This window comes from Bufo gargarizans, chromosome 4, assembly GCF_014858855.1.
Source record: "Bufo gargarizans isolate SCDJY-AF-19 chromosome 4, ASM1485885v1, whole genome shotgun sequence".
NCBI lineage: Eukaryota > Metazoa > Chordata > Amphibia > Anura > Bufonidae > Bufo > Bufo gargarizans.
Genome location: NC_058083.1, coordinates 68,070,819 through 68,142,907, shown reverse-complemented (window position 1 = coordinate 68,142,907; position 72,089 = coordinate 68,070,819). Strand labels below are relative to the sequence as shown.

Below are 72,089 nucleotides of genomic sequence, written 5' to 3'. Positions count from 1 at the left end.
TTTGTTTTTTGAGAGTTTCTTGTTATAACACACTGTATGGGGGGTTTGGCCTCTTATAGTAAGGTAATGGGGGCATTAATTTACTTGATTACTTGACTTCATTAAATATTCCGTCTGTCCTACCAGTTTCACTGGGGCGGATGAACCCCCACATATGCTGCTGTTAGGACTAAGGGAAAACAAATTATCGTTAAGAAATTAACGCTTATGTGGCTTCTCACAGTAGTTATGCTAGATTATGTGCCTCCTCACAGTAGTTATACCAGATTATGTGTCTCCTCACAGTAGTTATGCCAGATTATGTTCCCACTTACAGTAGTTCTGACAAATGATGTGCCTCTTCACAGTAGTTATGATAGATTATGTGCCCCCTCACAGTGGTTACACCAGATTATGTGCCCCCTCACAGTGGTTATGTCCAGATATGTGCCCGCTCACAGTGGTTATGCCAGATATGTGCCCCCTCATAGTAGTTATGCCAGATATGCAGATATGTGCCCTCTTAAATTAGTTATTCCCACAGCCCCCTCTCAGTAGTTGTTGCCCCCAGTCTGCAGCTTTATAAAAAAAAAAAAAAACATGCTTACCTTTTTGCCTGATGACGCGCTCCCACACTTACATCGCACTGCTGGCTGAGCTGGAGCCGGGAGGCCGATTCCCGGGCCTTCAGCGCTCCTCCCACAGCCAGCAGTGCGATGTGTGGCCAGCAGGGGTAGTGCTCAGAAGAACAGTGAAGCGGGGAACGGAGAGCACTCCCTGCTTCGCTATGGAAACAACAGCCCGGCAGTGACAAGAACTGCCTGGTGTGTGAGTGCACACCGCACGCCCTCCCCTTGCCTCTGCGCCAACCCCTCCCCCCCCCATTCCTTGCTTCATATTATACATGTTTGAGGAGCGCTCTGACGGGGCCCGGCATGTTCACTGTACTTCATGCCGGGTCCCGTCAGAGCGCTCCATTACATGTGAGTGCAGAAGACGGCCCTGACAGGGCCCCCTAGTCCGCCCCTGCTGCTTACTAGCAACTAATCCAGCTATTTTACCAGAGAAGTGGGCTTAATTGGTGGGATCTGAGTCTGAGGCATTGTATGTTGAGTCTGGTTTCAACTTACGATGAGTCAGAAAAGACCATTGTATGTCAAATACTGTATCCTGAGGCCATTGTATTTTGAGGGATTACTGTACTGTGTACATATATCTATATCTATATAGGAAAAAGAAACCACTGGCGGCACTACCCTTAAATAATATAAGGAAAAGACGGGTGCAAAATCCAAGTATGGTAACAGGTGCTTACCCACTTATAAAAATGAAAAAATTGGACTGCACTCCAAGCGTATCTTCAGGAAAGATGTGTTTAATCACCCATAAGATGGCAAAAGCGATGTTTCGGCTCCAACATGAGCCTTTATATATATACACACATACATACATACACACACACACACACACACACACATCAGTGCTTCTCAAACTGTCATTGCCTGTTCAGTCGGCACATGTAAATGCGCCTTTAGTAAGATACTTGTCAAATTTTTTGCTTATTACCATATAATACTGGGAGACAAAATATAAACTGAGATACATTTTTTCTCGGACTTTGGCCATGTTCTGGCTGGTGATGCTCCAGATGTAAAAACTTAGAGTAACCCTGCTGTATTTATGGAAATTTTGTTTTAGATAAAAACTCATTATAAGGCCTCTTTCACACGGGCGTCATTTTTTTTGCCCGGATAAGAGCCGGGTGCGTTGCGGGAAAATGCGCGATTTTCCTGTGCGAGTGCAAAAACATTGTCGCGTGAGAAAAATCGCGCATGTTTGGTACCCAAACTCGAACTTCTTCATAGAAGTTCGGGCTTGGGATTGATGTTCTGAAGATTGTATTATTTTCCCTTATAACATGGTTATTAGAGAAAATAATAGCATTCTGAATACAGAATGCATAGTAAACCAGCGCTAGAGGGGTTAAAAAAAAAAAAAAAACAATATTTAACTCACCTTAGTCCACTTGATCACGAAGCCCGGCATCTCCTTGTGTCTCCTCTGCGCTGAGCGGCTGAACAGGACCTGGGGTGAGCTGCTCCATTAAATACAGGTTAAGGACCTTCGATGACGTCACTCCGGTCATCACATGGTACGTCACATGATCTTTTACCATGGTGATTCACCATGGTAAAAGACCATGTGATGACCGGAGTGACGTCATCGAAGGTCCTTAACCGATATTTAATGGAGCAGCTCACCCCAGGTCCTGTTCAGCGCAGAGGAGACACAAGGAGATGCCGGGCTTCGTGATCAAGTGGACTAAGGTGAGTTAAATTATTATTTATTTATTTTTAACCCCTCTAGCGCTGGTTTACTATGCATTCTGTATTCAGAATGCTATTATTTTCCATTATAACCATGTTATAAGGGAAAATAATAATGATCGGGTCTCCATCCCGATCGTCTCCTAGCAACCGTGCGTGCAAATCGCACGGCATCCGTACTTGTTTGCGGATGCCATCCGATTTTCACACACCCCATTCATTTCTATGGGGCCTGCGTCACGTCGAAATCGGACAATATAGAGCATGCTGCGATTTCAACTGAACGCACAAGTGATGCGTTAAAAACAACGCTCATGTGCACAGCCCCATAGAAATGAATGGGTCAGGATTTAGTGCGGGTGCCATACGTTCGCCGCACGGATCGCACCCGCACGGAAAACTCGCCCGTGTGAAAGGGGCCTAAGAGTTAAACTGCACACAATGCACTTTTTGTGTACTGCAAGCTTCCTAGTCAGTCTTCAACTCTGCACTTTGGAATGGCTTCTGCATGAGATGTATAAAATATGCAGAGACCCCAGAGAAGGAGAGAAGCAAGGAGAGGAGTGATAGTAGCAAGAATGGTGGTTGTAGTCAACACTCATGAGTCAGAGTTCTTAGCATGCCTGGGCTGACAGCTGATATACAAGTGCACTTTCGACTGATCTTACTGGTTACACAGTTGCAAATGTAGTTAACCCTTAGGATATTGGATTTTTTTTTTTTTTTGTGTTTTCATTTTTCTTCCCTATCTTTCTAGAGCCATAACTTTTTTATTTTTCCATTCACATAGCTGTATGAGGGCTTAAAGTTTTACTTTCTAATTCCACCATTTAATATGGCAAACAATGTAGTGGTAAGTGGGAAAAAAATCCAAATGGGGTAGAATTGAAAAAAAATAAAAAATTCTCCACCCTTTTAAGAGTTTTGTTCCCACGGCGTTCCCTTTGCGGCAAAACTGCCCGTCATTCTCTGGGTCAGTATGATTACAATTATACCACGTTTATGTAGGGTTTTTATGTCTAAATAATGTCAAAATAAATCTAAACTTAAAAAAAGAAAAGATTTTTTTACATAACCATATTCTGACCTCCATAACTTTTTTATAGTTATGTCTACTGAGCTGTTTGGGGGCTGACTTTTTGCTGGAGAAACTGTAGTTTTTAGTTATACCATTTTGGAGTGTGTGTGACTTTTTGATAACATTTTATTACATTATTGGGGTAAGAGAGGCGATGAAAAAATGGCAAATTGGCCATTTTGACCCTTTTTTCCGTTACGCCATTCGCCGTATTGGAAAACTATTTTTATATTTTAATAGTACAGGCGTTTTTGGACGTGGTGATGCCCATCATGTTTATATTTTTTGTTATTTATGTATTTATTTTTTTATTCCACCGAAAGGGGGGTGATTTAAACTTTTTTTACTTTTTTTATGGTTTTGAAGCTCATATTTGAGCATGAAAAAAAAAACTATTTTATTTTTCAAATTCTGAACCCTCATGGGTCTTTTAGACACATGATTTCAGGAGAATTGCTAATTTCTTATGTTGGCCTGCCACCTGCTAGCCAAAATAAGAATTGCAGCTTCGATACCCTAAGACCCAGTGTATTGAAACCAATTAATGACATCCTCATTGGCCGCAGAGGATGCTGGTAAGAAGTCCGGAAGCGCAAGCATTTCAATCACACTTGATCACGGCATCAAAAGGCTTTAATGACCATGATCGGCATGATTGCTGGTCGCGGTCATTAGACGCGGGTCTCTGCTGTTTGAAACTCTTCGCTTCAGCACTGTACATGTGCGGACTATGCTCTGCACCTTTTGTACAGGTTGCTGTACACTACAATGTATTCTAGAATGTCCTCTTTGGTGTAACGGTCACGTACACACACACACACACAGGGGGGAGGATACTGACCACTGTGCTCCACCCTCACCCCTGGCCTGCCTACTTGCAAGTCCTGATGACAGGGGACAACTGGATGGCAGTCCCTAGCTTAGAATACAAGCTGGGAGGACAGACAAGACAAATAACAGATAGTGAACGGACTGGGTCAATACCAAGAGAGCAACGAAGTACAAAAGGAGTAAGCAGAGAATAGTCAGGAGAAGCCGGGGTCAAATACCAGGAGGAGTCAGCAGAGAATTGTCAGGTGGAAGCCGGGGTCAGAAAACCAGGAGAGCAGCGCAGTACAGGAGGAGCAGGCAGAGGATCGTCAGGGAACACAGGAACAGGTAAGTATGCCAGGTAACAAAATCGCTGCCTGTTAAATACCGACTAGCTGGGGTCATGTGATGAGCTGGGGTCATGTGACGTGGTCAACGCCACATGACCCACGCTAGTGAATACAGCTGAGCACTGAGTGCCCAGCTCGGTGCTCAGACCTCCCCTGGTTGCCGGGAGAAATGAGGACGCCGGCCTGGGGGACAAGAACGCTGTGCGCGTCCTCGCTCCTGCACAGAGGCAGGATGCCGACGGCGCTGAGGAGAGAAAGCGCCTCGTCGCCGTCCTGTGACATTTAGGATGTGCATATTTTCTTATGCAGATGGCCAATCTGCTACAAGGGTGTTTCCAGGCACTGTACGGCTTTATCCTCCTTGACAATTTGGTGACTCAGTGTTCTTTTTCAGACAGCAATACTCCACAGAACTTCTTTCTACACCTCCTCTCTTACATCAGGCATACTTTCTGAGTTTTTTCTGGTCATTCACTTGCCTTGCTCTGGCAGGTACCTAATACAGGGCTGGCTTTTCTCTTGGTTTGGATTATTAACATGTTCTCACTCCTCTTTACTCTTAGAGTCATACTTTGACACTGGTCAAATGACTGAGGTGGACTGGTGTAACCCCTTGTCTCAATATAGACAGGGTAACACTAGCCCCACCTAGTGGTAGAGGTAAATATGGCCTATTAACACCTTAGTCACCACAAATTCACAAATACATGAAATATATAAGTTGCATAAAAGCAAAGCTTTACACGCCATTTTTTTGCAGTGTACCACCGCTCTGCAGCACCAAATACCATAGTGCAGCACAATGTATATCCCCAGAAGTACCAAACAGATACCACAGTGTAGCACAAAATACCTCATCAGCACTGCCAAACAAATCCCAGTCCCCAGCAGCACGGACAGGCCTGGCTTCCAGGGTAGCTCTGTCCCTCCATGCAGGATACAGCTTGCTTGCTGGCTTGGCCCTCTCACTCTACCCCTAGGGCGCATGCTCATGCTCCATCCGGCTCTTAAGGAGCCCGCGTGCAGCCTAATATTCAGCATCCAATGGCTGGCCACCTTGGGGTACTTAAGACACCTTTCCCTGTGAGAGGGTGCAAGTGATAGATTTTAGTCCACAAGTGTCCTGCAAATGTGTACTGTTATACATTTGTCTTCACCGACTTCTGCTTGTTTCCCGGATTTGACCTATGTTGCCTGTCCTGACGTCTTCTTTGTACTGACCTCGGACGATTTAGCAGATTGTATTTACTCTGCCTGTCCTGATCTCGGCGTGTCACTGACTACAATTTTTATTTATTTTTTTCAATTCTTTATTTTACAAATATTTTAAATCATACAGTCTCCATGACAAGCCAATATTCCAAATGTAAGGTAAATTACAACATTCCAAAAACAAGTGTCTGCCAGAGTAGTATTCTTATGTACGCTTGAACGCCATACTCAGTACTGTGTAATACTATACCCCCTATCCCAACCTCCCAAAAAAAAAAACTCCCTAGTCTGACTCCCTCTGACTTTTGGCGATTAATCTTAAAATTAGACAGGCGTGCGAAGAATTCCAATTCCTTCACTAAGGCTGGAAGCAATATCTGTGGCTCTGTAATGTAGAATACCAAGTCATCCGCATAGCTTGCGAGTTTGTGTTCCCACTCTGCAGTTTTAACTCCTCTCAAATCCATATTTGTTCTAATTTTACATATATTTTTTTTAAACTGGCTTTGGGGGAAGATGGTACTCAGGAGGCACTATGGGTGGGGACACATTGTGACTACTGGTGGCACTACAGGGGGCATTATACTTACTGAAGACGCTACAGGTGGTTCTAGAAGGTGGCATTATAACTACAGGTGGTACTAGAAGGTGGCATTATAACTACTAAGGGCATTACAGTGGGCATTATAACTACTGGGGGCACTACAGGGGTCCATTATAACTACTGGGACACTACAGAGGGCTATTATAATTATTGGGGGCACTATAGGGAGTTACTAGAAGTCATTATATCTACTGGGAGCATTATAACTACTGTGGCATTATTTCATTTATTGTGGCTCTACGTATAAGGAGCATAATATTTACAGGTTTATCTACCCTTCCCTAGCAACACATCTGATTTCCACTATAATAGTACCTCAGAGGCTCTGAAAAAGCAACAAAAATCAAGCGTTTGAAAACCTATTCAGAAAAATTTAGGCTCCAAAAGCCAAATGGTATTCCTCCACTTTTAAGCCTGTAGTGTGCAAGCTGTTTACATCCACATTTATGGTATTTCCATACTGAGAAGAACCTGCTTAAGAATTTATGGGCTGTGTGTTCCTGGGGGCACAAGCTGGACACGACATATTGGGCACTGAAATCACATATCTGTGAAAAAATAGCTGTTTTTATTTTCCCCATCTTGTCTGCATTCATTTCTGCAAAACAACTGTAGGTTCAAAATTTTCAGTACGACCCTTGATAAATGTATAGAGTAGGGATGAGCGCATTTCATATTTTGAAGTTCGTGTGCAGGTTCGTGTTTTGGTATTTACTGAATTGCGTTATGGATTCCAATACCACGGACCATAACGCAATTCCATGACAGAATGCATAATGGAATGCCTTTAGAGGCATTCCGTCATAATAGAAGTCTATGGCCTGCATATTGAATTAGTCCGGTTTACGTTATGCAGGAGAAGACTCCAGCATAACGTAAACCGAACGGATCCGTTATGCAGGCCATAGACTTCCATTATGACGAAATGAATAATGGAATGCCTCCAAAGGCATTCCGTCATGGAATTGCATTATGGTCTGTTGTAACGAAATCCATAATGCAATTCAGTAAATACCACAACACGAACCTGCACACGAACTTCAAAATATGAAATGCGCTCATCCCTAGTATAGAGTGTAGTTTCCAGCTAAGTACCCACACAACTACCACTTTACTAAAGGGAGTCTGTCACCACAAGTTGCCCTTATAGACCACTTACATAGCGCTGTAGCATAACTATAGATCAGTCAAATAGTACCTTTGTCTTTTTGTTTGGCTGTTCACCAGGGGCAAAAACAGAGTTTTATTCATATGTAAATGAGTGCTCGCAAGTGCCCCGGGGCGGCGTTCGGGCTGTAAGTGCCCAGGCCGCTCTTCCTTCTTCTCACATAACCCCCTCCCCAGCCTGTTGCTTGGCCCACCCTGTAAGCCTCTTACGTCATCCAGTGTACTGGCCGATGTCCCGCCCGAACATGCGCACTGCATGGATTGATGCTGCTGCCTACAATGGTCATCACAGTGAGCATGCGCCGGCGGGATATCGGCCAGTACACTGGATGACGTAAGAGGCTTACAGGGTGGGCCAAGCAACAGGCTGGGGAGGGGTTATGTGAGAAGGAAGAGCGGTCTGAGCACTTACAGCCCGAACGCCGCCCCTGGGCACTTGCGAGCCCTCATTTGGTGAACATCCAAACAAAAAGACAAAGGTACCATTTGACGGATCTATAGTTATGCTACAGCGCTATGTAAGTGGTCGATAAGGGCAAATTGTGGTGACAGACTCCATTTAATATACAGCCGGCTAACACCTCCAATAGATATGTTCAGGGGAACAAAGTAAGGCAGCCTCCTTTCCCCTCTTTTTTGTTTTTAACCTATCTATAGATCCTCTTCTTTATCACATATCAACCACATCCATGGGGCCGTATTTTGTGCTGCACTGTGGTATTTGGTTCAGCTGGGGCCATATTTTGTGCTGCGCATCAGGTACTTATGCACTTGGCCAGCAGCTGCAGGTGCACTCAAGAATTCAACTGTATTTCCGTTCTCAGGACGATAATGTGCTGCACTGTGATTTTTGGTTCTACTGAGGCAGTATTTTGTGCTGCACTGTGGACTTTGGTTCAGCTGGGGCCGTATTTTGTGCTGCGCTGTGGTATTTGGTTCAGCTGGGGCCGTATTTTGTGCTGCGCTGTGGTATTTGGTTCAGCTGGGGCCGTATTTTGTGCTGCGCTGTGGTATTTGGTTCAGCTGGGGCCGTATTTTGTGCTGCGCTGTGGTATTTGGTTCCGTTGGGGCCGTATTTTGTGCTGCACTGTGGTATTTGGTTCCGCTAGGGCAGTATTATGTCCTACACTACAGTATTGTTGGCTCTGCCTACTTCTATTGTCCCTGCCAATATGTGTTGGACCTTCCTACTTGTGTTGCCCCACCTTCTGTCAATTTGGACCCACCCACAACACAGGGCCACTTTAAAGTTCCCAGTCCTTCCCTGGCTGCAACAGAATGGATAGCCAAAAGACACTCCCCTTGAGCTGTCAACTTGATATAAATCTAGAAGAGCAATGAATGGGGAGATCCCTGGATCTATGTGAGGTACGGGGCTGGTTCTAGCTTTGTTAGAAAAAGATTGTCGTGTACTATATGATGGCCGATTTTCATTTTCTACACGAGATAGCCGCGGAGGCATAGCTAGAAGTGACTGGGCCCCACAGCAAATTTTTGTATGCCCCCCTCTCGCGCTTCGCAACCAGGCCAGGGCCAGATAAGGGCCAGGGACGGGGCTCAGATAAGGGCCAGGGAGGCGCAGACAGGGGCCTGGGGGGCACAGGCAAGGCCCAGAGGGACGTAGATAAGGGTCAGGGGCTGTGCTGAAAGAGCCAGGGAGGCACAGATAGGGGCCAGGGGCTGCGCTGACAAGGGCAATGGGGGCACACAGGCAGCGGGCACAGACATATCTGAAAAGCCCAGTGACTGACGTGCACATCTTGTTTTTGTAGTTGACAACCTTAAGTGACCTCTTAGTGCATGGTGATGCTGAAGCACCAACTGCAGGATATTAGCTGACACTGAGAAATCCAGGGGCCAGAGGGGGGAGGAGGAGGAGTGTGGTGGGGGTCATATATCATTGCCAAAGAGCCCATCGGAAGAAACTGGAGAGAAGTGGGGGAGGGTTAAGGCTGTGGCGGGCACTGAAAAAAAAAGGCCAGGCACATGCAGCTTGTGGCTGGAGTCCAGGGTCTGCATGACGGGCAGCAAGTGCAATGCAAGCAGACATGTGAGTTCCCATCTCCTGTAAAGTGCCCAAAAATGCATCCCACTCAGTGTTAAAGAGAAAAAACCTCCCTGGCTCTTAGCTCTGCGCTGCGATTGGACAGGGTGCTGTCAGGGAGAAGGAGAGGCACTGGCGTCTCCCCTCCCTGCTCTGAATGTTGGGAAATTACCAGGGGACACAGCGGGTGAACGGATCGGCGCCCCGGAATAAAAGTAATTGTACTTAGATCCCTGGGCACCGCTATACGTAGCCTGCTACTAAGGTTATATTCTTTGGACACATGAAAGTTTCTCTTTAAATCGTCTGCTCTGGGCGAAGACTGTACTTTCTGCACAACAGCTAGTAAAATGTCCTCCCCTCTACCCTCTCCTCCCCTACTGCTCCCTGTCCGGCCACCCAAGGAAGTGACCTCTGGTGCTTCAACAGCTCTCTAATACCTAGCAGAACCACCCTTCCATGACACGCCCCCTCGACAACCATTGGCTGCGACGCCGGTAGGGCCTGCGCTGATTGGCTCCGTCTCTTTGCCCCCTCCCTTATCGAACGTTTAGAACTCCGAAACAGACAATATTCTGTAGCGCCGCTGCCTGCCGTGCTGCTCCTCTGGCCTGCCGCGCTATTTCTCCCGCCTGCTGGGGGCGGGTGCTGCACTGTATGTGAAGGGGCCTGCGCCTGGCCTGAAAACTGTAACTTGTCTTGACTGACACGCTGCCGGGCCCCTTGTCAGCCCGGGCCCCGAAGCAGCTGCTTTCCCTGCTTCCCCGGTAGTTACACCAGTGGATAGCTGCTTTAATTTCAGGGGCAAGCTGGGAAGCAGTTCTACTACGGAAACGTCTAATGTCCTACGACTCTTCCTAGACAAATGTGCACATTTGATAAAAATGGTTCTGGATAGAGGTGACCCCACATAAGGTTGTATGTAGATTTTTTTTAACAAAGATTTTTAACAATCCCACTAACATAACCCCCCCCCCCCCCTTTCCCTCCCTCCCATATCCCTGAGTCACAGGCTTGCGGTCACAAGAAAGTCCATAGAATAGGTACCAACAGAGTTCTCATATATCTCTCCATTGTCCACATCTCATCATGGGTTCCATTATATATCCTTTGCTTAAATCCTCAACGGTTCTTCACAGCCATACCGTACAGTCACACCAGTGATCAAGCCGTCCTAAGCACAAACACTATTTCCGTATACAGCACTAAACACATGGAACTAAACCATAATATTATAATGATCTACCCACAAGGACCATATTTTCTCAAATTTCTTATTATTCCCTCGTTTTAGATACACATAACTCTCTAGCTTTACTAGAATATGTATCTTATCTACTAATTCTTGAATGAATGGAGGATTACAGGCTATCCAATGAAATGCTATTAATTTCCTTGCCTGATAAAGGATACACATAATAGCTATTCTGATCTCAAGAGTGACAGACAATGTTCTAGCATATCCTAGCTCACATATTACAGGTGACATTTCAATAGGTATAGAAAACATAGTATTTATTAAGTCAATGACATCAGTCCAATATCGCCGCAACCTCGGGCAGTTCCAGATTAGATCGCCATTATGTGCTCCACATCTCGGACAATTATCATCTGTCCGGAGTTCTATATACTCTATGCAGTAAGAGCATTCGGGAGACTCTATGAGCTTCACTCATTGCTAGCACCAGGAAATCTTCCAAAAATTCTTCCCATCGTTCCACCGTTAAGTCAGCAATATCTTGCTGCCATTTTGCATTTAGGGGCAGTGGGCGGTTTTTATGTAGTGCTTCCATAAAACTCAAATAATGCGATCAAATCACACCTTTTGTATCCCGGGAGAGGCCATAAGGTCTTTAATCAAATATTTGTCAGCAGGTACTATTTTCCCCTTATGGTCCTGCGTCTGTATGGTGTGTCGTTCTTGAAGGTACACATAAAATAAGGACTTAGGCAGTCCAAACTCTTGCTGTAGCTTATTAAATTCCTTAAGGGAATTATTTTCAAACAGCTGACATAACCGGTTAAGACCGTAGGTGCCCCAATTTGTTACACTGGTTACTGTGTTCAATTCTTTATACAGATAATTAGGCCAGATTGGGGTGAATTGTGTATATCCTTGAATCCCCACGATCTCCTTAGCTTTCCACCATACTGCAAGTATAGTACGCAATATCCCATATTGCCCTCCCCTGTCATAGAAAGTTCCATCCTCTAATGCTCCCATTATACACTTATTATTAACAAGATGTTGCACAATCCGCCCAGCTGTGTTCCTCTTATCCTCCTCTCCCCAACCTCTAAGGTGTTGCATTTGGGCTGCCAAATAATACATCCACAGGTCTGGAACGCTCAGCCCCCCTTGAGTTTTAGATCTGCACAGAGTGGTAAGCTTTATGCGAGGTGTTCCCTTTTTCCAGACGAGGTCCTTATATATTGCATTGATAGTATAAAATATTCTCAGAGGGCTCCAGGATGGGGCATTAGGCAACATGTACAGGAGTTATGGCATCAGAATATTTTTTAACAAGTTAGTGCGACCAATAAGTGATAAAAGGAGTTTGATCCACACCTGAACCTTCTGCCTAAACTGGTCCAGGAGCGGTAATAAATTGAGGCGGACAAAGTCCTGAGAGTTCGTTGATACTTGAATACCCAGGTATTTGAAGGAGGAACGACCTGCAGATCCGCCATATAACGTAGGTCCACCTGTGTATCCTCCCCCAGAGGCATTAATACTGATTTTGTCCAGTTAATGGTCAGGCCAGACAGTTTTTCAAAGTCACTAATAATTGTCATAGCTGCCGGTAAAGAGGAGTATCAATCATCTAGAAACAGCAAAAGATCATCCGCATAGAGAGCGACCTTTTCCGTTACCGATCCATAAGTAATACCTTTCAATACCACTGCTTTCCTAAGGGCTTCTGCTAAAGGTTCCACCGCAATCGCAAACAATAGTGGCGATAGGGAGCACCCCTGTATGGTTGCTCTATGTAACTCAAAGGCCTCTTTCACACGGGCGTCATGTTTTTTGCCCGGATAAGATGCGGGTGCGTTGCGGGAAAATGCGTGATTTTTCCGCGCGAGTGCAAAACATTGTAATGCGTTTTGCATGCGCTTGAGAAAAATCGGCATGTTTGGGTTAGGTGTTCTGTAGATTGTATTATTTTCCCTTATAACATGGTTATAGGGGAAAATAATAGCATTCTTAATACAGAATGCATAGTACAATAGGGCTGGAGAGGTTAAAAACCATAATTATAATAATAATTTAACTCACCTTAATCCACTTGATCTTCTGTCTTCTTTCTTCAGGACCTGGGTAAAGGACCTGTAGTGACGTCACTGCGCTCATCACATGGTCCATTACATGATCTTTTACCATGTGATGAGCGCAGTGATGTCATCACAGGTCCTTTACCCAGGTCCTGAAATAAGAAGACAGAAGAGAAGCCGGGCTGCACGATCAAGTTGATTAAGGTGAGTAAAAAAAAATAATTTTTAACCCCTCCAGCCCTATTGTACTATGCATTCTGTATTAAGAATGCTATTATTTTCCCTTATAACCATGTTATAAGGGAAAATAATAATGATCGGGTCTCCATCCCGATCGTCTCCTAGCAACCGTGCGTGAAAATCGCACCGCATCCGCACTTGCTTGCGGTTGCTTGCGATTTTCACGCAACCCCATTCACTTCTATGGGGCAAAATAGAGCTTGCTGCGATTTTCACGCAACGCACAAGTGATGCGTGAAAATCACCGCTCATGTGAACAGCCCCATAGAAATGAATGGGTCTGGATTCAGTGCGGGTGCAATGCGTTCACCTCAGGATCCTGCTCCCAGAGCATCTTTTCCCGGTTTCGGAATAACCACTATGATAGCTTCGTTCATAGTAGTCAGGAGTTTGCCACTCGCCTGAGCTTCCTTATACACCTCCAATAGCTGGGGTAATAGCCCCCCCAGGTGCTTTATTATTGGACATGTCTCCCAATGCTATTTCTAATTCCTTGAGGGAGATGGGAGCTTCCAACAGGGATTTTTGATCCTGAGTAAGGACAGGAAGGTTAAGTGGTGTAAGAAAGTCCTTGATCTGAGTCTCAGAGGCAGTCATTTTTGAAGTATATAGGTTGGAATAGAAAGAGTGCATAATCCCAATTACCTGCTCTGATGAGGTACATACTTCCCCATCAGCAAAGCCGCTATGAAGTTGGATTGATGTTGGGCCTTGGTTTTTGGAGCCAGTAGCCTCCCTGCCTTTTCCCCTTCCTCATAATATCGTTGTTTTTGAAAGAATCTCTTGTTTTGTGCATTTAACAGTAATCTATCATTCAGCTTTTGTTGGGCTTCTTTCCACTTAGTCTCAGTCTACAGACGGATTCAGTACTTACCCAGCTTCCGTCTCTGCTACTTCTTGTATCATTTTTCTCACTGTTTCTCTAGTTTCTTTTTTCTTCCCATTAACCTTTGCTATTAAGATGCCCCGTAAAAAGGCTTTCATCGCGTCCCAAACTAGTAACCGTGAGGCAGTGGATAGATTATAAGTAAAAAATTCTATTAATTGCTCTTTTACATCTGCCACATCCGCTAGGCTATGTAGCCAATATGGGTTAAATTTCCAGCACCTATCTCTCTGCATTATTCGCTGCCGCGAAGTAATAACTGTTATTAGGGGCCTGGGGCCTGGATGTATTTCTGGAGTGTAATAATATTACAGGCTATAGCTACTAGAGAGGGGTCGTTGATCCAGGGAGTTATTCTGATTGCCTGATTGGAGTCGGGAAGGAATTTTTATTCCCCTAAAGTGGTGAAAATTGGCTTCTACCTCACAGGGTTTTTTTGCCTTCCTCTGGATCAACTTGCAGGATGACAGGTCGAACTGGATGGACAAATGTCTTTTTTCGGCCTTATGTACTATGTTACTATTAACGGAGAATGATTAGATAGCCTCCTAGGGAGATATGTAATATCTTGAATAAAGCGATTCATTTGTTCATTTCCCAGCACCAAATCAATTCTGGACAATGAACCATACGTGCTAGAATGGCAGGAGTACTGCTTTGTGTCCGGATGTCTCATTCTCCAGAAATCAAATAGCGCCGCTTCACGTAGTAAGCGACCAATGGGAGTAACTTCCTTGCTGGTTACATGAGAGAGCTTACTAAGTTTGTCTAGTGTTGGACAGAGTACGTTATTGAGTAAGTAAGGTAGGGTCAGCAATAAGACAGATCACCTTTCTAACTACCGCCGGCGAATAGGGCGGGGGTATATAGATTTCAATGAGAATACATTCAACGTTAAACAAAGTGCCATGTAAATAAATATATCTCCCCTCGTCATCTATTCTTTTGATGATACAGACAAACGGTATATTTCTATGAATAAGGATACTCACACCTCTGGCGTATGTCGAGTATGTAGCATTAAAACTATGCCCGGCCCATGGGGGAGTAAGCAGGTGTATGTCGGCTGGTAGCAAGGGCGATTCCTGCAAACAGCAAATCAGAGGCTGGTACTGTTTTATACTGTCTAAAACCGCTTTTCTTTTGTTGGCATCCTTAATCCCTCTAACATTCCAGCTCAAGAGTTTCACGGAGCTAGCCATGGGAACTAATGGTCGGTAAATGGATAGATAAAGTGCACCTTATATGTCCTGACCGCAATCCCCAGAACCCCCCAAACCCTTCCCCAATTTAAACAATATAAATCGAATAAGGGGTACTGGCCGCAACGGCAGGTCCCAGGAAGAACTCCAATAGCAGGACCGCGGGTTTAACACTAAAAACCTGTCGATGCCGCCAATCCCAAAACTGCCTAAAGGAGGGGCAGTAGTCAAATATAAAAAATGCTAAACCTTATAACACGGAACAGTGAAAATACAATTCACAATCAATGGGGCCTGTTGATTCCGAATACCTGCTGTAATCATCCCCTCGGATTGTGTGTGTAGAGTATAGACACATATCTAACTGTACGTCCTGTGTGGACACCCTATATCTCCCATTATGAAAGGAAAGCACCATATACTAGAAACCTATTACACATTTGTTAAGACATTCAGAAGCACACACTCATTAATTCTTTCCTTTTCAATTTACTCTTGTTGCCGATGGCAAATAAGGACTTTGATGATTCAATCCCCGTCTGCTTGTGGGTCCGCCGCTCGGAGCTGGCGTTCATGCCGATCTAGCCAGCGCAGTGCTTCTTTCAGGTCTTCAAAAAAACTGGTGTTCCCAAAGGCAACTACTCTCAATTTTGCTGGGTAAATCATTGAGTAGGAGACGTTAAGTCCTCGCAGTCGTCGCTTTATATCAAGGAATCTCGCCCTCCTTTTCTGAACATCAAGGGAGTAATCAGGAAAGAGTGACACCTTCTGGCCATTAATGGACATGTCAGGCAGTTCTGTAGCTTTTCTGAGAATGATATCCCGGTCTCTGTAGTGGAGAATTTTTATGAGTACAGGTCTGGGTGGAGCACCCGGTGGCAAGGGTCGAGTAGGGACCCGATGTGCTCTTTCTATCGCAAAAAGTGGGGTCAGTGTCTCTGTCCCAAATTGCTCTTTAAGCCAATTTTCGAAGAAATCTGTAGGCTTCGCTCCCTCCACTTTTTCTGGCACGCCCACCAATCGCACATTATTTCTGCGTAGACGATTGTCTAGATCATCTTGTTTGGCGGCAATAATGTCCAATTTACGCGTATGTTCACTTGTCTCCCTTCTGAGAGGTGGTATGGTGTCCTCTAAGTCCACTATCACTGAAAACAACTACCTAAAACGTAACTTTTATTAAAGATCATTAAATACAGATCCCTTACAGGGGACCAATGAATACATGGACAAACACAGAATAGAGCTGTTAAGGACCAGGCAGACGGCTAATGCTGAAGGATAGAGGTACGGGGCAACACATATATTCACCTTTAGCAAGGACGTTATAGGGAAAGGCAGTCGAGGCACGTGGACAGAGTGCTCCTACCATCCAGGTGCATCTCTGGGCTGAGGATATTTTGAGGGACACCCTAGGGACAGACATTACGTGTTGCCCCGTACCTCTATCCTTCAGCATTAGCCGTCTGCCTGGTCCTTAACAGCTCTATTCTGTGTTTGTCCATGTATTCATTGGTCCCCTGTAAGGGATCTGTATTTAATGATCTTTAATAAAAGTTACGTTTTAGGTAGTTGTTTTCAGTGATAGTGGTCTTGATTCTGCAACTACCCTTCAATTTTTTTTCTTTGATGAGAATAATTTGTCCTCTAAGTCCCCATGCGGCCTTCTAAAGCAGTGGTACGCTCCGCCAATCTTTTCATATCATGTCGCACTATGGACACATCTTCTTTAATAGTGCCCACTTGCATTGTGAGGGCAGTTAAGGATTTGCTACATTTAGTAATGGCCCTCAGAACATCCTTAAGAGTGGGCTCCTGCGGGTCTGAGTCTATGGCTTCCACACTGGCACTACAGGGCAGCAGAGATTCATATCTGTTTGATGCGCGCACAGTCCCAGCACTAACAGCAGCACCTTCCTCTTCTGAGCCTGGGCCAGCATCTGCAGGGGAACCACGCCGTTTAGCACAGGCGTCTTTAGCATGGGGAGAGACCATAGTACGGGCGTATCTGCCTAGCTTGGCCGCAGCCTAGCGATAAATATCACCTGCGCGCTCCCGGCATCTCGGAGTGTCGGGTCCGGCGCCATCTTGAATATCTCTGTCGGCTCCCTTCTCCCCTCTCCGGTCATCTTCGTTCAACTGGCAGTGATACAGGTACCGGGAGGCACAACACACAATCTCACGGCTGCGGGGAGTCCAATGACAGGAGTAAATCGGGTCTTTTTTAGGATAATAGACCGAGGTTATGCTGGAGCTCAATGGACCTGCGGCTGCTCACATGGTCGGTTAGCCACACCCCCATTTTCAAATATTTTTAATGTAATTTATTGAGCCCTGAATGGTTTGTACAAAACTATTGTCCAAGTCAAATAAGAAACAATTGCCTGTAGACAACAATTTTCCACATGTGGACTGGATAGAGAATACACCTCATAAAGATGGTTATGACTGGTTGGACCTTTTTTCTATTGTGAAAAATGTTAATACCAACAGTTTAAGAAGAAAATCTATACATTCACACTTGAAGTCAAGGCTGACGTATTGAGCTGTATTGCGCTTTCCCAGCAAAAGATGAGTGAAGACCGCTTAACTCTGGGATGTTTTTATGTTCTCTTCATATCCTGCATCAGTTGCCTGAAAAGTTAAGAGAAGAAAGTTACCAGCAAAATGGATAATATACTAGTCAAGGTTAGAATTTAACATCTCTTACCAGCATGGCCTTGACATAACATAGAAGAGTGATGGACTCTCAAATCCATTAAATGTTGATGATGCAGCTACTGTGTAAGCTCCCATGTTCTCAAACAGCATCCAGTCTCCAACCTGCAGCTCTGGTAGGTCAAACCGCTCAACTATACGATCCTCCACATCACATGTTGGTCCCCAAATGCTGCTTGAGTAGTATTTTTCATCCAATGTTGGCTTCTTTAAAGATAAAGATCTGTTAGGCCACAATTTGGTAAACTGCAGCCAACTTCATCACAAAGGGTCCCCAATACGAATGCAGTAAATACAAGAGGGAAGCATTATACTGTATATACTATCAATACAAATGGCGCAATTATATATACTATCTGTGAAAAATATGAATAAATATTTACTGTCAGCCATGTTCCCACACCAACGATCTACTGAAAGGTAGCAGAGGTAGTGAGCTGCACAGGGGAGGCCCTGTTTCAAAGCCAACCAGATGGCAGAGAGCCTCTAGCAGTCCACCTTTGTTTACATATCTCACCTCCATTCAGCCAGCCAGGAACCCAGCTAATGGAACAGGAAACACTTCCCTGTAGGGGGTCTAGGCCATTCCCCAGTTCAATGAACATTATTAGACATAATGGAACCGGTAGTTCATAAGGAATTATGAATCGCCCGTCCATCACAGACATAAATCAGATGCATATTTGTGTCTCTGTGGCCACGATGAACAGGCCCGTGGTCATTGCTTGGTGGTGGGATGCCAGGGAGGGGAGATACATATCTCCCCACAGGAACCAAATAACGGTACCATGCTTGGACTCTACTGGTAGATGGAACCCAGGTGGATCTATTGGTCCCAGAACCACCAACCTGCGACATTCTGGTCTTTAGCCATGAGCCCTAATCGGTTTTGTGGCTCATGTGCTGCCAGCCCAGCAGAGGGGGTTGGCTACAGGTTAAAAGGCTTGTGCCAGAAAGCGGGCGTGTCTTTCTCTGAAGGGAGGTCACATCGTGCCATGTGTTTAGAGGGATCTGCAACTAGCTGACATTACTGCTTCCCATGTGACCACAGCTAAGAACTCATCACAACCCAAAGGACTCATATACCTGGTAAACTGGCTTTTGTTCTGCTTAACCCTGTTGTACCCTACCACCTGTATTTGTAACCTCAGACCACTGTATATATTCTTTGTGTGTATAGTGTTATTTCTAGTGAGCCGTTAAGGCGATTAAATATATAATTTAATCCTGTGCTGTCTTGAATCTCTATCACGAATCCCCACGTCCTTGCTTCGGCCTACTTTTGTGCTACCGCGGGTTGGTTTCTTACCATATATAATCCCGTTAGCGGACCGGGCTTATATCAAACAAGAAACTGGTGGCAGTATACCCAGGCTGAGAACGTGCTGTTTCACTGGGGCAGTGAAAAGGCTCTGTCAGCTTGTTGCCAGTCTGTGCCCGTGTGGACAGGAGGAGTCTGTGAACACTGTACCAAGCTGACCTTACCCGCTCCTCCAGGAGGGTGTAACGTCACGCCTTGGTAACCTGTGACCATACTGTATCTACGTAGTTGACATCCGAGATCAGTCGGGGTATGGTATTCGTCACACTATCAATACTGAGGGGGCCATTATATATATTATCATTATATAGGGAGCCGTTATATATACACTACAGAAGGGGCCATTATATATACTACCGATGCAGAGGGGGCCATTATACATATTATCAATACAGGAGGGCCATTATATATATTATCAATACAGAAGGGCGGTTATATATATCTATCTATACTACAAATACTAAAGGGACATTATAATACTGGGGGCACTACAGTAAGGGAGAAGAGCGTTATCTTTACTACCACTATAAGGGGGCATTATACGTATATATTATAATACAGGGGGCATTATACATATGGGTACTACAGGGGGCATTATATGTAGTGGCACTATAGGTAGAATTGTAATACAGGGGACACTAAAGGGGTCATTATAATTATGGGGGCACTGCAGCGGGGCTTTATAAATACTGGTACCACTAAAGGGGTCATTATAACTATACAGATCACTGCATTCACTTTATAAAAACTGGGGCTTCTATAGGGGGCATTATAACTACTAGTGACAGTATAGGGGGCCTTATAGATTGGCCTTATTGCTACTGATGTCTATAAAGAGGTGCCTTATAGAGGGGCCTTGTTACCCCTGGAGGCACTATAGGTGGCCTCATTTCTACAAGGGGACCTATGGGGCATTATTAATATTGGGGGTACTGTAAGGACATTATTATTCGGCCCAATATAAAGGGCATTATGAATAATGGGGTTGCTATTGCGTGTATTGAGGGCAGTCCAGAAACATTATTACTAATGGGGGATTATCTGTGTGGCACTGTTATTTCTGCAGTATAGTATTTGGGGACATTGGTGAGCACAGTGGGTACAGTATTGGGGGCACTGTGAGAGCATTATTATTAGACACAATATGTAGGGCATTACTACTAATGGGATTGCTATTGAGGGTACTATGGGGGCACTATTACTATTAAAGGCAGTCTGGGAGCATTATTACTATAGGGGGAATACCTGTGTGGCACTGTTATTTTTGCAGTCTAGTATTTAGGGACATTAGGGAGCAGAGCAGGCACAGTATTAGGGGTAGCAGCAGGATGACAGTGTTGGGGCACCAGAGGGGGGGGGGGGGGGTGATGGAAAAATGTCTGTGTCAAACTTTGCAGAGATGAGGCATGACTGAAAGAAGTCATCAAGGTGGTCTGATCTCCAAATGGAGATGATAAGCAAAGAATATCAGAGGAGACAGGGGTTTGTGCACCATTTCAGTTTTTGCCTCAGGCAGCAGAAATGCTAGAATTGACCCTGATGGTGCATGCCATGTTTGTGCCATAATTTGCGACTTTTTGCACTTCTTGACATTTTTCTTAAGGGGATTAGGGAGAGGGGGCAGGGCTTCAGTGACCCACCGGATCTGCAATCATTTACACCATAAACTGACATCAATTATTGCTCAAGTCTATTCCAGCCCCTAGCTGGCTTAGATTTCAGTTTCTGGTGCATAGAGGGCCAGTTTAACCGACTCCAGGCGAGATCAGTACTGGAGATCAGTACTGGCGTAGCATATGCCAATCCTTCTAAATGTCGCTCTTAGCGCACATAAGCTGATGTCCTTTGTGGAGCAGGCACTCTGTATTTTCACTGTATTTATTACACAGCACATGGCTAATTTGCATAATATACTGATGACCTGCATGTGCAAGTAGGAGAGGCTATACCCTTTATATATGCCTGTATTGCACTTCATTCCTTGCTTGACAAAGACCCAGGTGAGTTGAAATGTTGCTGCTCATGTTTTGTACCTTATTAGCCTCCATTCACACATCCGCATTTTGGGTGCGGAACGGGTGCGGAGCCATTCATTTTCAATGGGGACGGAAAAGATGCGGACAGCACACAATGTGCTGTCCGCATCTGCATTTCCAAAATAATATGAAACAAAAAATGGCGAAGTATGTACCAGATAATGTATTAGGCTACTTTCACACCTGCGTTAGGTACAGATCCGTCTGGGAACATATTTTTTTTGTTCATGATAATGCAAACGGATCCGTTTTGACACTGAAAGTCAATGGGAGGCGGATCCGTTTTCAATTGCACCATATTGTGTCAGCGAAAACGGATCTGTCCCCATTGACTTACATTGTTAGTCAGGACGGATCTGTTTGGCTCTGCATCGTCAGGCGGACATCAAAACGCTGCAAGTTGCGTTTTAGTGTCTGCCTCAAAGCGGAAAGGAGGCTGAACGGAGGCAAACTGATGCATTCTGAACGGATCCTTATCCATTCAGAATGCATTGGGGCTAAACTGATCCGTTTTGGGCGGCTTGTAAGAGCCCGGAAACGGATCTCACAAGCGGACCCAGAAACGGCAGTGTGAAAGTAGCCTTACACTTCACAAGGTACTCCCAAATACGAAGCCAATCTAAACTATTCCCAGAAGGGAACAGAGGGAGCTAAAACTTAACGTTTAATGAGTATGAATTTAAAAGCTGCGTTACACACAAAAATAATACATGCAACAAAGATTGATAGACAACGACCCGCCTGGGGCCAAATCAACAATAGGATGGTACCTAATTTGCAATACAACAAGAAAAGGAATGGTCTCACCAATCAGTAGATGCAGATGGGATGTGTGCTCCAGGAGATTTTCAAGGCACCCCGATTAGGTCACCGGCTGTCTAGATCCACTGGATATGGTGGGCAGAAGTACCATCCAAAAAAAGAGATGCCAAACTGTATTAGCTGTAGTGTAGATAACAGGTCAGGAGCTGCTCACCCTGAGTGACCCTGTCCAGGGATGGGGTGTAGCAGGCGGAATCCCTAATAAGCCCTTACACAAATGAGCTCCCGACGTGTCATGTTTCGTTCAACATGAACTCATCAAGGGAGTAATGTAAAAAAGAGTAGAGCAAAATTGGGCTAAGGCAAAGTTTAGGCGCTAGCTATATGATGGTCCTAAGGCAAATGTACCACTAGATAAACAAGTGGGCAATAGGGCCTACGGGCATCAAATCAAAAAAGAGATTTTCCCATATAAAATTCCCTAAGGCTCAGTCTGCAATGGTGTCCTGGACTGGCCTAACCTGAGGGTCAACCTAGGGGCCTACACCTAAGAGCACCAGTGGGTGAACAAGCTAGGGTTAAATTATGGCCCTGAAAAAATTGGTGCCCTAAGGTGGCTATCAGCCAGACTCGTATCCCCCACCTTAGGGCACTACAGCCAATACATTTCGGCATCTCTTTATTGGATGGTATCCTATTGTTGATTTGGCCCCAGTCGGGTCGTTGTCTATCAGTCTTTGTTGCATATATTATTTTTGTGTGTAACGCAGCTTTTAAATTCATACTCATTAAACGTTATGTTTTAGCTCCCTCTGTTCCCTTCTGGGAATAGTTTAGATCCGCAAAAAAATAGAACATGCTGTGGACAAGATTAGGCATTTCTATTGGGGTGCCAGCCCGGTGTTTTGCAGATCCGCTAAACACTGCGCACGTGTGAATGGACCCTTATACAGGTGGAGTGCTGTGGCTTTTTCCTGTTATCCGGCGAACCCGAACATCAATTACTCGGCACTCCATACCATCAACCGCATTTACTGGGCTTGTGCTGCTTTTCTAGTGCTACTTTCAAATTTCCTTTGCGCTATCCGGCACAGGCTCTCAGAACCTGAGGAAAACGCTTCAGTTTTGTCCCCGTTCATTGTCAATGGGGACAAAACTGAACAAACCAGAATGGAGTGCACCAGAATGCATTTCTTTCCGGTTTATTGCGTTCTCATGTCGGACACAAAACCTCTGCAAGCAGCGTTTTTGTGTGCGGCATGGGAAACTGAAGAAGCCGGATCTGGCACTAAAAACCATGTAAGTCAGTGGTGCCGGATCAGTTTTTGTTCGGACACAAAAAAAAAAACAGATCCAGCGCCAATTTACCTAAAATAGTTTTAGTGCTGGATCCAGTTTCTTAATTTTCGATGTAATACAACCGGATCTGTTCAGAATGTATAGTGGTAAGTGGCTCAATCAAAATCGCAGAAAATCGAATCTGTTCAGAACAGAAGCAGCCGGTTGCATTATAATAACGGAAGCGTTTCGCTGTGGCTTTGAGATCCCATGCCGGATTTCAAAACCGGACAGCAAAAGCGCAGATGTGAAAGTAGCCTTAGACATTAGATAAATGTTGGATTTCAACTACCTGGTACTTTTGTTTTTGTGGGAGATAAACCGCTGCCAGAGGTGCTTGGTAGTGGCTTTCTCCTTCTCCTTCTTCAGGACACTTGCATGCCTGTCTTGGACGAGCCTGCATGTGTACGGGGGAAGTTAGGAAAGGTAGCTGCTCATTTAGCCACCAGCCATCTAATGGGTATGGCCAGCCTTACCTTCTGTACAACAGGCTTGACATGAGCATGCTGGTGCAAGATGCAGTTGAAAGATCCATAGACACCATCATTGATGTAATACATGATAGTTTTGTCACAGAAAGAGTCACCTGGAATAGAAAAAGATTTATATCTGCCTTGTCATATTTACTTTTTTGGAAAAAAAGAAATGTAACCCTTCACACAGGGCTGTGGAGTCCAACTCCAGCACCGACGCCTTCATAAATGGTTTATGCATAATAATTAAAAATTTAAAATGTACTGTACGATAAGCAATTACTATCATCCCTGGAAAAACTAGATTTTTGTGAACTCACCTGTAAAATCTCTTTCTTGCTTAGTTTATTGGGGGGACACAGGACCGTGGGTATAGCTGCTTGCTGCCACTAGGAGGCGACACTAGGCTAAAAAGTGATAACTCCTCCTCTGTCGGCTATACCCCCAACAGCCTGGAGAGAGCATATCAGTTTGTGCCCAAGCAATAGGAGTAGGAGAAAAACCATACGGTAAACAACCAATAACTGACAAATGCCCATCGAACCAAACCAGAACTGAGGACCATACTGGCCTACCAACCGCATTCGCTTGCGGCAAACAGAAATCACTGGGTGGGAGCTATGTCCCCCAATGAACTAAGCGAGAAAGAGATTTTACAGGTGAGTTCACAAAAAACTTGTTTTCTCGCTCGTATCATTGGGGGACACAGGACCATGGGATGTCCTAAAGCAGTCCACGGGAGGGAAACAAATCACACGCCCATGGAGAAAAAGCCCTCAAGGCTGCGTAATTCACTGCCGCCTGCAAGACCTTGCTGCCCGGAGCAGCATCCGCCGATGCCTAGGAAGGCACCCGGTAAAACTTGGTGAACATGTGCCCAGAAGTGATGACGTGCAAGGCGGCGACTACCTTCTGCAAAGAAGAAGATACTGGGCGGAGCACTGCCTTATGTTTATGACAAAATAAAAATGTACGTACAAGAAGGCGCTATCAACTCCGAAAAACGCCAGGTGGATGATCCCGCCAACCGGAATGCCGCCTTCCCAGAAATAAAAAGGAGAAGAAGACGTCCCAGAGGTAGGACCTGTTCCTCACTCTTGTCCTTCTGTCGTCAAGCCGGCTCCTGGCCGCAACTGTGGAAGCAGAACCAGAAATCCAGGTCCGCAGGATCCTCCTCTGGTCAAGAGAATGCCCCCTAGGAAGCGGTAAATTGGTAGACCAATGTCCCTAGAGTCGTAGAGGCTTGTTGTGAGACTTCTAACGAGAGGAGCTGCTTGAGAAACCACTGAGAAAAAAACGCCTGCAGCCGAACTGCAGGCCAAAGAACTAATACCTCGAAGGAAGGTAGAAGTAAAGCCGATGTGAGCGTCACCGGTGATGGGAAGCCCCGCCAGTGACCATATATTGACAATGTGGCAACCCAGCCTGGAAGGGCAGATGAGTAGGACCAAGATGAGAGAAATACTCTTGCCGGGTGGAGTAAGATTATGACGTCCAATGTCCCCACCGTACCCGAGGAAGCCTGGTCACGTAGAAAAAATAGAGATGGGATTCCAGAGCCATACAACCCATGGCTACCGGTCAGCTAGACAGAAGGGGAAGGTGGTCAGCCATCCAGCTCGAGGAGGGACAGGAAAGGAAAAGGGTGTTTGTTCCAGGAACGAAACCCCTACCAGCGGTGGCAAGGCGTGACAGACACTAACTCTGCTCAGCGTGGGGAGACTCATAGTCATTACTCATATCTGAAGAGAAGTAGCACTGATGGCGTCACAGCATCAACTATTAGCACCCAAGTCCCGCTTATAATGGCAATCTAGTGGTAGACAAGTGCCGCAGGGACTAAGCTACCCTGTAGAGCGCACCCGAAGGTAGGTGCTGATCAGCTATTGCAATAACGCCATTGCAAACCCCGAGTTGACGACAGGAGGACAACAGTTGTCAGAGCAACAGCCAATTATCAGTAGTGTAAACTAGTAAGAGGCCAGGGCTAAAGCCCATTCCCATCTGAGACTGGCACTCTACAGAATCTAGTGGTAATGCAATACTCCGCCTGAGGAGGAGGCCATACAAGGGAAACCACAATAATAATGCTAACACCATACTCCAGCTGAGGAGGCGGCCACACCGTAGAGGCCACCGATTCCAGTGTTAGAAGAATCCATCACCTGACGAAGAAGCTGTGCAGTAGGAACCCTAGTATGTAGAGGTGACGCAAATAGCCCTTGTACAGTAGGAGCTACGGCATGCCCTGTAAAACTGAGGGGGAGGCCTGAGAACATCCAGTAGAAGCCATGGTACCATGCTCTCCCAGTTCAGTAGAGCTAACCTTAAACACGCCACCTGAAAAGGGCGCTGAACAGGAGAAACCGCCAAAGCAGTGCCAGAGTAGAGCCCTTACCTGAGGGGGGTTGCCCCACTGCAGCGACTACAATCTCTAGCCCTAGCGTGAAAACTTCCCCTGCAGAGGAGAACACGCTGTAGTAGCCACTGCAGAGTGCCAGATAACACCCTCACCTAGATAAGGAAGAGTGGTGGACAAAGAATACAGAGTCAGTGCAACATTCGGCTCGCTGGATCGTAATCAAAATATTCTGTGTAATCTCCTCTCCTACATAGCACCACATACCTCTTACATCCAGTGATGTCACCTTTGTTGTAGACGTTCTCTTTCCTCATCTTCTCCATTCAGACCAGACCGCCATGATGATTTTTCTGCCATCTCCCGTCTCTGCAGAGATTGAGAAACAGACATTAGTTTCCTGCCACCCCCAATACTATACTGCAGAAACAGTCCCCCTGGAAATACTACTACCACACAGATAGTGCCCCCAATACTGTACCCGCTAACACTGTACTCGCTATGCCCCCAATACTATACTGCAGAAACAGTACCCCTGGGAATACTACTACCACACAGATAGTGCTCCCTTAAACAATTATTGGCACACAGTGCTCTAAAAAATAACTGCGCCCAGACACTAATAGTATAAAGATAATGTCCCCCAAAAATAATTGTGCTAAGCTGATACTATGCCAGGGTGCCCCCAAAGTAACAGTGCTCCCCAAAATCCCACCAATAGAAATAATTCTCTGCCAGAGCACACTTAGTAGTAATAATGCCCCTATAGTGCCCTAGTAATCATGTTCTTCATAGCCCCCAGTAGTAGTAAAGCTCCCCATAATACCCCCTAGTAGTACTAATTTTCCCTATAATATGACAGTACATGAAATACCCCCGCTTAGTGCCCGCAGTTGAGCTAATGTCCCCATAATGTATGCCATACCCCTATATAGTGCCCCAGTAAATGCCCTCATACTGCTCCTCTCCCCCTTCCCCATAGTGTCCACCATAATATGCCAGTAAAAAAATGCCCCTTAGTGCCCCCAGCAGATGCTCCTATAGTGCTCCTCTCCCCCACAATGTACCAGTAAAAAAAATGCCCCTTCTTAGTGCCACCATATGCCCCAATAGTGCTCCACTCCCCCATAGTGCTGCTCTCCCCTATAGTGCCTCCCATAATGTGCCAGTAAAAAATGCCCCCTTAGTGCCACCAAATGCCATAGTGCCCCCCATAATGTTCCAATACAAAAGGCCCCTTTAGAGCCCCCACTTCCCCATAGTGCCCCCAAATAAAGTAACACCAGATGCCCCATAGTGCTGCTCTCCCCTATAGTGCCCCCCAGAATGTGCCAATAATTAAAAAAGCCCCTTTAGAGCCCCCAGATACCCCCATAGTGCTCCTCTCCCCCATGGTGCCTCCCCATAATGTGCCAGTAAGAAATGCCCCCATAGTGCCAGCTCCTCCAATAGTGCCAGCTCCCCTCATAGTGCCAGCTCCCCTCATAGTGCCAGCTCCCCCATAGTGCCAGCCCCCCCCCCATAGTGCCAGCCCCCCATAGTGCCAGCTCCCCCATAGTGCCAGCCCCCCATAGTGCCAGCTCCCCCATAGTGCCAGCCCCCTTATAGTGCCAGCCCCCCATAGTGTCAGCTCCCCCTATAGTTCCAGCCCCCCCATAGTGCCAGCCCCCCCATAGTGTCAGCTCCCCCTATAGTGCAAGCCCCCCATAGTGCCAGCTCCCCCAAAGTGTCAGCCCCCCCATAGTGCCAGCTCCCCCTATAGTGCCACGCCCCCATAGTGCCTGCTCCCCCTATAGTGCCCCCCATAGTGCTAGCTCCCCCATAGTGCCAGCCCCCCCTATAGTGCCCCCCCATAGTGCCAGATCTCCCCCCATAGTGCCAGCCCCCCCTATAGTGCCAGCCCCCCCTATAGTGCCAGCTCCCCCTATAGTGCCCCCCCTAGTGCTAGCTCCCCCCATAGTGCCAGCCCCCCTATAGTGCCAGCTCCCCCTATAGTCCCCCCCATAGTGCCAGCTCCCCCCCATAGTGCCAGCTCCCCCTATAGTGCCCCCCCATAGTGCCAGATCTCCCTCCATAGTGCCAGATTTCCCACCATAGTGCCAGATCTCCCCCATAGTGCCAGATCCCCCCCATAGTGCAAGCCCCCCTATATTGCCAGATCTCCCCCCATAGTGCCAGATACCCCCCCCCCCCCCCCATAGTGCCAGCCCCCAGCAAAGAAAACAAATAATAATACTTACCTCCATCAGCAGCGATGCAAGCCTCTTCCGGCCTGTGTCCCTGCCGTGTGTGTGCTGCCGGCTCAGGCGTCGCAATGATAATGACGTCATCGCGCTGCCTGAGCCGGCCTCTGATAGGCTGCAGGCTATAGTGCCACGCCCCCATAGTGCCTGCTCCCCCTATAGTGCCCCCCCATAGTGCTAGCTCCCCCATAGTGCCAGCCCCCCTATATTCCCCCCCATAGTGCCAGCTCCCCCTATAGTGCCCCCCCATAGTGCCAGCCCCCCCTATAGTGCCAGCTCCCCCTATAGTGCCCCCCCAGTGCTAGCTCCCCCATAGTGCCAGCCCCCCCTATAGTGCCAGCTCCCCCTATAGTCCCCCCCATAGTGCCAGCTCCCCCCCCATAGTGCCAGCTCCCCCTATAGTGCCCCCCCATAGTGCCAGATCTCCCCCCATAGTGCCAGATTTCCCACCATAGTGCCAGATCTCCCTCCATAGTGCCAGATCTCCCCCCATAGTGCAAGCCCCCCTATATTGCCAGATCTCCCCCCATAGTGCCAGATACCCCCCCCCCCCCATAGTGCCAGCCCCCAGCAAAGAAAAATAAATAAATAAATAATACTTACCTCCATCAGCAGCGATGCAAGCCTCTTCCGGCCTGTGTCCCTGCCATGTGTGTGCTGCCGGCTCAGGCGTCGCGATGATAATGACATCATCGCGCTGCCTGAGCCGGCCTCTGATAGGCTGCAGGCATTAGTGCCTGCGGCCTATCAGAAGAACAGGGGAGGGACACGCCTCTCCCTCCCCTGCCCCACAGCACGGCCGCAATTACATCCAGGGCCGCGCCGCCTGTGGTGATCGGCGGTGCGGCCCTGAAGAATAAAAAATAATTTTTTATTTTTTTTTTAAAGACGGGCAGCCCAGCGGCCGTTTATTTAGGGCGGCCTGGGGGGCAATTGCCTCCCTGCCCCGCGGCCCAGCCCGCCCCTGGGTCTCTAGGACACATAAGTGTTGCTGGGTAACCCCCCTAAAAGAGAACAAACATATTTGCGCCCCCAACCAGCACCGGAAGAAAAGAAGGATACAATATGGAAGTAGCCACAGTATCCAGTGGCAGTATCCATATATCAATAGATGAAGAGTACAAGGCACCAGTGGGTACCGACTGTTGCCACGGCCCATCTGTGAAGGAAGCCAAGGCATCTAGTGTCGTAGCTTAGTTGAATTATAGCATTCAAAGATGCTTAGTGATTCCCCCATTAACGGATCACTGGGGAAGGGGGTAATGCCACAGGAAGCATGGTGATTGCAAATGACTGATGGAATAGCATCCAGTGGTAGTGCAATCCTCTGGTTAAGGAAGCGGGTAGCGCAATTGTCAGAACCGTATCCAACGGTAGTGCAATTAACCCACCTATGGAGGGGGGTAATGCCTACGGTAAGCACTGCACTCAGTGGCAGTGCAATCACACCACCTATGAAAGGGAGTAACATATACGGCAAGTACTGTATCCCGAGATAGTGCAAGTACACCACCTATGGAAGTGGGTAATGCACACGGCAGGAACTGAATCCAATGGTAGAGAAATGATGCCCCTTATGGAAGGGGGTAATGCATATGATGAGTCCTGTACCCGGTGGGAAGTGCAATTCCTCCACCTATGTAAGGGGGTAATGCATACGGTAAACACTGCAACCAGTGATAACACCACCTATGAAAGAGGCTAATGCATACAGACAGTACTGTACCCAGTGGAACTGCAATTCCGCCACCTACGGAAGGGGGAATGCCTATGGCTGGCACTGAGACCAATGCTAGTGCAGTTAGTCCACCTATGGAAGGAGGTGATGCATAACGTAAGTACTGTATCCAGTAGTAGTGCAAATACTCCGCCTAAGGAAAGGGGGTAATGCATACGACAAGCACTGCTGTCTACTGTGGACGCAATCTTGGAAGATTGCACCGGATTCATGTCAGAGTCCGAATCACTGATCCCCCTCTCAGATTCTAGGGAGGGAGGGTGCGTCTGAGCGTGACCCTAGGGAGGAAGGGTGGGGGTGCGAAGGTGACTGAGGAGAAAATATGTCCTGCTCTGGCCCGCTCGTGCGCAGTTCTACCTCTCAGCATCTAGCCCATGGCAGTTGTAGGCTGTGTCGGTGGTGACATAACAACCAAACTACCCAGGGGGTGGAATAGGGACTTCTACAGGTCCATTCACCAGATTGCGCAGAATGTGCTTTATCAACCAAACGACCCAGGAGGGTGGATTGGGAACTTCCAGAGGTTCTCCATTGGATTGCGCAGGTGGTGAAATATCAACCAGACGACCCAGGAGGGTCGAATGGGAATCCTTCAGATGTCCTTCACTGGATTTGCGCAGGTGGAGAATTATCAACCAAACGGCCCCGGAGGGCGGATTGGGAACTGTGAGAGATCCTCCACTGTCCGGAATAGGACACGGGTTGAGTGTGGTACCACACAGTAAGGGTGGTCCTGCGGTGATGTGGGCTGCAGGAGGCAGGACCTATATGGGTCCATTTATTTTTTTAAACCGTAATGTCCCAGCCTCAAGTGGACAGGAGGCAGGAAGGGGTTCAATTTTTCCATAGTAAGGCACAATGCCTGCCGCTAGGAACCCTGTAAAGTCTGGTGCCGGCCAGAAAGGGTTAACCCTGCCTTGAGGACCAGGGGCAGAGTTCAGCGGGCTCCTGGTGGAGGGCAACAGCTAGGCGGGAAGAATTCCCGCCAGAGAGATGAACCCGCCCCCCCATACTGGGAATGAAGGTGAGGCCTAGTTGGCCGCAAAGCCGGGACCTAAAGTTTACTGCGCGGGCGACCGTGAAGCACTGCCGGTCAGCCGCCCAGAAAGACCTGGACTGGAGTGCGGAATGCACTCTCTTGCTCCCCCCGGCTGCGGGTGCCCACCCCGTGGGCCAGGAAGACCACAGCACGGGTCGGGAGAAAAAAGACAGGTAGGCCAGAATGAAGCCGGGGCCTACATTTTTTGCTCACCCAGCAACCCAAATAAAGTGCCCACCCAGTCGATCGCTCCCCGGTCAGCCGGAGAAGGAGGGGACCCAGCATGGGGCGCAGAAAGGCGCCCACTGCAGTTACCGGCCGTGGGAGCCCAACCCGCAGGCCGGGTAAAAATGGTGCAGGCCACAGGGCCTAAGGCACAAGATAGGAGAACCCTTAATGTTTTACACATAAAGAACACTCACTGTGTTCGCTCCCCAAAACCGTAGTGGAGAGGGGAGTGTGGGGAGGACTGATACTCACCCAATCCGGACTACGCACCCCATCTTCATCCTCCTCTCTTCACACCTCCTCAGATTACCAGCAGGGTCACCTCTTCAGCAGCTGGCACCCGAAGTGGCAGGAGACTGGAATGGCGGGGGGGTCTCGCCGGATCCAGGTGATCCTTTGGCTGGCGGGAAAGCAGGGGAGCTGGGCTGCCCTGGTCCACTTTTGCTTCTTGGGTGGGGCGAGAGGTGAGGGATTCAGACACCGGCCTAGCTTCCAGGGTAGACAGAGGGGTTAGGCGCCTCTGTTTCCCCTACCTAAAAGGGAAAAAGATAAAACAAGAAAGAAAAAATAAGAAAAGGAAGCCGCCCTGCTAAAGCAGGGAGGTCTGCCTCCTACAACACTAAGCTAAAACTGATATGCTCTCTCCAGGCTGGAGGGGGTATAGCCTGCAGGGGAGGAGTTATCACTTTTCAGCCTAGTATCGCTTCCTAGTGGCAGCAAGCAGCTATACCCACGGTCCTGTGTCCCCCAATGATACAAGAGAGAAATTCTAGTTATCATTATTTTTTGATAAATAAGGGTCTGATAGAACAGATTATATGATTAAAAATTTTTAATTCCCCTAAATGTACCGTAAGTATGCAAGAAGCTGTGCATTTAATAAATGAATGATACAATAGTAATACTATATAATAGTAAATATTTATATTTAATTCAGGAGCTGGATTCGGTACATTTATGACGCCTGCACCCAAAATAAACTCCACAGCAAAGTCCTTCACACATACCATCAGATCCAGTCTGTTTAGCAACTACAACCTTCTTTGCAATGATATTGACTGCGAGGGTGAAGGCTGAAGCAACATAGTATCTTCCAGGTTCTGCAATAATTTGCACTCCGGAGTCAACAGGAAAATACTTATCTAGAGCAGGGTTTATTACAGATGTCACCTAAATAGGAATTCAGATACACAAGTCAAATACAAGATCTAAAATAATGCACTTTAGATTTGGGCTCTCATTTTAGTTATATAATATAGAACAAGCAGAACCAACCACACGCCGATGCTTAGGATGAAAGTCATCTCACCTCTTCAAATTTGAGCTTCATATCTTCAGTCCCAGGAAAGGCACCACCAATGTCAAGTAAGTGCATATTGAATCCGAGCTCAGCTCCCATATCAAAAACATATCGGGCATCAGAAATGGCATAAACAAATGTCTGAGGATCTGTGCACCTTTTCCCAACATGGAAACTAATTTGGAGAAAATAAAAAATGATAATTTCCATTAAAATAGAATAAGATGCGCCTAAGCCAAGCCTTCAACCAGAAGCTTCCAGTTTGACACCATTTTGTCACTAAAGGACCATCTTAAAAATCATTAGGTAATCAAAAACATTGTGTTAGAGCTCATTCACACAAACGTGTGCTGCCTGTTGCCGTATTGCGTATCCGCAAATGACGTCCGCAATACGGCAACAGGCAGCACACGTTCGTGTGAATGAGCCCTAACACAATGTTTTTGCACAGGCACCGTTCCGTGTGCATTCCACATCACGGATGCGGACCCATTCACTTCAATGGGTCCGCAAATCCGGAGATGCAGAACAGAAGCAAGGAACGGAACACTACGGAGTGCTTTATGGGGTTCTGTTCCGTGCCTCTGCACGAAACAGAACAGACGGATCGCGGACCCATTCAAGTGAATGGGTCTGCGATCCCCATGCGGCTGCCCCGCGGACGGTGCCTTTTGCGGTCCACAGCACGGGCACAGGCTTCACACGGTCGTGTGAACAAGCCCTTATGCTGTGCCGAAGTAAAAATCTACTATTGAAGGTGCATTCAAATTTAAAGGGGTTTTCCAGATTTACTGTGGTTTTCAGCAGTAGTTGCTGCTTACCTCATGTACATCTTAACCAAGCTTTTTTCAGTTTGGACTCTCGTGACCTTTTTCACCATGTAAACCAATCACTCTGGTTTGTATTCATCCTGTATGTAGCACTTCCTGTTGCTGTATCCAACCAAACCCATGATGCACTTCTCCCTTCTCTGCCACACCTCCGGCACCGCCCCTAAGACCCAGATAAATTATAGCTCCTCCCATCCAGCTAGTTACATAGACACTGCCCAGCCCATGACCACAGCACAGAACGGAAAATAAGAGCTATAAAAGGTGCAAGAAATACGCCGAAAAATTACAGCTACCTTTATAAATTATTTTATAGTATGTTGATGCAAACCGGAAAATCCCTTTAAGATCCCTACCATACTCCAATGATATCAACGTTGAGCTCCTTTGCACGTTCCAGAAGAATCCTGCATGTTTCTAGAGTGGCCCCAAACTTTGCACTTAGTTGACGCACTGCTTCGGAGTTGTTTGTGGCTATCCGCAAAACAAGCCTGCAAGAAAAACAGCACAACTCAGGCATAAAAAGCAGAACAGATGCAAAACCACGTCACAGATGACCTACAGAGCAAGTGTGCCTGGTCCCCTGTACCCACTGGTCATCAATATCAAATAGGCGGAGGTATGACACCCGTCACCCCCATACGAGGAGACGGCGCGCAGTGCGCATGTGCCGTCTCCCTTCTCTCTTCCTGTCCGCTGCTGCTGTCCCATAGACATAAGCAGCAGGGCAGTCAGAGAGACGGGAGACGGCACGTGCACACTATGCGCACCTTACCTTCATAGAGCTGATTGGCGGGGGGTGCCGGGTGTCAGACCCGCGCCGATCTGATATTGATGACATATCCTGAGGATAAGCTGCGAATCAGTCTGCACTGCAGGTGTAGCGTGGCGGTGCACGTGTCCTAGGATTGGCGTCTCATAGAAACAATTGTAATAAAGGACTGGCACTCGCTGTTCGTAATCTTGAATATTTGCCACATATCTATATCTGTGACGTGTTTCGGCACAGACTGTGCATCCCGCATAACTGGGGGATTACAGCCATCGAGTACTTCCTCAGTACAAGAGGAACTCAGTATAAGCCTCACTCTGATTTTGTTATCCAGTCACTGGAATTCATACTGACGCACAACTATTTTGTATTTGGGACGCGTTTCCTCCACCAGCTCAGGGGTACGGCAATGGGAAGCCCATGTGCGCCCAGTTATGCCAACCTATTCCTGGGCTGGTGGGAGGACACCATCGTGTTTAATGAACCATGTCGTCAATGGGCCCAGAATATCTTATTCTGGGGGAGATACATTGACGACGTGTTTATCATATGGGATGGTACTAGTGATTCTTTCTCCGATTTCATACTCACCTCAACACCAATAATATAGGTCTCAGGTTCACCTCTGAGAGCAACAGAGAAAGCATTGCCTTTTTGGATATACGCATTACTAAGCGTCAGGGTGAACTGCATACTGAAACTTACAGGAAACCGACGGCCACCAATAGCCTTTTGCGGTGGGACAGTTATCACCCTGAGAGCCTTAGACGCGGTATCCCAAAAGGACAGTACCTCAGAGTCAGACGAAATTGTTCCACATATGAATCGTTCCATCACCAAGCAGCAGACATGTGCAAGAGATTCCAACAACTGGGATATCCCAATCTAGTTTTGAGGGATGCGTTTTTTCCATTCCAGTAAAACGGACCGCCAAGCCCTATTAGTAAACAAAACCCAGAATGTTAAAAAAGGAGATAACACCATCAGAATTATCGGTACTTTTGATCACCAAAATCCGAAAGTTAGGGGTATCTTAAGTAGATTTTGGGATGTTCTCCTGACCGATCCAGATATTAAGGACGTGCTCCCCCCCAGACCAGCGATCACATATAGACGTGGACGCTCCCTAAAGGACAGATTGGTGCACAGTCACTACCAAAGACCAACAGGAACCACCACATGGTTTAATCCCAAACCAACGGGTACTTTTAAGTGTGGCGGAAACTGTGTTTGCTGCCCATTTATTTTAAAATCAAAGGTGTTCACTAGTGTTACCACCGGAATAACATATACTATACGGGACTTCGCTAACTCTCGCACCCAAGGGGTGGTCTACCTGTGTACTTGTAGTTGCCCTCTGAGTTACGTGGGAAAAACCAAACGTGAACTTAGGAGACGAGTTGGGGAACACCTAGGTGACGTCAGGAACCGTAGAGACAAACCGATCGCACGTCATGTGCTTGAGGTACATGATGGCGATGTGAGTACACTCAAATTCCAGGTCATTGAAGTTATGCGGCAGTCACCAAGGGGTGGCGACTGGGATAATAGGATTCTCTGTAAGGAAGCCCAGTGGATATACCGCCTTAAAACAGTGTTTCCAATGGGACTAAATGAGCAGATTTCCTTTGGGTGTTTTATTTAGTCTCCTTCACTTTATTCATGCAGTAGCCAGCACTATGGTTATCCTTTATAAATGTAAATCAGCCTTATATCGGACCGCAATTGTTCCAGCTATATATATATATCATTATGGGGGGCCTGTTCCTTTGACATAATTTTATGTTATTACAGTTTATATCCAGCCTCTCTATACACCCCCTTTATATATACATGTGGGATGATCGTTTTAAGATGCACAGTTCATTAACATGTGGCCAAAGAACCTATATATCTACTATTACTCCCCTCCCCTTTTCATAGTGACAGCATCCAGCTGCCGTTCCTATCTCCTCCCACCTTCCTGCATGCGGTTCACAGGCAGGATATGATGTTGTGAGTGAATGCCGGCTCACTTCCGGTTTCGGAGGCACATGTGCGTTACACCTGGCGCCGCGTGCGTTCCAAACACCAGAAGTGGAGCTTTTTTCGATCCCAGGCACTAATAGGGTTATCCAGGAGGCGGGGCTTAAATCTAGGTGCCAAAACCAGGTATTTGAATCACCTATCCAGCAATACCTATGCACCTTACTATACCAGGAGGTTTGCTATGCAATTATCAGAGCTTTGCCCACTATTATCAGTTATTATTATCAGCATCTATCTATTGAAACCTGCAAGAACTTACCAACTATTCTGAGTCCCCTGATGAACCAGCCTTGATTACGTCTGGGGAAACGAGCCGGGACATATTGCCAAAGAAGAGACGAACATCATCGATCCGTTTAGGCAGGGTATCAATAGGCGACAGTGAGGGTTTAGCCACCGAGAGGTGGGGTCGCCCCTTTCGGGGCGGGTGCTCCGCCTGTAGGCAGGGGTACATTGAGGGTTGTATTAGGGATATTGTTCCCTTCCCCTTATCCACCACCTCTCTTTCTACCGTTTGGCCAGGTCCACAGTCATCTAACTGTAAGTTGCCGCAAATTTTTCTATACATCGGACTTCATTATCCTGATACGTCCAAGTAAGGCCTTTAGTAGAATTCTTTGTAATATACATCAAATAGCTTCAGTTTTGCGGTTAAAAATAATACAAAGGGAGGCGCATGCGCGAGGCTCGCATGGCGGACGTGTTCCCCTGAGCTCCGCTCCTCGCGCCTAATTTACCCCACATTTAGCGCTGATATATTCAGCTCCACGGGCTTGAATCTTCATGCAAGTGACTCCTATGATGACCCGCAACAAAGGGAGGACAAAATCGATGGGAACACCCGTGCCTTCACAGACCCTGCCGGAGCTCTTCAGGAACTCAGCCCGCAGCAATATGGTGGACCCGGCTCCTGCATCCCGGAGCCCAGTGTCCTCTGAAGCTAGCAATACCTCGCTGCCACCGGACATTCAAGATCCAGGTCAGGCTGAACTTTATAAAAATATTGCCTCCCTATTCCGCTCTGAACTGTCCCAAGCAGTGGACGAGTTTTCCCGCCAGATCCATGACCTGGGCACCAGGGTCTCTGACTTGGAGACGCGTACTGATGATCTATCGGACGCCCTACACTCAGACAAGGCGGATATACTATCTCAAGCGGCCCAGATCGCAGCGATGGAACTCAAATTAGAGGACCTGGAGAATAGAACCAGGAGGGGTAACCTCCGGATCAAGGGTCTGCCTGAAATCTTCACTGACCTTTCGACCACTCTGTCGGCGCTGTTCCAGGCCCTGCTGCCGCAAGCTGATCCAGCGAAACTCCTGATGGATAGGGTCCATAGAGCCCTAGGGAGACCTCGCTCAGATGCCTTGCCGAGGGACGTTATCCTCAAATTTCATCATCCGGGCACACGGGATCAAATTCTGGCAGCTGCCCGCAACCTCACTGAACTTCCCGGTCTCCCCTCTTCAGTGCATCTATATGCCGACCTGGCTCCTTCCACCCTCCGCAGACGCAGGGACATGAGGCCGGTAACTTCGGCTCTGCAAAATGCCCAGGTGCGGTACAAATGGGGATTCCCTTTTTTCCTTTCTTTTCGGCTTAACTCTCGGGATCATGTGATCCACTCACCCAGAGAGGGTATCGAGATCCTTCGGAAGGAAGGAGTTCCATGTGACCACGATCCAGCTCCAGAAGCCGCTCCAGAACCGCAACGGCCAGCCAGGATCTGGACAACGGTGTCCTCGACTTCGCGGAGACCGACTTCGTCACCACCTGCTTAAGTCCGGGACTTCTGCTCATGATCTACTGGCCTGTCGTGGCATCAGGATCGTTGTTATCCTACCCTACGGTTCCGCTCCATATCCCTTTTCCCTTTCTCAGTGTTACAGGACACTAGCTTTCATTTTATAGTCCCTTCATTAATAGCTGCTATTTTCCCGACGCTTACCATCTAATAGGGACTCGGCGTGAAGGACTGTCATGTTTGCCCCCATGTTTGGGCTCTTTAGGCTGGGTTGGGAGACTTCGTTAAAGTCCTCACCCCGCTCTACTGCACCCACATATTTTTCTCAGGCCTATTTAGGCTTAGTTATATATTGTTTTGTATGTTCTCAACTTATTATTTTTTTCTTTCTCTTTCTTTTCTTTTTCTGTCTTTGTCTGTGTCAGGGGAATTGCTCATGTTGTTTTGTTGTATGGGTGGCGGCTGGAGGTGGCGCTCCTGAGGCGGATCGCACGGGCTCACTTCGCCTTTCCTACATACTCCTTGTTATCCTGCCATGTGCAAGTTGTTATCACAGGGGATGTAAGGGGATTTAACTCCCCCAGAAAACGTAAGTCTGCTTTTTCTACATATATCAAACATGCACCCGATGTGATCTGCCTGCAGGAGTCCCACTTCACGCCCACCTCTCACCCCAAATACTTCCATCCGCATTACACACGTTTCTATTCATCTACTTATGTTTCTAAGAGCAGGGGGGCTATCATATTATTACGTAACTCCTTCCCCTTTACTTTACTACGCTCCATAATAGACCCTAATGGGAGATATGTAATTCTTCTAGGTACCTACAGGGAAGAAACCCTGTGTATTGTAAACGTATATGCGCCTACTGAAGATCCTATTGCTTTTTTTGTTTCTATGCATTCCATTATTGCACCCCTCTCCTACCACAAGATATTGTGGTGTGGTGACTTTAATTTTGTACCTAACCCTGTACTTGATCGCTCCACCCTCCCGGCTCAAATGCGCCCTTCATCCCACAACTTTAAAGTTAAACAAGTAATGGAATCCCTGTCCTTAGCGGATACCTGGAGGGAGCACAATGGCCCCCAAAGGGGATATACTTATTATTCTCCTTCTCATCAACTATACACCCGGATTGATTTAATTCTAGCTTCCTCCTCTTGCCTCCCCTCCCTAGCCTACTCCAGACATGTTGTGTCCTCTTTATCGGACCATGACATGGTCATAGCTGATTTCGCATTAGTCAGTAACTCCAGTGCCCCTTTTACTTGGCGCCTGAATGAATCATTGCTGACCCGACCGGTTGTGTTTAATACATTACTTGACGAGCTTAAACAGTTCTTTTTATTGAATAACACTCCGGACACTGATCCTATGAACCTGTGGCTGACTCACAAAGCTTTCATGCGGGGCAAACTCATTCAGGTGGCATCAAGACTTAAAAAGGACAGATCTTCAGCTCAGGTTACACTAGAGTCTAAATTGGCTAAACTGGTGAGAGCCCATCAGCGAACACCGACCCTATACCTACTGAAGGAAATAAAAGACACTAAAACTCAACTGAATGCCCTACTTTCAAACAATACAGAAAAAGCACTCCGCTGGACGTCCTCCTATTATTACAAATATGCCAATAAACCAGATAAGATGTTGGCTCGCCAACTCAAGGCCACACAGAGACTTAATCAAGTTTACCAAATTCGTACATGGTCTGGTAGAACCACCACCCACCCAGACATAATATACACCACCTTCCAATCCTTCTATAAGGAACAAAATGGTGACCCCAGCATTAAGGCTGATGACTTCCTTTCCTCCGCTCCCCTCCCAAGGGTCTCATCTGCAGCACAAGAGGAACTCAATAGCCCCATCACGGCAGAAGAGGTGACCTACTCAATCAAAGCCCTGAAACTAGGAAAAGCCCCAGGCCCGGATGGCTATACAGAACTTTACTTTAAAAAATTTGCAGACCAGTTAATCCCCTTCATTACTAAATACTGTAACCACTTGTTACAAGGCTCCACACCCCCACCCGAGTTTTTAGCAGCCAAAATGACAGTGATCCCCAAACCACATAAAGACCCTCTCCTGCCCTCCAACTATAGACCCATCTCACTCTTGAACATAGACAGCAAGTTGTTCACCTCCATCCTAGCGCGTAGACTTAATGGAATTCTCCCTGGCCTGATACACAAGAACCAGGTTGGCTTCATCCCCAGCAGGGAAGCCCCGGATAATATACGGAAGGTCTTGGGCCTAGTTCATGAGGCGAACAGGACTGCAACTCCAGTAGCTTTACTAGCGCTGGATATAGAGAAGGCCTTTGACACAGTCTCTTGGGCCTATCTTTGGCGGACTCTCTCTCATTTCAACATTAGAGGCCCTTTCCTCTCCGCTATTCAAGCTCTGTACTCTTCGCCTCAAGCTAGCCTCAAATAACCTTCCTCGCATCCGTCGTCCATACCAATTTTTAGAGGAACACGCCAAGGTTGCCCTCTCTCCCCAGCCCTTTTTTCTTTAGCCATGGAACCACTAGCGATAAAGATCAGATCTCATCCAGACATAACAGGGATCTCGGTTGGGGGTGTGGAGTATAAATTGAGCCTTTTTGCTGATGACCTTTTGTTAACACTCACCAACCCTATCATTTCATTTCCCTCCCTTTTGTCCCTTCTTAAGTCTTTCTCAGCTGCGTCAGGCCTACAAATTAACCAATCCAAGTCTGAACTTTTGTTGAGAAACGTCACCTCACGGGTTTCTGAGATACTTCAGAACGGGTTCCCATTTCTGCACAACCTGCACTTCCTTCCATATTTGGGCATATCGCTGACCAAAACACTTAACACTCTATATAAACATAATTATCTCCCCATGTTCACACAGATACGGAAGGACCTGCAGTCGTGGGAATCCCTTCCGGTGTCCTGGGTGGGTAGGATACATATAGTGAGAATGGTGGTTCTTCCACGGCTACTATACCTATTTCGCACCCTTCCGATCCCAGTCCCAGCGTCTGATCTGGGGGCTCTCCAGGCGGACATCCTTAAGTTTATTTGGGCCCATAAACGAGCTCGTATTTCTAAGCTTGTTATGTGTCGCCACAAGGCTGATGGTGGCCTTTCAGTGCCAGACTTGGCTCAGTACTACAGGGCAGCCAGATTAGCTCAACTGTTCCTGACACATCTCTCTGCACAAGCTCAACCCATATGGGTTACCCTTGAACAGTCGCTGTTGGGGCCGTTCTCCTGGAGAGCCCTTATTTGGACCACCTCCTCGTTACCCTCTTCACTCCGTACCAAATCCCAGCTCTCTTATTACTCTTTGCTCCTATGGAGATCCATTAGGTTCAAACGCTCCCTCCAATCCAAACCGTCCCCCTTAGAATACCTTTTGGGTAACCCGGCTTTCTCACCTGGACTTCAATCTGGGGCCTTTTCGTGGTGGGTTGAAAAAAAATTGTGCTCCCTCCGGGATTTCCTAGTAAGGGGTAAAATCCTAACTATGCCTGATTTCCTTGAGAAATTCACCCCTCCAGCTTGTGAGCAATTCAATGTCCGGAGAGTATTCTCCTTTCTCCATTCCCTAAAGAATGGGCCCCATAAAATTGATTATACACCTTTTGAAAGGCTAATGTCCTTCTCTCTTTATAAGCAGGGTCTACTGTCCCGGATTTATTCTACCCTCACTGCACCCCCAGAGGACTCTAAGCTCCGTTATATGTTGGAATGGGAGGCTGATCTGTTAGAGGAATCCAGTGTATCCAGATGGCACCAGCGCTCCCAGACACTCTCCAAAGGGTCGTGGCAAACTACTCTGGTGGAGACCTCTATTAAGATCCTACACCGGACATATCTGGTGCCGGCCAAATTACACCACTTCTACCCAGAGGTCCCCTCTACTTGCTTCCGGGGTTGTGGAGAGGAGGGCACGATGCTCCATACCTGGTGGACATGTCCCATAGCTTCCAGGTTGAGGGGTCGCATTTGTGATCTGCTCTCATCCTTGTTGGGGCACACCCTCCTCCCTACACCCTCAGTATTTCTGCTTGGTGACAAGCCATCTAAATTAACAAATGCTAAATTCAAGTTAGCCCAATTTATCTTGCTTGCTGCTAGGATTCATATTGCTTCTCAGTGGCGCTCCTTATCGCTGAGCTGTCAATCGGTGATTGATAGGGTCAACAAGATTTACCAATTTGAACGGATGCCGGCTATCCGTTCAGATACATTTTCCTTGTTTGAGGGAGTCTGGGAGCCCTGGTCGTCCTCCCCCCACTCTGCCAATCTTTCTCTCTACCCTGAACTTTGATAGGATTCAGTATATTTTATATGCAACTAAGAGAGGGATATGATATGGGCCTTCTCTTTATTGATCGCCATCCAAGACTTAACCCATGAGATCTAGAACTGCATGACTGCTACCCCTGACTATATGATATTCCTCTTATCTCTTGCTTAATTTATTGTATGTCTTTATGTTCTTTATATTATTTGTCTGGAGTGTCTATTTGACTGGACACTACGTCCTTTATTTTATGCACAATGTACTGTGTACCTTATTATTGTGAAAATCTTTAATAAATACCATTGAAACATAAAAATAATACAAAATGAGAAAAAACCTTACAAACATTGAATTATAGAAAACTGCTCAATTTGTAGTTGCGATTCAGACCTTACGCTTCATCAATAATTTGTGCCGATCACTGCCACAACGCGGTTGTGCTAGAGTCTCAATGATTTGAAAGCGCAATTGCGCAATGGTATGTTTTTTTTTTAATGAAAACGATACGGGATAGGTAAAAGCAAGTTTCCCTTCCTAATCGTAGATTTATGCTTACAAAATCTATCCTTCATGCGGGTAGATGTATCGCCGACATATAATAAGCCACAGGGACATTTGAGGATGTAGATAACAAATGTGCTGTCGCAAGTAAAAAATAAAACACGTATAGGTATTTGTTCACCTGTGTGTGGATAGTGTACATATTTACCCTTTATTACACTAGAACAGGGATGGCCAACCTGCGGCTCTCCAGCTGCTGTAAAACTACAACTCCCACCATGCCCTGCTGTAGGCTGATAGGCAGTGTGGGCTTGCTGGGAGTTGTAGTTTTGAAACAGCTGGAGAGCCTCAGGTTGGCCATCCCTGTACTAGAACAACGGACACATCCTAGGCATGGGAAGGTGCCACATCTACTGGTAGGTAGAAAAGACACTTTGTTTTAATTCCAGTTTTTTACTCCCTATATCAGCCCTGATAATTTTGTCCCTGATGTCTTCTGTTCTTTTGTAAAAAAAAAAAAACATGGGAGCACTATGGAACTCTTCAATCTGAGGATAGTATTTTTTTTAAAGATTTTCCAATGTTTATTAATCACTGCTCTGACCTTATTAATCCATGGGTGGTATTTAAAGGGGTTGTCCGGGTTCAGAGCTGAACCCGGACATACCCTTATTTTCACCCCGGCAGCCCCCCTGAGCCTAGCATCGGAGCATCTCATGCTCCGATGCGCTCCAGTGCCCTGCGCTAGATCGCGCAGGGCACGGGCTCTTGTGTTTACAATAACACACTGCCAGGCAGTAACTTCCGCCCAGCAGTGTGTTCGGTGACGTCACCGGCTCTGAGGGGCGGGCTTTAGCTCTGCCCTAGCCGTTTTACTGGCTAGGGCAGAGCCAAATCCCGCCCATCAGTGCCAGTGACGTCACCGGGGTTCCTGTCAGCCCCATGGAGAGCCCAGGTACGTCACCGGAACTCTGAAAAATGCCTTTGCCCTGCGCGATTTAGCGCAAGGCAAAGGAGAGCATCGGAGCATGAACTGCTCCGATGCTCATGTCAGGGGGGGCTGCCGGGGGGAAAATGGAGGGCTGTCCAGGTTCAGCTCTGAACCTGGACAACCCCTTTAACTACCGGGGTATGCAAGATTTTTTCTCTTAATTCTCACTTTTGGAAGAGGTAGCTACTCGATTCCTCTGTTCCTGTAACAAAATGCACTGGATAATCTCATGCCTCAAATTTAGCAGTCATCTCCTGCAATTTGGATTCCTGATCTACAGGGTCACTGACTATGCATTTTAGGCCAAATGCACACGGCCGTGTTTCGTGGCCGAGAGCGGTCCGTGGTATGCCGGACTGGATTCCTGTTCAGAGCAGGAGCGCACGGCGTCATTGGTTGCTATGACGCCGTGCGCTTCATGCCGCCGCTGCACTACAGTAATACACAATACGAGTGTATTACTGTAGTGCAGCGGTGACATGAAGCGCACGGCCTCATAGCAACCAATGACGCCGTGCGCTCCTGCTCTGAACAGGAATCCAGCCCGGCATGCCACGGACCGCTCTCGACCGCGGAACACGGACCGCTCTCGGCCGCGGGACACGGCCGTGTGCATTTGGCCTTATCCTCTGATATTGGGAATAAGGGAGGGATTTTTTGGTAGTTATAAGATTATTGCTGGTATCCATTAGCAAGCTATTTCGATCTTTATCTGTAAAGAATAAATCAAGGCAACTGGACTTACTGTAGATTTCTTTAAAAAGTTTCACTCGTTCTTCCAACAAGCTTTTTCAATTCTGAGAATTGAGAAAGCTCGTTGGAAGAACGAGTGAAACGTTTTCAAGAAATCTACAGTACGTCCAGTTGCCTTGATTTATTCTTTACAGATATACCATGACCTGGATAAATGAGAACCTTCACAGACATATTTCGATCTGTGGCCTTAGTATAGAGGTCAGTTTTAATTCTACCTTCTACAGCGAGTGCCGGTCCTTTATTACAATTGATTCTATTCTGAGGATAAGTCATCTATACTAAAAGCCAAGAGAACCCCTTTAAGTGTTGTAATACAATTAACTTACTTGGCATTAGGGTGATTCCTTGCCACCTTTATCAATTCCACTTCACTATCAAAGGCCATCTTCTCCACACCACTGCTAGCAGCATACTTGATCTGAGAAACTTGCTTGCATGGGTTGGCGTAGATGATTTTATCTGGAGGAACACCGATACTCTGGACAAGTTGGATTTCATTCTGGATAAAAGAAATCAGAAACTGCGTTAATAACATAATGTCCACAGCCTTACATTAAAGGGGTTGTCTTGTGAACAAAACCTCTGTCCATATGTCCTATTAGAACGTTACATTATACAGGTGGGCCCCTGCTTGAGAACCTACTCTGTAGGAGCGACTCCCGTTCTGGCCACCATATAATACCACTCCAGCTTCTGCGGCAAAATCAGCCATTTGTCAGACGGACCCAAGCCATGCATCTAAACACATTATGAAAAGGGTTGTCTCTGTGAGAAAATCCCCTTAAACTGACCATGAAACAGAACAACTTACCTTGCTGGCACAGTCAAACCCAGCCCCCAAAATGGACAGAGTCTTCACAACAGCCTTGCTATCATTGCATTTAACAGCATAAAATGGAGTCACTCGTGGCAGTGCTTTAAACCACCGAACATGCTTCTTCACAATATCCCCAAGATCGGCAACATAAAAGGCATCCTTGTCATCCTAAAATACAAGTATATCACGTTACCGCTTTCTTCGAAGACACAGGCAACCAGAAAAAGCTTTAAATGGTATTTGGTTATTATGTAGGTATAGAGCGATCATTTAACTAATGGTTGTCACTCTACCAACATGAGTTACTCTTTAATATAACCAATGCTTATTTAACTTTACCATGTTCAATTCATATGTATTTTTGTGGCATTCATTATATAAACCGCCAAGAGCCTAGTGAAACAATAAACAAGCTTACCGTCCTGCACCCCCTTTGATCCAGCACTGCTGCCCCTTCCACCTCCCCAGGCAGAAGCCATTGATGTATTGTTTTTGCTGCACTGGTGATGTCCCAGTCTATCACTGGCCTCAGTGTACAGGAGGAGACTGCAGAGGCCGGTGATGATAGCCTACAGCGGTGTACAGGGTGTCAACTCTGCATCCAAAACAATATGTCACTGGCTGGAGCCCAGGGAAGAGCGGTCGTACTGGAATCGGAAGGGGTGCAGGAAGATACGTGTAAGTTATGTATTATTTTAACAGTTTTGTTAAATAGAAAATGATCTTGGATAATCCTTTTAAAGAGGTTTTCCTGGATTTTCATATTGCTCACCTATTAGCTCTGTTATACGTACTGCTATGACTAAGACCGCTTAACATGTTCGAAACGCGTAAGCAACATATTCTGTTTCCTGTGGTTTTTTTATAAAGACATTTTTTTCTGTTGAACTGGCTCAATGAGAAGTCTGTGCAAAGGGGAAGGGACAGGCCTACATGCTGGTGAGCTGCTGTTTTATTTATTTTTTCCATATTGGATCTATAACTCAAAAAAACTCAAGATTGAACTTACAGATAAGGACACTTCATTGATCTTCTGCTCCAGGACATCCCGGGCAGTAAAGCCTTCCTCAAGGAAGCTGAAGTCAAACTCTTCGTTGCTGAAGGTGTTCATTGTCTCAATATTATACAATCAAAAAACGAGAATGCAACAAACTGTAATCAGTGGAAAGAGATTGGTTACATCTCCATTACAGAACATAGGGCTTTGCTCCTAGGGAGGTTCTCCAAAGCCGTACGATCTTTACTGCTGTGTTGCTGGAGTTCTGCCAAGGGAAGAAAAAAAATGTCGTTAGTCACTTCCAGATGTTACTTCACAATCAATGGAACAAAGAAGCCTTGAAAAGAAAGTGCTTGCATCATGCACCAAACCCATTTAATGAATGACTGAAAAGCTCAATCCACCTTCACCTACCCAGAAATCTTTGACTCTTTTATAAATAGTCTGCAAGGGAAGGACTCTCTGCCAAGGGTCACCAACACCCAATCAGATCTCATGTCAGCTCCTAACTTCTTTCCCTGCCCTCTGTACCCTGCACTTAACAGCAATGTGCTAATCATTATCCCAAAGGACTCGTGTTATCTATGACTGTAAAAGAGACGTACAGATCATAGTACGTTTCCATAGAGATCAAATCTATAGCAGCAATAAAAGCAATAATAAAACCAATTCTTAATAGAGGATGAATATTACACACAGCATGGCTCGCAGTACTTTTAACAGTGTTTTGGAAACTCTGCTTGCTTTTCGTCCTCTGCAGCACCCAATGGATATTAGCGCTGACCCAATCTAATAGCACAAAACAGCTAGTAATTTAAAGAGTTAAAAATAAGGCTACATCCCTTCAAGTGTGAAAAATTTGTTCTGTTCCTTTAGGACTTTTGGATCCTACCCTACGCAGATAAGCAGCAAGTTACTCAATTTTGCTTTCTGTTTCTATTTCTAACCCCTTAAAGGGGTTGTCCGGGTTCAGAGCTGAACCCGGACATACCCTTATTTTCACCCCGGCAGCCCTCCTGAGCCTGGCATCGGAGCATCTCATGCTCCGATGCGCTCCTGTGCCCTGCGCTAGATCGCGCAGGGCACAGGCTCTTGTGTTTACAATAACACACTGCCGGGCGGTAACTTCCGCCCAGCAGTGTGTTCGGTGACGTCACCGGCTCTGAGGGGCGGGCTTTAGCTCTGCCCTAGCCGTTTTACTGGCTAGGGCAGAGCCAAATCCCGCCCATCAGTGCCGGTGACGTCACCGGGCTGCCTGTCAGCCCCATAGAGAGCCCGGTATGTCACCGGAACTCTGAAAAATGCCTTTGCCCTGCGCGATTTAGCGCAGGGCAAAGGAGAGCATCGGAGCATGAACTGCTCCGATGCTCATGTCAGGGGGGCTGCCGGGGTGAAAATGGAGGGATGTCCAGGTTCAGCTCTGAACCTGGACAACCCCTTTAAGGCCCCCGAGAGTTTTCATTTTTGCGTTTTCGTTTTTCACTCCCCACCTTCCCATAGTCCTTTTTTATTTTTCCATTCACATAGCCTTATGAGGGCTTATTTTTTGCAGGACAAGTTGTACTTTCTAATGGCACCATTTACAGTTGTATACCATGTAGTAGGAAGCGGAAAGAAATTGAAGTAGAATTGAGAAAAAAATGTAATTCTGAAAAAGTTTTTTTTTACACTGTACACTATGCAGCAAAATGTACCTGTTATCTTCATTCTCCAGGTCAGCACGGTTACAACGATACCACACTTGTATAATCTTTAATACTGAAAAAAAAATTAAAACCTTTGAGGAAAATAATAATAATTTTATAACCATATTCTGACCCCTATAACTTTTTTGTAGTTATGTGTTTAGGGCTGTGTAAGGGCTCATTTTTTGCGAGACAATCTGTTCTTTTCAGTGATACCAATTTGAAGTGTGTGCGACTTTTTGATCAATTTTTATTTACAAAAATTGGGGTAATTGAAGTAACAAAAAATTGCAATTTTTTTTTCCTGTTATGCCATTAATATTGTTATATTTTAATTGTATGATGACCAAATACTGATGTTTGAAGGAACAGTCATCCAGTTATGGGATGCTGCCTAGAGCGGATTGTGCAAGTAGGTAGGGACAGTGGGACAGGAAGTTTAGGGTTAACTGTTCCCTACCATGACATTCCATTCTTTTTTAAACATATTTTTATTGAAGGTTTTCATTATAACAAAAGCAGTTGTACAAAATGGACAATAAAATCCTCTAACATCCCACCCACACGTTCCCTCCCAACCCCACCCCAGAAATTAAATGTATAATACATGTGCAATCTGGTATTTGTTACTTATTGTGTATTTTAACTAGTCGTTGATATGGAATAAAAAGACATAACATATTCTAAATTATACTTTGTCTGGCTCATTTTTTTTCCTGTTCACTGTGTAGCTTGTACCATGGGTCGGAATTCCCCAATTCAGCAAACCATGACATTCCATTTTAATCCATTTTCTCCCTGTAACAAGGGTTAACAGCAAAACAAACCTCAATATTTATTATCCTGATTCTGCAGTTGACAGCAACGCCCAATACAGTATGTGCTCTTAAACTGCCGTATGGGCACACCTGGAAGCCCAGGTTGCTTTGATAGCGGCCTTCAGCTTGTCTGCATTGTTGGGTCTTGTCTCTCATCTTCCTTTTGACAATACCCCATAGATTCTCTATAGGGGTTAGGTTAGGTGCGCTTTCTGGCCAATCAAGCACAGTGATACTGTAGTTGTTACACCAGGTATTGGTTCATTTGGCAGTGTGGGCAGATGCCAAGTCCTGCTCAAAAATGAAATCGGCATCTGTGCTTCCTCATAAGTTACCATGGCATCAACCTGTAGTTCTGAGCGGGCCTGCTCAGTTTGTTACTATCAATTCTCTAGCTAAATGTCTTGTGAAACAAAGGCAGTGTTACTGACAATGACTGCAATACCTACCTTGGTTAAGTAGAGGGCGCTATTACAGTGTGTATCTATCACACTGAACTAAAGATTATGGATGGTGACAGATGCATAACGTTAATAGTGGTGACAGTAGGGGATTAGCAAGGAGTATCAGCTGAGCCGGTGGTAGCACCTGCAGCCATATGGAACATAACGGCGGGCATCAGCTGTATAGAAAACGAAGGAGGCAGCAGCCATGTGTAACATTTTGAGTACATAGTTAACATGTCCCTAAGAAGTATTTGTAACACATTAATGGTTTTTGTATTTTTAATACACTTTCCCAATCCTGAAGAACATTTTGCTGTGTGCCTAAAATCTACTTTTCAGTATACCGCTGACTATGCCAGGATTAGCTGAGAGGGCTCCTGCCTGCTTCGCTAACTCTTAGCTTACCGAAGCAGCCAGAAGCCTGCTCTGCTTCTTGCTGTTTCCCTGCAGGACCAGTTACATTAGTGACTAGTATCACTGACTGGGGCACAGCTAAGCCCCATTGACATGAACAGGTGCCCAGGCCAGTGAGTCACGAGGTCTTCTGGGAAGTGAGAAAGCTGTGGTGCTACTGCCAGCACTACTTCCTTCTCAAACAGCTGATCAGAGGGGGTCCCCTCCTAGTTTGAAGAGCTAGAAGAGTCATTGTGAGGAATATGGATTATTATTTAATGTCAGCCATATTCTCACACCAGCCATCTGCTGTCTGATAGCAGAGGAAGGAGCACCCCAGGGGGTCCTGGCTTCAAACAAGCCACTAGCTTATACATAGCACCTACTCAAGCCAGCCAGCAACCCAGCTAATGGAACAGGAAAAACCTCCCTGCAGGGGGTCTAGGCCATTTTTCCCCAGTTTAATCGAAAGTATCAGACATCATGGAACCGGTGATTCATAAGGAATTATGAATCGCCCGTGCATCACATACATAAGTCAGTTAGATATGTGTGTCCCTGTGGCCAAGACGGTCAGGCTGTTACACATAGTTTGGTAATAGGACGCCAGGGAGGGAAGATACACATATCTCCCCACAGAAACCAAATAATGGTTCCATGTACCCTACCTGTAGCTGGAACCCAGGCGGATCCGCTGGTCTCAGAACCATCTCCCTGTGACCTTCTGGTCTGGAGCTATGAACCCTAAGCGGTTTTGTAAGTCGTTGGACTGCCAGAGCCAGCAGGGAGGGGGGACCTTGCCCAAAGGCGGAGAGGGGAGGGGCCGGCTACAGGTCAAAAGGCCCATACAAGCCAGCAGGCGTGTCTTTTCTCTGAAGGGGGGGTCACATCGTGCCGTGTTTAGAGGGACAAACTGCTGACAACACTGCCACCCATATGACTACAGCTAAGAACTCATCACAACCCAAAGGACTCATATATCCAGTGCGCCCTGGGTGTCGGCTCTGACCGGGGTGCCAGCAGGCCCAGAAGCAATGAGCGCTTCCATCAATACAGTCCCACATACTGCGGCAGGGCAGGGAGCGGAGCGCATAGTTCCCTGCCCCGCCGCCGATCACCGTATATAATGCGGCAACTTTGGGGGACATGAGGAGGCCGGGGTGGACAGAGGACGTGTGGGGGCAAACTTTTATTTTATATTATGTGGCAACTTTGGGGGACATGAGGGGGCCGGGGTGCACACAGGACAGAGGACGTGTGGGGGCAAACTCTTATTTTATAATGTGGCAACTTTGGGGGACATGAGGGGGGTGCACACATGAGGACGTGGGGGGAATATGGTGGGATACTGTGTGACACAGTGGGGGGGAAATTTATTATGGGAGGGATGCAATGTGGGGGACACTACTGTGTGGGGGCAGCGTGGGGACACTACTGTGTGGGGGGCAGCGTGGGGGACACTACTGTGTGGGGGGCAGCATGGGGGGACACTACTGTGTGGGGGATACTACTGTGTGTGGGGCAGCGTCGGGGGACACTACTATGTGGGGGGCAGTGTGGGGGGAAACTACTGTGTGGGGGACACTACTGTGTGGAGGGAAGCATGGGGGACACTTCTGTGTGAAGGGGAGCATGGGGGACACTACTGTGTGGAGGGAAACATGGGGGACACTACTGTGTGGGGGGCAGCATGGGGGACACTACTGTGTGGGGGCAGCATCGGGGGACACTACTGTGTGAGAGGCAGTGTGGGGGAAACTACTGTGTGGGGAACAATACTGTGTGGAGGGAAGCATGGGGGACACTACTGTGTGGGGGGCAGCTTGGGGGACACTACTGTGTGGGGGGCAGCTTGGGGGGACACTACTGTGTGGGGGGCAGCGTGGGGGACACTACTGTGTGGGGGGCAGCATGGGGGACATTACTGTGTGGGGGATACTACTGTGTGTGGGGCAGCGTGGGGGACACTACTGTGTGGGGGCAGCGTGAGGGACACTACTGTGTGGAGGGAAGCATGGGGGACACTACTGTGTGGGGGAAATTACTGTGTGGTGGACACTACTGTGTGGGGGGCAGTATAGGGGAAATTACTGTGTGGGGGGGCAGCATGGAGGCCTTGCTATTAAGGAGGCACTGTAGGGGCCATTCTATTATTTCTGGGGACACTGTACAGGGATTATTACCTGGAGCACAATATAGAGTGTTATTATTACTGGGGCACTCTAGGGGACATTATAGCTGCTGTAGACACTATAGGGACATTTGGGGTAATTTATCAAACTGGTGTAAAGTAGAACTGGCTTAGTTGCCCATAGCAACCAATCAGATTCCACCGTTCATATTTGACAGCTCTTTTGGAAATCCAGTTCTACTTTACACCAGTTTGATAAAGGACTCCAATTATGTCTATTAGGGTCACAATTTTTTCAGCAGTATAGTACCTGGGGCATTGGGGGGCACAACGGGCACAGTATTGGGGGTGACAGCAGGATGACACTGTGGGGACACCAGGATAGGGAGGTTGATGGAAAAATTGAGAAATCTAACGTGTCTGTGTTACAAACTCTGTAGAGACAAGATGCGGCTGAAAGAATTTCTCATGGCGGTCTAACGGAGGAAAAGAGGAAAGAGATGGTCTACATGACAGGAGATATCCCTGGATGTAAGAGGTATGTGGTCAAGTATTGGGGGATGCCAGAGAAATTACCCGCCCCGGGTGCCAAACACCCTGGGCACGCCACTGCATATACCTGGAAAACTGACTTTTGTTCTACTTAACCCTGGTTATACCCTATCATCTGTATTTGTAACCTCAGACCATTGTATATATTATTTGTGTATATAGTGTTATACGTGGAGGTAGGTCTGGCCAGCAGACAAGAGCTCGAAGGGACTGGGAAGAGCAGCAAAGAGGTTCGAAGCGCTCTCATGAAGGAGCCAAGGATAAAAGATCCACCTCCTGACTACAGGCCTCCTCAAGGCTCTTGGATGACTCCCGTTACTCCTGCCAGAAAACCTCCCTATTCCATTGCCTCATCTTCCCGTCGGGGGCCGTCTCTCCCACTTGGATTGGATCCGAGAATTGGATCCGAGATGTTTCGGATCCCTGGGTCCTGAACATCATCTCCGAGGGTTATTTAATCAATCTTATCTCTCTTCCTCCGGACAGGTTCATCAAGACCAAGCTCTTACAGGCTGTCAAGCAGTCGGTTCTGGAGGCTTACATTCAGGACTACATCCGCAAAGGGGCTCTGGAGGAGGTTCCAGCAGGGGAACGGGGCTTAAGGATCTACTCACCAGTTTTTCTGGTTCCCAAGATGTCAGGAGATCTCCGGATGATTATCGATCTGAGGTATTTCAATCAATATATAAGGAAGGTGAAGTTTCGTATGGAGACCATCGGGTCAGTGGTTCACGTTCTCAATCCTGGAGACGTGAAGGCAACCCTGGACCTCAAAGATGCATATCTGCACATCCTGATTCATCCGGATTCCAAGAGATATCTAAGATTCGCGGTCCAGGTTTCGGGGGTCGTCAGACACAATCAGTTTGTTGCCCTTCCTTTTGGCATTTCTTTTACCCCTCACACTTTTACCAAGGTGGTGGTTTCTGTGGTGGCGACCTTAAGACTTCAAGGACTGACCATCATTCCTTACCTGGACGATTGGCTTTTAAAAGCCTCTTCTCTAGCGGTCCTAACCCAACATCTTCATGTAGCAATCACCTTTCTGTTCCACCTGGGTTGGATTATCAACTGGCAGAAGTCGAACGTGAGCCTGTCGACTCCAGTAAGATATCTAGGCTTCATAAATCGACTCCGTCGGGATGTCTCTCCAGTTGACTCCAGAAAGAAGATCCTGAATACAGAACATGGCAGAGTTCCTATCCGTTCCTCGGCGTGTCCCAATTTGGACTCTCATGAAGATGTTGTGGCTCATGTCAAGTGTCGGCGGAAGCAGTCCCTTGGGCTCTATGGCACCTCCGTCCTCTACATTCAGAGGTCCTCTCCAAATGGAATGGCAGCCACGCCGGGCTACACTTACTGTCTTGGCGAACTCGGTATTCTCTCAGATGGTGGTTCCATCTTTCAGACGGGAAGTCTACGACCCAGCCAGCCTGGATCATATTGACAACAGATACGTCCCAAGTAGGCTGGGGTGCTCACCTAGACGACTCTCCAGTCTGCGGAACCTGGTCTCCTCAGGAGCGGCTTCTCTCATCCAATCTCTGCGAGATTCGAGCTATCCGGCTAGCCCTCCTTCACTCCGCCCCTTAGATCCGGGGCAAAGCTATGAAAGTCCAGTCAGACAATATAACTGCCGTACTTTACATCAACAAGCAGGGAGGCACAAGATCACTTCCCCTCCTATCAGAGATCGGGGTAATTCTGGATTGAGCAGAGTCGAACCTTTCCCACTTATTTGCGATCCACATTCAAGGCTCCCTCAATATGATAACGGATCGGCTGAGCCGCGGTCTTCAAACAGTGGAGTGATCTTTACATCCGGAGATATTTAAGCAGCTAGTCCTCAAGTGGGGGATGCCAGAGGTGGATCTTATGGCAACAAGGTTCAAAGCCAAGGTGGAGAGGTTTTGCTCCCTTTACAGGGAGGACAACCCCCTGGCGATAGATGCTCTGTCAATATTCTGGAGGTTCAGGCTGGCTTACATCTTCCCTCCGTTTTCCAGGATTCCGAGGGTATTGATGAAAATCCGTCAGGATCAGGCCTCGGTGATAGCCATCATACCGTTTTGGCCAAAGAGATCCAGGTTTACCCAGCTCACCCAAATGAGTCGAGGGCAATATTGGAGGCTCCCCCCTCAGCAGACCCTGGTGTCGTGGGACACTCACCTCTGCTCAGATCTGCAAAGGTTCAACCTGACAGACTGGAGGTTGATCAGTCCCTTCCCAGAATAGAAGGGCTTTTAGAGTGGGTTCTGAGAATGCTGTCTCATTCAAGAGCGGACTCTACCAAGAGAGCCTACTCAAGGATTATGAGGATATTCTCATCCTGGTGTACCTCAAATGAGGTGGCGTCCCCTCTCCGCTATCCTTCAGTTCCTGCAAGACAGCCTTGACAAGGGCCTTGCTCCATCCACTCTGAGGGTACAAGTTTCAGCCATCTCAGCTTGCCTCAACAGGTCTTTTTCTCAGGACCCACTCATCAAACAATTCCTTAAAGGAGCTGAAAGATTAAAGCCTAGAGGACTGAGACCCATTCCTCAATGAGATTTATCAGTAGTGCTCAAGGGGATAGCATCTCCCCCTTTGAGCCTTTGGAGGAGGAAACTTGTTTTTCTCCCTGCAGTGACTTTGGCCAAGAGGTTCCAGAATATCAACCAGGTGATATACCTCCCGTTTCTTTCTACCTCTTCTGAGCCTCTGGATCTATGTGGATAGATCAAAGGAGTTCAGGAAAGATAAAAATCTTCTAATCCTGTTTGCTGGTAAGTTTAAAGTCCGTAAAGCATCTAAACCATCCATCAGTCGATGGATTAAGGAGGCTATTAGGGAATCTTGTTCCCCAATCTCTAGACCCTCCAGGGATTGAAAAAGGCCCAATCTACTAGGTCTGTAACTACTTATTTTGCTGAGAGGTGTCTTCTTCCTCTCGACATGATTTGCAAGTCTGCCTCCTGGAGCTCTAAATAAACATTTGTCTCGCATTATACAGGGCTCCAGATGGCGACTATACCCGCTGCCGCAGCTCTGCCGTTGACTACAGCGGCGGGCACAGGAGATGATAGTTCTCTGCCCCGCCGCCGATGTTCTTCTCAGCAGCGCAGTGGAGAAGGAGTCTCTCCCTCCCCCCTGTGCTGCCGCCTCCGCCAATAGGAAGAGAGATGGGAGGGGCTGTGGCCACTGCGGAGGTTTGGATGCTGTCTGATCTGTAGACATCTTTCCGTAATGCAGCAGGAAATAGCTTTTTTGAAAGCTGAGATTTGTAAATTAACCATTAAACAAACTATGGCTGAGAACGTTGCAATGCCACTGCCACAGAGGCCCCCTAGAAATGGAAGATGGGTTACTGCAGGTTCTGGTAGACTGAGAGTTGTTGATAGAAGACATGTCCCACAGTCTGTGGCTCTTCATAATTAATTTGCAGCACTTTTAGAGTGCAAAAGCAACATGGAGGATGGCTCAAGCACAGTGGGTGAGAAACAATCATCTCCCATGCCTAAAGTATGCAAGACTGCAGCCAAAGACAAAAAGGAGGTGAGGACTGATAGTAGGCAGCTGTTGGTGGGCGATTCCATCATAAGAGGTGTGAAGTTTGAGGAAAATGGTGTTGTGAGAGGTTTCCCTAGTGCTACCGCTAGCAGGGATAGACGACATATCCTTAATATTGTTAGGCAAGCAAAGCAGGAAAGGGAGGTGGATGTTATTGTCCATCTTGGGACAAATGATCTGGCTTGCAATGAAGTTTCAAAGGTGAAGGAAGCTTTTCACACACTTGGAAATGATATACGGGAGGTTGCATCAACTGTTTCATTCTCTGCAGTTTTGCCTGTGCATAACCTTCAGCATGACAGGAAGATGCTGCGCATTAAGGAATTCAATGTATGGCTTGGTGAATGGTGTCTGAACCAAGGCTTTGGCTTTGTGTCTCATGTTAGCTCTCGTTGGAATGGAAAAGAACTGTACAAGAAAGATGGTTTGCATGTTTCTATAAAGGGAACGAATGTCCTCAGTGAACAGTTCCAAGTATTTGCTAAGGAGCACTTAAACTAGGAAAGGGGGGCAAAATAGTGATAATCCAGCAGTCTGACTGCCCCCCAGAACAATGCCAGAAGATGCCACTAGCACATAGGTTAAGAAATTACAAGCTCAGAGTCTTGTCTACAAATGCTCGCAGTTTAGGGAATAAGATCAATGAACTTGAGGCTATAATGGCATCTAAGAATATAGATTTACTGCTGTTACTGAGATGTGGTTCAATGGTAGTAAGGAAAGACAGAGAAGGCAAGAAGGGGGAGGGGTGGCCCTGTATGTGAAAGATAGCATAAAATCTAATTTAATACAAGTGAGTGAGACCAATTTAGAGTCAGTTTGGGTTACCTTGCAGCTTGATAATCATAAGGTAACTCGTATAGGTGTGATATATAGACCACCTAGCCAAGTCAAAGAATTAGATGATAGTCAAGGAAATAGCTAAAATGACATTGAAGGGGGAAATTATAATTATGGGAGACTTTAATCTTCCTGATGTAAACTGGAAAACCAAAATAGCTAGTTCTGCCAGGAGTACAGATATTCTAAATTCCCTACTGGGATTCTCTCTACAGCAAGTAGTTGAGGAGCCAACCCGGAAAGAGGCCATTTTAGATTTAGTATTCACAAATGGGAATTTGGTATCCGATATTACTGTAGGGGAAAGCTTGGGATCTAGTGATCACCAGTCAGTGTGGTTTACTACAGTCCTGATTAAAAGTTTAAGACCACTTGAAAAATGGCAAAAAAAAAACATATTTTACATTGTTGGATCTTAACAAGGTTCCAAGTAGAGCTTCAACATGCAACAAGAAGAAATGGGAGTGAGACAAAAAAAAAAATTTGAGCATTCAATTTAATAAAAACGAATAAACTGAAACAGGCTGTTTTTCAGCTAATCAAAAGTTTAGGACCACATGCCTTTAAAGGGAACCTGTCACCGGGATTTTGTGTATAGAGCTGAGGACATGGGTTGCTAGATGGACGCTAGCACATCCGCAATCCCCAATAGCTCTGTGTGCTTTTATTGTTTAAAAATAACGATTTGATAGATATGCAAATTAACCTGAGATGAGTCCTGTACGTGAGATGAGTCAGGGACAGGACTCATCTCAGGTTAATTTGCATATGTATCAAATCAGTTTTTTTTACACAATAAAAGCACACAGAGCTATGGGGACTGGGTATTGCGGATATGCTAGCGGCCATCTAGCAACCCATGTCCTCAGCTCTATACACAAAATCCCGGTGACAGGTTCCCTTTAAAAGACCAAATCTGTGCAAAGATGTGGATTCATTGTCATTTTCTGTCAGGTAGTCACACGTTGAGATGGCAAAGGCAAAAAAACTCTCCCTCTTTGAACGTGGTCGGGTTGTTGAACTGCATAAGCAGGGTCTCTCACAAAGCGCCATCGCTGCTGAGGTGGGACGCAGTAAGACAGTCATTTGGAATTTCTTATAAAAGTCAAGTGGAAGACCCAAACAAAATTCACCAGCACTGAGCCGGAGGATCCAATTGGCTGTCCGTCAAGACACTGGACGATCCTCGACCCAAATTAAGGCCCTTACTGGTGCTGACTGCAGCCCCATAACCATCAGACTGCATCTGAGACTGAAGGGCTTCAAAAGCAAAATACTTCTTCAAAGACTGTCTCCTTGAACGCCACAGAACTGCTCGTTTGGACTTTGCAAGAGAGCACCAAACATGTGACATTCAAAAGGTGGAAGAAAGTTTTATTCTCTGATGAGAAAAAATTTAACCTTGATGCTCCTGATGGTTTCCAACGTTACTGGCATAACAAGCAGATCCCATCCAAGATGTTTCCTGGGCGCCATAATGGTCTGGGGTGCTTTTTACTTCAATGGAACAATGGAGCTTCAGGAAGTGCAGGGGCGTCAAACGGACGCTGGCTATGTCCAGATGTTGCAGAGAGCATTCCTCATGATCCTCGTCTGTGTGGTAAAGACTGGGTTTTTCAACAGGACAACGCTACAGTACACAATGCCCGCAGGACAAGGGACTTTCTTCCAGGAGAATAACATCACTCTTTTGGCCCATCCTGCATGTTCCCCTGATATAAATCCGATTGAGAACCTTTGGGGATGGATGGTAAGGGAAGTTTACAAAAATGGACAACAGTTCTAGACAGTAGATGGCCTTCGTGCGGCCGTCTTCACCACTTGGATAAATGTTCCCACTCACATCAAGTAAACGCTTGCATCAAGCATGCCGAAACGAATTTTTGAAGTGATCAACAATAACGGCAGAGCTACTTATTATTGAGTTCATGTTTGGAAGTTGGATTTCAGTTTTTTCTTTGGGGGGGGGGGGGGTTAAGTTTTTTTTGGAGGTGTATTCCTAAACTTTTGATCAGCTGAAAAACAGCCCGTTTCAGTTTTAGTTGTTTTCATTAAATTGAATGCTCAAAAAATGTTTTGTCTCACTCTCATTTCTTCTTGTTGCATGTTGAAGCTCTACTTGGAACCTTGTTAAGATCCAGCCATGCTAAATATGATTTTTTGCCATTTTTTCAAGTGGTCTTAAACTTTTGATCAGGACTGTATAAGTACTGATTCACACCACACAAAAAGTTTTAGATTTTAGAAAAACTGACTTTTCTAAAATTAGATTAGTGGTATACGAGTCCCTATCAGATTGGAACAGTATCAATGGAGTCCAGGAGAAATGGGACTACTGAAAAGTGGCACTATTGAAGGCAACAGAAAATTGCATTAGGCTTGTCAGTAAAAGCAAAAAAGGGAAGAGACCACTATGGTACTCAGCAGAAGTGGCCAAAATCGTTAAAAACAAGAAGATAGCATTTAGGAGTTATAAAAAAAAAAAAAAGAGGGGAGGACAGGCAAATTTATAAGATTAGGCAAAGAGAGGCCAAACAAGTTATATGAGCTTCTAAAGCACAGGCAGAAGAGAAATTAGCTCAGTGAAACTAGCTGACTGCCTCAATGAATACTTCTGTTCAGTTTTTACAAAAGAAAATGAAGGAAAAGGACCCATTAGGAAGGAAGACTAATGAATTATTACAAATAAGTCACAGGAGTCTGATGTGATACACCCAAAGCTATTAAAAAAAAGCTCAGCGGTGAACTAACAAAACCATTAACAGATTTATTTAACCAATCACTGGTAACAGCAGTCATCCCAGAAGATTGGAAATTAGCAAATGTTGTGCCCATTCACAAGACAGGTAGTAGGGAGGAATCAGGCAACTGTAGGCCAGTAAGCCTGACATCAATAGTGGGGAAATTAATGGAAACCATACTTAAGGAGACGATTGTGGAACATCTAAAATCCCATGATTGAAAGATAAAAAACAGCATGGGTTTACTTCAGGGAGATCATGCCAAACTAATCTTATTGATTTTCTTTGATTGGGTGACTAAAATAATAGATGGCGGAGGTGTAGTAGACATCGCTTATCTAGACTTTAGTAAGGCTTTTGATACTGTCCCACATAGAAGGCTTATCAATAAATTGCAGTCTTTGGGCTTGGACTCCCATATTGTTGAATGGATTAGGCAGTGGCTGAGGGACAGACAACAGAAGGTTGTAGTCAATGGAGTATATTCAGACCATGGTCTTACCAGTGGGGTACCTCAGGGATCTGTTCTGGGACCCATATTGTTTAATATCTTTATCAGCGAAATTGCAGAAGGCCTCGATGGTAAGGTGTGTCTTTTTGCTGATGACACAAAGATTTGTAACAGGGTTGATGTTCCTGGAGGCATACATCAAATGGAAAAGGATTTAGGAAAACTAGAGGAATAGTCAAAAATCTGGCAACTAAAATTTAATGTTGATAAATGCAAGATAATGCACATGGGGGGTAAAAACCCAAGAGCAGATTATAAAATCAGTGATACAGTCCTAACCTTAGTATCTGAGGAAAGGGATTTAGGGGTCATTATTTTAGAAGACTTAAAAGGTAGGCAGACAATGTCAGAGCAGCAGGAAATGCTAGCAGAATGCTTGAGTGTATAGAGAGAGGGAGGTGCTCATGGAGACCGTTCAGAGAAGAGCTACTAAACTAGTACATGGATTGCAGGATAAAACATACCAGGAAATATTAAAAAGGACCTTAACATGTATAGCTTGGAATAAAGACGAGACAGAGGATATGAAAAACTTTTAAAGGGATTCTGTCACCAGGTTTCACCCCCTCCAGATAAAAATATGGTTATGTTCAGGGAGCTAAAACCATTCCTAATGTGGTCTTATAAATGTAATCTGTAGGATCATTTTGCTAAAAATACGCTATTACTAGCCTGTCATTCATAAAAATAAGGTGCCCAAGGGGATGTAAATGGATCCAAGCTGCCGCCTGCGCCGCTGTTCGTGCCCAGCGCCGCCTCAATCTTCTGTGACACCCCCTCCTGCTGTAAGATCGCTGTGACGCCTCGTCCTGCTGTAACACTGCTGCGACGTCTCCTGCTCTCTCATTGCGATGTTACAGCAGGAGGAGGAGGGGGGGGGGGGGGAGCAGGAGGCATCACAGCAATGTTACAGCAGGAGGAGGGGGGGGGGGGAGGCGTCACAGCGATGTTACAGCAGGAGGGGGGGGCGTCACAGTGATCTTACAGCAGGAGGAGGGAGGCGTCACAGCGATCTTACAGCAGGAGGAGGGAGAGCGGGAGGCGTCACAGATTATGCAGGCGGCAGCTTGGATCCATTTACATCCCCTTGGGCACCTTATTTTTATGAATGACAGGTTAGTAATAGCATATTTTTAGCAAAATGAGCCTACAGATTACACTTAGACCACATTAGGAATGGTTAAAGAAGTGGTAGCTGCAAATACGGTGAAGGAGTTTAAGCATGCATGGGATAGGCATAAGACCATCCTTCATATAAGATAGGGCCCGGGGCTATTCATAGTATTCCATATATTGGGCAGACTAGATGGGCCAAATGGTTCTTATCTGCCGACACATTCTAAGTTTCTCCCTAGGGGTTCTTCTTGCCATCTTTGCTACTGTTAGGACTAAGGGAAAACAAAATTGTTAGAAATTAACGATTGGTGTAATGACGCAAGCTGAAGTGGTCCGAGTGGATTCTTTGGTGAGCAGTGCAGTTTTAATATGAAGGGGGCCAAGAGGACGTGGAAGACAACTTTATACAAGGGGGGGGGAGCACACAGCCAAAACTCTCAAAGGAGCCAGTTTCCAGCAGTGGGTCGCACTCCACCTTCCCATACCCCCAGCCAGGCTGCCCTAAAACAAAAAACAATCTCCAGGCCAGAGACCAGGACACCAGCCATCTGCTGTCTAATAGAGGGAGGAGCACTGCAGGGGGTCCTGGCTTTAAACAAGCCACTTGATTACACATAGCACCTACTCCAGCCAGCCAGGAACCCAGCTAATGGAACAGGAAAAACCTCTGCAGAGTGTCTAGGCCATTTCCCAGTTCAATCGAAGGTATCAGACACCATGGAACCGGTGATTAAGGAATTATGAAATCACCCATGCATCACACAAGCCAGTTAGATATGAGTGTCCCTGTGGCCAATACAGTCAGGCTATTACTTGTAGTTTGGCAATAGGACACCAGGGAACAGAGATACACAGAAACCAAACAGTACCATGTTTGGACTACCTGTAGCTGGAACCCAGGTGGATCAGCTGGTCCCAGAACCATCTCCCTGTGACCTTCTGGTCTGGCTGGAACTATGACCCCCAAGTCATTTTGTGGGTTGTTGGGAGGGGAAACTTTCCAAGAGGCAGAGGGCCCAGCTACAAGTGAAGAGGCCTATGCAAGCCAGTGGGCGTGTCTTATCTGAAGGGGGAAGGGTCACATCTTGCCATGTGTTTAGAGGGACCAGAAATCACCACTGCCTCCCAAGTGACTACAGCTAAGCACTGACAGCCCAAAGTGCTCACACCTAGTAAACAGACTTCCGCTCAACTCTGGTTGTACACATCATCTGCATTTGTAACCTCAGACCACTATATAGTCTTTGTGTATAGTGCTATGTCTAGTGAGCCCTTAAAAGCAATTAATATATAAATTTAATCTTGTGCTGTTTTAGTATCTCAATCACTAATCCCCACGTCAGTGTTTCGGCATCGTAATATGCCACTATAGGTTGGCTTCTCACCCTATAATCCCGTTAGCGGACCAGGCTTATATCAAACGAGAAGCTGGTAGCCCCTTCAGCTTGTTGCCTGTGCACAGGAGGAGTTTGAACACTGTACCAAGCTGGCCTTACTTGCTACTCAGGGACAGCGCAACATCACACCTGGGTAACAAGCAACTATATCGTATCTCGCTGGCTCTACGTATTTGATGTCTGGTGGGTTGTGGTATTAGTCAGTCATAAATAGGCAACATGTCTGTTTACTACACTCCCGACATTAAATTAAGCAGTGGTGGTGCGTGCACACTAAGAAAATGGGTTCGTGCTTTTTCCGATCATGTGCAAGCATGACCACTACTGATTGCAGAGTGGTAATAAACATGGAAATAGTGTATATTAGGATGGAAAAATGAAACCACGCCCTCTACATAAGGCCATTTGCATTACCGAGACAACCCCTTTAATTGTGGGAACACCATTCAGCCAGCTCACCAATCCCAATACTTCCCTAGGAATCTCAGTTTTAGGCTCAAATCACAGGGTTGGTGCCCAAAATCCCAGCTGTTACACAAAGTCCATGGGAAACATGAAATTCAGGACACCACAAGTGTTGAGGTGCATATTATAGGGCAATAGTTTATTTTACATCACAGCATGCCCTGGGCAGCAGTGTTCAGTCTAGAAAATGCAGACGTCCGAGCTAATTTGCTGAACTAAAACATGCTCATGTTAGATTGGCTTAATACAATTTCTTCTGTGCTCATTCATGTGTTGCATAATGTCTTAGGCTGCAGATTATTCCACATTTGTTGCCATATGAAATGACTACAGAAAAATCAAAATTTACTTTAAAGTTCTTTATTTGTAAAATGGGTCAAACACCAAGATGGCACTGCCATTACACAAGCTAAAAATGCTCAGGTGGCCTTAGTGCCTCTTAAGCAATTGAAAAAATAAAAAAGTTTCCATAGGAACACAGATAATTGTGACCCCATCTCCCAGTCGTCCATTTTGTTGCATTTATGCTGAATATTACACTACAAAAAGTTAAATTATGGTCCCATAACTGACTTCTAATACATAAAACTACACCTACAGATAAATAAAAAATCTATACATTGACACTTGCTGAAGTACAGGCTGCAGTACTAAGCTCTAGCCCACTTTCCAAGGCGCAAGACAAATGAAGAACAGTCGAATCTGTCACCTCTGGAACAATTCCATGTTCTTGGATATCGTGCATCAGCTGCCTAAAAGGGGCAAGAGGACAAAAAGGTTACAAGGAATCGAACTGGTTGGCCAAGAATTACAGACCTCACATGACATCTATGGTTTCTGCAGTAGTAACATATCTGGATATGCAACTGCTGCAGCCAAAACTGCCCTCGGCAGTCTACAGCTAACTGGCAGCTGCAGCAAGTTGCCAATTCCAGACAAAACATGAATTCTCAGATAACCTCTATAAACTAGTCAAGTTTAGAAGTTCTGGTTTCTTACCAGTATGGCCTTGACATAACGTAGAAGAGTGATGGTCTCTGGAATCCATTGAATGTTGATGATGCAGCTACTGTGTAAGCTCCCATGTTCTCAAACAGCATCCAGTCTCCAACCTGCAGCTCTGGTAGGTCAAATCGCTCAACAATGCGATCCAAGCCATCACATGTTGGTCCCCAAATGCTGCTAGAGTAGTATTTTTCATCCAATTTAGGCTTCTGCAAAGAAATATGCATAGGTCATAATCTCACTTCAGTGTCATTATCGCCAGGTTCACATCATGTTTGTCATCCAAACACGTTAAGAGGCTCATGTACACAGCAGTGCCCGTATTATGGCCTGCAGACAGGGTCGACAATATACAGACACCGACCGTGTGCACTCCGCATCACAATGTGGACCCATCCACTTAAGTGGATCTGCAATCCAGGACATATGGAGCAGAACAGAGGCACAGATTGGAAGGGTATTTGCATACCCTCTTCCTAGAATTCCAGAGAGGCATGCAAATCTAACAAGACCCCTCATGCTGCACAAGATGCTCTCCATAAAGGGAATTTGGTATTCCCCAAATCATAGCCAGAGACTGCATGATCTTTCTCTACATAGAAAGAATTTACTGTCATTTACAGCCACATGCTCAGCACTGGATAAGTGACTGCAGTACCAAAGTGCCGATTCTGTCATCTTGCATCAGTATCAAGTTATAAAGCGAGTTAGAGATTTCAAATAGTAATGAACCGGTCGATGGACTTACCTTCTGGAGCATAGGCTTGACATGAGCATGATCATACAAAATGCAATTGAAAGAGCCATAGACACCATCGTTGACATAATACATGAGTGTTTTGGGACACAAAGTATCATCTTCATCTGAAAAAGATAGATCTTGTTAGAACTGCCTGTTATACATGACACCACAAAAACTGAACAAAACCCTTCATACATACCATCAGATCCTGACTGTTCAGTCAACATAACCTTCTTTGCAATGATATTGACTGCGAGGGTGAAGGCTGAAGCAACATAGTATCTTCCAGGTTCTGCAATAATTTGCACTCCGGAGTCAACTGGAAAATATTTGTCTAGAGCGGGGTTTATTACAGATGTCACCTAAAAAAGTAAAATGATAAACAGGTCAAATGCTGCACTTTGTAGATTTGAGCGCCATGTTTAGGTATACAATATGGAGCAAACAGCACCAACCATTTGAAGATGGATATGATCTTACCTCCTCAAATTTGAGCTTGACATCTTCAGATCCAGGAAAGCCACCACCAATGTCAAGTAAGTGCATATTGAAACCAAACTCAGCTCCCATATCAAAGACACATCGGGCATCAGAAACTGCTTGAACAAATGTCTGAGGATCTGTACATCCACTGCCAACATGGAAACTAGTTTGGGGAAGAAAAAAAAATAAAATTAGTCTTCAATATACACAAGAGGTGACAAATCATTTGTGACCTTCAGGCCTAACAGAAGTCTAAGACTCAATACTAAAGATCCCTACCTTACACCAATGATATCCACATTGAGCTCCTTTGCACGTTCCAGAAGGGTCCTGCTTGTTTTTAGAGTGGCCCCAAACTTTACACTCAGCCGACACACAGCTTTTGAGTCATCTGTGGCTATCCGTAAGACAAGTCTGAAAGAAGAAAGAAACTGAATAGCAGGAAAATGAGCACAATCACAATCCTCATCACTAGGCTATGCTACCACTGTATGAATAGGGGGGGGGGTTTACAAGATGGCTGGGTGACTGCTCCTGTTCGTGCCCACACTCAAATATCCTCAGATGCTACCAGTGATGAACACGCCTATGCGTGGTGCCGTATACCCACAACTTACTTGGCATTGGGGTGATTCCTTGCCACCTTCATCAATTCTACTTCACTATCAAAGGTCATCTTCTCCACACCACTGCTAGCAGCATACTTGATCTGAGAAACTTGCTTGCATGGGTTGGCATAGATGATTCTTTCTGGAGCAACACCGATACTTTGGACAAGTTGGATTTCAGTCTGGAGAAGAACAGTAACCATTATTAACTTCTATTCTAATATTAGGTTGGCCACCTCATTAAAAGCTTCTTGCACTCCAGGAGTAACTTACCTTGCTGGCACAGTCAAATCCAGCCCCCAAGATGGACAGAGTCTTCACAATAGCCTTGCTATCATTGCATTTAACAGCATAAAATGGAGTCACTCGTGGAAGTGCTTTAAACCACCGAACATGCTTCTTCACAATATCTCCAAGATCGGCAACATAAAAGGCATCCTTGTCATCCTAAAAATACACAAATACTTAGCTTCAAGAAGACAAACAGCAGTGTAAACCCAAAAGACTGAAGAGTGAACTTACAGATAAGGACACTTCATTGATCTTCTGCTCCAGGACATCCCGGGCAGTAAAACCTTCCTCAAGGAAGCTGAAGTCAAATTCCTCGTTGCTGAAGGTGTTCATTGTCTCAACAGGCCACGAACACAAGACGAGAATGCAACAAACTGTTAAAAACAAAAAAGTTAGACTCCATCGCAGATCATACAGAAAAATATACAACTCATCAGCTCTGAACTACTTACATGGATAAGTTAGAGATGGGGTTTATTACAAAAAGAACCTCAGCTTTGCGCCCAAGGAGGTTCTCCGGTGAAATAGAAGCCTGGTAAGTATAAAACAAGCCCTACGCTCTCAAAGGAGCCGTTCTTTACTGCTGTGCTGTCGGCGTTCTGCAAAAGGAAGGAAAAATATATAAATTATTAGTCATCACATGTCTCCAGAGATTACTTCACAATCCAAGCTAGCATGTAAAAACCCTTGAAACCAGCCCTCTCACGTCATGCACCCAGCCCATTTAATGAATGGCTGAGAAGCTCCATCCACTTCCACCTCAGGAATCATGCCTCGTGTCAGTAGACGATAAAAGAGAGAGACTCGCCTCCCAGGCACACCGCCATCCAATCAGGGCTTGTGCCGGCATCATGACGCTTCCCTTACTCACTGCAGTCACCCTTTGCACCCGGCACTTGACAGCCATGTGCAAAAATTGCTATCACAGGCCTCAACCAGCAAAAGGCAGAGCAGAGTCACGCATGACCGAGACAGATCAGGGTAATTTCACCCAGAGGTCACATACAGATCAGTAATAAGAGGAAGGAGGTCTTAGAGGAGCAAACGTTATTTAACCCTATAGCAACGCCTGGCCAGCTGTCCTGTCATCAGTGACTCAAACCCCCACATATGGCCAATGAGAAGGGTCTCCTTGGGCGTGGGATACTGACCACAGCCAACATATATACCTTAGTAAAACCAATATGAACACCCCAATGACTTTCACAGGGTCTGATATAACAAATCATGAGCTTTATGACCTCCTAAGTGTGACCACTTACAATGCATGTGATTAATAGGTTAACAAGGGATTACAGCCACCACACACTACTACCACCCCCACCCTATACAGACACGTGGGCAGCGACCCCCTCGTCCAACACGACCCTCCATAGACACTTAGGAGCTTATTAGGATCTAACTACGGTATAGAAAACGGAACAAAAGTCCTCAAAACGCGCACAGCTTCCTCCCCCACACTCCAACTGCCCACGTCACCAGAACGAAAAAGAGAAAAAAAAACTAAACTTACCTTAAAAAGCATTTACGAAATCTGTACCCATCGAGGCACGAAATGCCCAGAAGAAAATAAAAGTACCCACACCGGAGAACAGAGCACAAGGCACGAAACCGCCACAGAGGACCGTCAACAGCGAGCAAGCTTCAAACAGTGACTGGACTGAGGCGCCGGCGCTCGACGCCTTTTATAGGCGGGGCCTGCGTTGTCAGGACAACGCGCCAGCTCAAACCAGCGCTCGTCGGTTTGCTCCGGGAGTGACTTCGAGCGCTCTTGGCGCGCAGCCACTTGGCTATTGTGACGTCACCGCGGTCGCTGGCAGGAAAAGCTGAGGTATTGCTGCTGTGGCGATGACTGGAAACTGTAATGGAGGTGTACGTCCAGAGCTACCGCGGCTACTATATACTGTATAGGGCGCTGTAATATGAGCTGTATGAGGAGGTATATGACCACCCTAATACTGCGGCAATGGCTGAGTTGCCTCCAGTTTAGTCTTCTCAGTGACATCCCCAAACTTCAGAACAAGAAAAAAAAATGTTTTAAAAACGACTTATTTTTTATTTTTCATCTTTTCTATAGGTTTATAATTTTCTTTATTTCTATAGGTTCAGCGCTGAAGTCCCTCACATACGTTTCTGCTCACAATTCACACGAAGCTTTTTGTGCAGCGTCTGGTATTTTTAGTGAATTTTTTTGACAATTTTTTTCCATTTGTTTCTGTATAGGAATGTAATGGGATAATAGGATAATCACGTTTAAAATGAAAAACTATTTAAAAAAATTAACCCCCTCAGTGACTAGCCGGTTTTGCACCTTAGTGACCAAGTAAATACATTTTTTTCCTATTTTTTTCATCTTTGCGTTTCTGCCGGTGTAGCCGTACGGGGGCTTGTTTTTTTGTGGGACAAGTTGTAGTTTTTAATGCACCATTTTGGGTACACATAACTTACTAATTCACTTTCATTATTGTATAAAATGGAAATAGAACTATAAAAAAAACAAAAAAAAAAACAGCAGTGAGTTTTTACGTTGTAAGGGCCGCAATGAACGAACACCGTCTGTGGGGCAGCCGCAGTGGATCGCGGACCCATTCACTTTAATGGGTCCGCGATCCGCCGTTCCGCAAAAAGATAGGACATGTTCTATCTTTTTGCGAAACGGAAGTACGGGACGAAACCCCACATAAGCACTCCGTAGGGTTCTGTTCCACACCATTCCGGATTTGCGGAACCATTGAAGTGAATGGGTCCGTATTCGTGATGCGGAATGCACACTGAACGGTGCCCGTGTATTGCAGATCCGCAAATGCGGTCCGCCATACGGCAACGGGACACCTACGGTCTTGTGCAGAAGGCCTAAGTGTTACGACATTTACTTTTGTGATTATGTGTGTATATATATATATATATATATATATATATATATGTGTATATATAGATAGAGAGAGAGATATACATGTTATATATATATATATATATATATGTGTATATAATATATATATTTCAGTTTTGCTTCTTTTGCAGAATAAAAACCCCTTTTAAAAAACAAAAAAATAAATGTTTTCATTGTGCATCCCAAGACCAATAACCTTTTTATTGTTGTTTCTGTGGAGATGTGACGTTTTGGTTTTTGTGGGATGACTTTCAGTTTTTATCACTATCATTTTGAGGTGCATACGGCATTTTGATTGCTTTTTATTCTTTTTTCTGTGGCAGATAAGTTAGAAACAGCAATTCTTAAACCCCTCATTATGGACAATGGGGGCATATCACCAGGATATGCCTCCATTGTCTTATTGGTGTGAGTCTGCACCTATATCAAGAACGGAGCCCCGCAAGTGAAGGAGGGCGCATGCGCAGCCGCCCTCCATTCATTTTCTACGGGGCCGGAGAAAATAGCCGAGCCAGCGCTGGCTCGGCTATTTCTGTCGACCCCATAGATATGAATAGGAGCAGGGGCCACGCATGCGCATCGTTGTAATCCTACTGACCGGGAGAATGAAAGTAACAGGTCAATTTTACTGCTTAGGGAACGCCGTAAAAACAAAACCCATAAAACTGTGGTGAAATATTTTTTTTTTTTTAAATAATTCTATTCATTTGAAATGGGTTTTTTTTTTTTTTTTTTCACTACATTGTATGCAACCGTAAATGGTGCAATTAGAAAATACAACTTTTCCCGCAAAAAAACAACCCCTCATACGGCTATGTGAATGGAAAAATAAAAAAGTTATGGCTTTGGGAAGGCTGGCAGTAAAAAACGAACACAGAAAGTTGCCCGGTCTTGAAGTGGTTAATCTGCGTATAATATGCCAGTAGTTCTTCTTTGGATAGTCATGGTGTCCTGTTCTTTGCACACGCGTGTTTGCCTGTCACTAGTTTTGCACAGGTCTCCTCCCATTACTGTATTATCCTCTCCTCTGAAAGCCCCGGCATTGTGAAGAGTCAATGACATCCGGCCACGCTTCTGCTTTTGAGATCGCACACAGTCATTCTCATAGAGACTGTGCAGACACAAACAGGAAAACCGAGGTGACATTTGTTATGTTAATGGTGGTGTTGAGACAACCTTTGCACAGTGATTATCTGTACAATAAAGCGACAAATGAGCCCTTTCTGGGTGTAGTGAACGAGTCAACAATTACCTTTTAGACATGACGATTATCATTCGAAACATCTTAGTTGCGATCGCATAATCCATCGTTGGTAAAATAGATGGCAGCATTCACACAAAGCGATTTTGTGCAAGATGTGCTCATCATGGACAATGGGGGCATATCGCTAGGATATGCCCGCATTGTCTTATAGGTGCAGGTGCCGCCTCTGGGACCCGGAACTGTTTCGAGAACGGAGCCCCGCGAGGTGGTGGATGGAGGATTCCGGTCCAGCCACAACCAAGGTGGCTCCCCATAGAAGTGAATGGGAGCGTACTGCGCTTGCGCGGCTCCCGCTCCCATTCATTTCTATGGGGCTGACGGAAATAGCCGAGCCAGCGCTATTGATGCGGAAAGCACACGGCCGGTTCCCGCATCCCGCTGTTTGTGGGCCATGGGCAAAGGGGTTGTTCACTCCCCCGGGGGCCTTTCGGTCAGACCCCCCACATGCCCGGACCAGCAGAAGGGACCATACTCACATGTTCCTGCCATGTGGAGAGGGTCTGCCCGAAAGATCCCTAGGGGTGAACAACCCCTTTAAGCTTCAGCAGCCACACTTATGTAGGAGCACAATATGATGCCATGCTTGGGCAAACAGAGAGAGACTTGTAAAATAAAAAGACTTTTCCAGAAGGCAAGGCGCAATGCACCAGAGAGGGTCTCTGTGGGGTGACTGCTGCTGGAAGTACCAGGGGGCACCTGCGATTAGTACTGTTTCTACTGAGAAGAGCACATCCACGGCCTGCACACTAATAACATTAGGCTCAGTAATACAGAAAACTTGTGCGTTACACCCGACATCTGACATTTTATAGGGTGCACTATGGGTACCACACGGGATGTCCCCTCTGTGCTCGAGTCGGCCTGAGTGGTTAGTGTATGGCTGACTTATGTACCAGGAACTCTTGCACGCCCCTGCTTCGGCCATTTCATTATCTACATAGTAAAGAGCTGACACATTGTCCTGTCACTCATCTTGAATGGTCGGGTCTTCTATTCCTTTGTTATGTTTAGCTTGGTCTCCTGATTCTACAATGCTCCTGTCCACCCATACAAATGCGTAGATGTTTCCCTATTGCATATCCTAGTTTCTTATTTTTTTTGACATTTGCAAAGAAAACAAACAACAACTTCTTGAGTTCATTCATGAAATTTGCAGCAGTAACAAAGAGAAGGTGACTCACCCGCGCGATTGTGCCAGGCATTTCCAGGCTTCTCATGGCTGGTACAGACTGGAAAGTGGCTGTTACTTGCCGAGGTCTGACCTCTTAGTGATGACATTGTTTATCCATAAACATACCATTCATGTGCTCATTCCTCAGGACCTGCTGCTGCTTGTAGACCTTGGGGGGGGGGGGGGGGGGGGGTGTTAAATCAGTGCGAATAATAACAGTATTGATGTATTTATGCAGGAATCTATTTAAAAATATGGAGGTCAAAATCAAATCTCCATATTTCTGAAGCCTCTACACCAGTTGTCCTGACATCTGTATGGTTTGGAAAGTGAACGTGATTTATGAGTTGCACTCCTAAAAGTTTGGCTTCACTGCTTCACACACAACGGAGGTCATTTATCGAACAGAAATACTCCTAAATTAAGCATATTTCTGTCGCAGATGACGGCGCAAAGGTCTTTTGCACCGCAGTCTGCAACTTCTCCCCGCACAGGCCGGCAGGCCAGTCTCATTAATCATGACGCAAGTTGTGGCAC

At 46.1% G+C, this 72,089-nt stretch overlaps 2 protein-coding genes across 3 annotated transcripts; both read right to left on the bottom strand.

Moving 5' to 3' along the window:
- Positions 1–17,481: 17,481 nt before the first annotated feature.
- LOC122934503 (ornithine decarboxylase 1-like) lies at positions 17,482–46,982 on the bottom strand. Of its 2 annotated transcripts, XM_044290009.1 has the most exons (10): positions 46,869–46,982; positions 46,467–46,719; positions 45,452–45,625; positions 44,967–45,139; positions 33,914–34,048; positions 32,737–32,902; positions 32,435–32,597; positions 23,824–23,933; positions 17,883–18,097; positions 17,482–17,806 (listed from the first exon to the last, which is right to left on the bottom strand). In XM_044290009.1, exons 2-10 carry the CDS (start codon positions 46,566–46,568, stop codon positions 17,776–17,778), a joined length of 1,269 nt encoding a protein of 422 aa, XP_044145944.1. In that variant the 5' UTR covers positions 46,569–46,719; positions 46,869–46,982; the 3' UTR covers positions 17,482–17,775. The 2 variants fall into 2 exon arrangements, with proteins under 2 accessions (XP_044145944.1, XP_044145943.1); XM_044290008.1 differs by lacking the exon at positions 46,869–46,982 and having other exon boundaries at positions 46,467–46,845.
- A 16,460-nt stretch (positions 46,983–63,442) lies between these two features.
- Positions 63,443–67,898, bottom strand: LOC122935611 (ornithine decarboxylase 1). The gene is made up of 11 exons (XM_044291392.1): positions 67,741–67,898; positions 66,680–66,826; positions 66,459–66,601; positions 66,210–66,383; positions 65,946–66,118; positions 65,608–65,742; positions 65,326–65,491; positions 65,045–65,207; positions 64,852–64,967; positions 64,098–64,312; positions 63,443–63,850 (listed from the first exon to the last, which is right to left on the bottom strand). The coding sequence occupies exons 3-11, from the start codon at positions 66,558–66,560 to the stop codon at positions 63,712–63,714; spliced, it is 1,383 nt and encodes a 460-aa protein (XP_044147327.1). The 5' UTR covers positions 66,561–66,601; positions 66,680–66,826; positions 67,741–67,898; the 3' UTR covers positions 63,443–63,711.
- Between the last annotated feature and the right edge of the window lie 4,191 nt (positions 67,899–72,089).

Excerpts from the sequence above, each read along its gene's own strand:
- LOC122935611 (XM_044291392.1), bottom strand. The coding sequence starts at position 66,560 with ATGAACACCTTCAGCAACGAGGAATTTGACTTCAGCTTCCTTGAGGAA. Across the intron at positions 66,119-66,209 it reads GATTTGACTGTGCCAGCAAG|ACTGAAATCCAACTTGTCCA; the intron begins GTAAGTTACTCC and ends GTTCTTCTCCAG. Across the intron at positions 64,313-64,851 it reads TCAAGCCTATGCTCCAGAAG|AAGCCTAAATTGGATGAAAA; the intron begins GTAAGTCCATCG and ends ATTTCTTTGCAG.
- LOC122934503 (XM_044290009.1), bottom strand. The coding sequence starts at position 46,568 with ATGAACACCTTCAGCAACGAAGAGTTTGACTTCAGCTTCCTTGAGGAA. Across the intron at positions 45,626-46,466 it reads TCAATGAAGTGTCCTTATCT|GATGACAAGGATGCCTTTTA; the intron begins GTAAGTTCAATC and ends CTTGTATTTTAG. Across the intron at positions 23,934-32,434 it reads TAAACAGACTGGATCTGATG|GTGACTCTTTCTGTGACAAA; the intron begins GTATGTGTGAAG and ends TTTCTATTCCAG.